This window comes from Magnolia sinica, chromosome 3 (genome assembly GCF_029962835.1).
Source record: "Magnolia sinica isolate HGM2019 chromosome 3, MsV1, whole genome shotgun sequence".
Taxonomy (NCBI): Eukaryota; Viridiplantae; Streptophyta; class Magnoliopsida; order Magnoliales; family Magnoliaceae; genus Magnolia; species Magnolia sinica.
In genome coordinates this window covers 36748715-36820803 of record NC_080575.1, presented here as the reverse complement: position 1 = coordinate 36820803, position 72089 = coordinate 36748715, and the positions used below count along the sequence as shown (strand labels likewise).

At 38.1% G+C, this 72089-nt stretch overlaps 1 non-coding gene and 1 pseudogene across 1 annotated transcript; both read right to left on the bottom strand.

The window, feature by feature from the left end:
* Nucleotides 1–36305: 36305 nt before the first annotated feature.
* LOC131241555 (small nucleolar RNA R71) lies at nt 36306–36412 on the bottom strand. The gene has a single exon (XR_009169116.1). It is a non-coding gene; the product is annotated as a small nucleolar RNA R71 (small nucleolar RNA).
* A 14765-nt stretch (nt 36413–51177) lies between these two features.
* LOC131239816 (BAG family molecular chaperone regulator 4-like) lies at nt 51178–62328 on the bottom strand (annotated as a pseudogene).
* Nucleotides 62329–72089: the final 9761 nt, after the last annotated feature.

The following is a 72089-nucleotide window of genomic DNA, read 5'->3' as shown; positions in this document are numbered from 1 at the left end:
AAGTTAGTTTTTAAAACAATTCTGAAAAAAACCTAACCTAAAAATAGAAAGTAGAAAAATCTTAATCTTAACCTATTTCCAAAACTAATCAAATCCAAAAAATGCAACCGTCAATCCCCTACAACAATACCAAAAACTTGTTCACAACCCAAAGTGTAAGGTCGCGATGTAGTAATAATCTCAGTAAGACCGAGGTCGAATCCATAGGGACTGAAACTTGTACATTTCTAAAATTAACTAGAAGTAGAACTTGAAGAAGATGTGAAACTAATTCTAAGGCATTTGAGAGAGTAATTGTGAATAGTGTAATTAAAATTAAGAATTTAAATATAGGAACTAGGGTGCCAAGAATCCACTTGTAGTGATCACGAATCTCTCTTGCTTGATTCAAGTTACACAATTAGAATTGGAGTCCTATCCTATCCAATTGAAAAATATATCAATAAAACCAAATATGAACTTCCATTGACCTAATTCTCAATGAAGGAGAACTATGATAATTGGTTAGAATTCCATCACCAAATTATACCCAGGAGACAATGGCAAACAATAGGATTTACCAATCTCATAATCTCAAAGCAAGAGAATTATGAAGATTAGGAAGGATTCCATCACCCTACCATGCCTAAGGGATGATGGTGAACATCAAGACTTACTAATTTCACAATCTCAAATAAGGAAAAGAATATACTCAAAACTATTGCGGATCTACTGTAATTTGAGTCATAATAAACCATTAAAAACTAAAAGTTTTCTTAAATATCAAATTAGAATCCATGGAGTTCAACATAAACATGAATCAAAGCAATAGAAACATCTCATTATGCTACAAACTTCACCTCTTAGTCCTAGCTAAGAGGTTTATCCAACCATACACATGATTGGATCTAAAACCTTAGAAGAAAACATGAAAACAACTAAGGAAAAAGAAGAAAAACTCTTGGCGACGACTTCTCCACCATTTTGCTCCACTCCTTAAACCCTAGAAGATGCCTACGAACATCCTAAGGAGTCCTATTTATAATTGCGGAACTCCAACTTTCGCACCTCGTTAGAAAACTCTAGAAACCGCCTCAAATTTACGCAGTTTAATAAAATAAACTTCACTCTGCGCAGTTTTTCAAAATAGACTTCACCCTGTGTAATTTCACAAAATGACCTAGAGTTTCAGAATATGCTTTTTGAGGACAATTTCAGGATTTTTTTTTTCTTTACTTCAAATCTTTGATTCTCATCATTCATCACTTAGTTTTCTTGGTCTTTAGCATGTGAATTCTTCAATCTTGGTCTCATATGATCCATCCTTTGCCTTGGTGATTTTTGAGCATCAAATTCATGCTTTTAACACCCTTTTCAATTTAAGCTCTTAAATTTACCTTGCAACACAAACATGAGTAAAATAGAACATTAAACATTATCATATTCATAGATTACCGTGGGAAAAATCATCGCTCAATCTCATAAATAAGAAAAAATACCGTTCCTAAATTACCATTTGGTAGCATTAAGAAGGGTTTAAAATTGTTCTTAAAATTATGTTCTTAAAATCTGAGCGTTGGCAACATTAAGAAGGGTTTTAAACCATTCCTAAAATTTAACCGTTAGCACCAGAATGTTTTAAATCCATTCCTAAAATTTCGTCCCTAAATTTTTGAACGATACCCAAAACAGTTCTAAACCGTGCCTCTTTTTTTGCGATGCCTCATTTAGGAACGGTTTTAAACCGTTCCTGAAGTAGTTTGAAACGGTTTAAATCCGTTCCTAAATGACGATTTTGGTCGTGTGTCAACCTCATCGGGAAGGTGGAGTCTTATTATATTTATTTCCATGCACACCCACGCAAAGGCAAGTCTACTTTCATTTAGCATGACTTGTCCATAAATGAAGGGCTACTAATCAAGCTTGCGAACCTACCAAGACCATCATTGGAACTAAAAATGAAATTTAGATTATGAAATTTTACCTAAATAAGAATGGAATCATGCTCCTCCAATTTTGAAGTGAAAGGGTGGGTTTGTGGATAAGAAGGTGCCTACTAACAAACCATGACCCACCCTCCAAAATGGCTTGGCTCTCTTTCGAGTTGTTAAATTTAATTAGGTAGAACCATCTTTAAGAGAGTGGAACTCAATTCTACTCAGAACTTTCCAAGCACACTCTAACGCATTTTCAGTGTTAAAAAATATGGTCTTTTGCCTATAAAATATCCTATTAGAGAGTTTTCCCAATTTACGGTGCGATCTTTTCTTGTTTCTTTTGTAATAGCAACATGAAGCATATCATTAAGGTTTGGTAAAGAAAGCCAATTCCATCCAATTCCGAATTCGATTGGAATAAATTTCTCCAAGCCATGGGCTTTTGGGCCCTCACTGATTGAGGCACATCCCCAATGGGACCCATGGCAACCACATGGCCTGAATGGGCTACGGGCTGAGCATGAGCCAAAAAGGTGGCCCGGTGGTGGAGATTTGGCTAGCATGAGGTGCAGACCCAAGGACTGAAGTGTGGGTTGGCAAATGAATGTGCTCGAAAGCGGACTTAAGCCCTCCCAAATTGGTTAAATTATCTAAGCAACGTGGGCATTCTCAGCCTGAATCGGCACCGATTCCAAGCCAATGTGACTGGGCCCAGAGCTTGAATAAAATGTCTCATTCTCATCATCTGATTGCGGTTCCAGTTCCACATCCACTGGATCAGCAATTTGAGGCCCAACAGGCCTATGCGCATGGGTAGGAAAGTGAAACCGATCTGGAAACCTCCGAACTTGGTGAGGTTGAGACACGTCCAGGTAGCCCAGCCGAGAAACGGCAATCAGAAGCAGTGGCACTGCTTTCAAAATGGTAGTGGTTCATCCTCCAATCTTCAGTAATGAAAACTATATCATGGGTCCATGATTGGATGGACAAGATCTCTAAAATCATACTAATTACCAAGCATGGTCCAGTTTTAGTGGCAATCAGTTGGATGGTTAAGAATAATATAGTGAGTGGTTCAAATTCAAAGGGAAATCACATAGTTATTATTATGTGTAGTGTCTTTGGTGATCCATCCATAATAGGTTAGTAGGGCCATCAATGGGCTGGGCCGTTGGGCCAGGCCTATTCAAAGTTTTTATTTTGACAGGCCTGAACACGGCCCATTGAGAGCCATATAGGTCAGTGATTTGGAAAGTCTAGATTGCAGTGCAACTATGCTTGTGGACAGTTGAATCGTCACTGTTATTTATTAAACACTGCTAAACTAAGTCCATGCAGATTGCTCCTCCTTGTGGCCCGTCCATAAGCATAACGTGCTACATTACACTATTCATTCAAACCTCTGACTCGTTGAAGCGACCTAACCTATGTTTAATGGACATCTGTTCGTTGAATCAACACCGTTGATTATTCTTTCTTAGACCATACACTAAATTTCCACTAATCATCCAGTTAGTAAGCCAAATTAACGTTGTTTCTGATTTGTGGACCATCTTAATTCAGATTCACGACTTTGAACGGTTTTAACCTTAGTTAACCGTACCCCAGATATGCAATTCCTCAATACCTGCCTATTAACCATCACACTCTATCAGAGTATGAAAGTTTTTTTCTCTTCACTATTTTGTTTATTCTGATTTCTCATTTTCAAATGTTCGGGAAGTGGTCTGTAATATAATAGTATAACTAATAATAATAACAACAACAAGCTGACGTTTGAGTGGATGAGATTCCAACCTGACCTACATTGATTAATGGCCATCCTTTCCTTGGTCCTCTAATCGGTGACCAGATCCCTGACTCTTGGCTACCTGCCTGCACTTGCCTACTTGCCCATTTGCACCTATAAAAGTGCTTCTCTCCGTGTCTCCTCCTTTTCTAGGTTATCCTCTGTTGGATGTATGCTTTCTCTTTCGTGCATACCAGTGTCTTGACAAAAATAAATAAATAAAAGAAAGCCCACTAGTCCATTTGTGACAAGTCCGCACCATAGAGTTATCGCTTAACCAACCAAAGAAGATTGTAATCGGACGTACTTGACCTTGGTGGGTTTATACATATTCAAGGCTTGATCCAATATAAACGTTTCTAGGTTTACAAATTAATATGCGGGGGCCATCTTGATGTTTTAATGACATCCAATCCTTTCAGATTTTATATGGAACCACCATCTTCTCTTTATGCCATCTAGTCCATTCATAAGATGAATCCGGCCAGGATGAATTGACAACCAGAAGATTTGGCCATTCCAAAAATTAGGTAGGCCACAACACGTGATTTTGGAGTTTGTTGTCATGATTTTACATTGTATAGCCCAACTGAGTTTTTGATCAACCAAATCTCTGATTTCCAAGGAAAATCAGAGGGGTACACATGATGGACGGATTGGATGTTGTTAAATCATCCACGGAATGAATTGGATCTTAGAATTCTTACTGGGAGATATATAGCATCCAAGGCTAGCTTCGCTCTGAAAATGTGAGCACACATTACTGTATCGGCTAGATAGGGCGTACGTTAAAATATGATGGTGGGCCCATATGCCGATTTGTACAGTACGATTATTTTACAAAATATTGTACTGGATCCGAATTATATTCGTTCACACGACAGGTAGAATGGTCTGGTAGAAAATTGAGGTTGATATTCCTGGGAATCTTTATCATACAGCTAAGGACTATTTAGATGGATAAGTCCGTCTACAATTTATATTCATTGTACAGTCCTAAGTGTGCACAGGTTTATAAACCTGTACCCGCTGAATTTTGATCAGCGAAATTTATTTATTTCTTTAAACGGTCCGCTTGGGGAACAACAATCTGATTATTGGGGTCGACTAATGCAACAACTATCTATAATTGTAGAACTACATGTGGCGAGGAGTATGTTGTACACTCTGTCCCGAGAGAGAAGTCAAATGTAGGAATTGGTTCACATGTCAAGGAGTTCATACTTCACATAATACGAGAGTGTGAGCGGTCTTTAATTCCCAAATTTCGAATTGACTAAGTCATACTCAATGTTAATCCCGAAATGATAGTGACCTTCCTTAGAAAACTTAATTAATAAGGACATATGTTATAACAAGAGAAATATATAACATGTAAAATGACTTTAAAAAACTGCTTAGAGTGCTTTTGACGGAATTATAGCCGACAAGATGATAAGGCAAGTAATTAAAATGAATTCAAAAGCAAACCAAGTGGTTGAGAATCATCTAGGAGTTCAACTGAGTTGCCAAGTAGAATGTAGACGATCAAGTAAGGAAGCTTAAAACGGTTACAGTATAAATAACGAGTTTAGAATGGAGTCTCCGGAAAGTCACGTAGCGCTGAAACGTTTATATCAACCGTAAAAACATGTGAAGAAAGGGTCTCATACCACCTTAAAAAACAAATCAAACTTATCTTTTAATTATCTTATATTCCTTATCATTACCAGTCAATTACGTTCTATAGCGTAATCAGCATTTACATTCCATAGTGTAATGAGCATTTACATTTCATATTGTAATCCATAATAGTAATCAAGTAAATGTTAACTTTAATTATAATTCGACTCTATACTCACACGCTAGATTTAATTCAAGCATCAAGGAAAGTTCTTTGCTAAGAAAGGTGCTCTACAGTTGCTCTTTGTGGCCGACTATAAGAACTTCTGTATTATTTCTTTTTTATCTATATTGAAAGGTTCTTTCATACATAAAGCAAAGGTGTAACCCATTTTTAAACGACAAACCCTACCCTCTGATAATCGTCTAATCATTCTAAATACTACACTAGTGGCTGAATAAGCGACCGATCTTATTCGATCTCGATCACATACAATGTATCTCATAATCTCAGCACTTAGGGTCGTAGTTGTTCCATTTGAATCGAGCCACACATTCAATTCTGACATGTTTCCATTCATCATGTGACCAAATTTGAAATCGAACCACAATAACAGTTTGGCATGCTCAACGGGACACTGTCTTTAGTTTACTTACCGGTGTGACATTGCAAATCGACCAATCAAAAATATGAATACAATAAGCAATTGAATTGCATGAGCTAAACTCTCAACATCAATCGCACCACATCTGATGGAGGACATGCTGGTTGAAGTGACCTTTGAATTATTGAATTTAAACACTAATTTGCTACTCAATCCCATTAACCAAGAAGGGGCATATGATCTCTCGGACCGTTTCTATTGAAGAGATAACAGTCGCACTTTGGAATGTGCAACTAAGTATCCAGTATATTCAGGAATATGGGAGAGCTCAGGTAGAGTTGGTACATGCTCAAGCTGGGCAATTCCGTGTTCAAACTGAGAATTTTAAGAGATGGATACCTAACCAGACTGAGACCATGCATCAATTGATAGCCATCATTATCGAAAGAGCACCTACAGTAACATACTATCATGACAGAGGAAGTTATATCAGTAACATGGGTCAACCACCATTGATACCTTCCTTACAATGGAACATACATCTCGTTCCAATCCAGGATGGACAGAATGCTCTGTTGTCCGCCGAATTCAAGCAACCAAAGCAGGAGGTCGAAAATGTTGTTCCTGAAGAAGGAAAGAAGGATATACCTGGGGTCAGCCCTTCCTCGGGAATCCACCGTATAATGGAAGACAAAACCAGGTAATTCGTGAACTACCTTCAATGGTTGAATCACGCCGTTTGGATCATGACCAAATTATTCAAATGGTGCAAAAGTAGCAGGTCAAGTTCTCGAATATCTTACTATCTCGATCAACCACAAGCCCTATTCGGAATGGGCTGACCGACAGTCTCTATTGTCACAATAGATTTTATTATTTTTTGATGACAATGATCGAGTTTGACTAAGACGACTGAATTTGTCGTCTCTCGATCAAGATGGCCAAGTTCAGCCAAGACCAACGAATTTGTCATTTCTTGATCAAGATGAGATCGAGTTCAACCAAGAAGATCGAATTTGCTATCTCTTGATCAAGATGGCCAAGTTCGACCACGATGAACGAATTTTCTGTTTCTCCATAAAGATGATTGAGTTTGACTATGATAACTGAATTTGACATTTTTCAATCATGATGGTCAAATTCAACCAAGACGACCAAAATTTGTTGTCTCTCGATCAAGATGGTCGAGTTCGACCAAGACGGCCAAATTTTTTGTCTTTTTGTCAAGATGGTCGAATTCAACTAACATAGTCGAATTTACCATTTTATTATTATTATTATTATTATTATTATTATTATTATTATTATGACCAAATTCGACCAAGACGGCCAAATTTGCTATCTCTCGATCAAGATGGCCGAGTTCAACCAGGACGATCGAATTTACCATTTTTCAACCAAGATAGTCGAATTCAACCAGAATGGGCAAATTTGTTGTTTTTCCGACCAAAATGGCTGAGTTTAGCCAAGTCGGCAAACTTTGATATTTTTCGATCAAGATGATTGAGTTTGACCAAGAGGACCGAAATTGATGTTTTTACACAGTCAAGCAATCACATTTATTACGCCAAACAAAAAATTAACATCACATTCACCTTTTACCAAAGGCAAAGTGATAGGTGGGTAATGTTGTACCTTATTTCTGATCTTTCTTGGGAACCCAATTAGAAAAGATACATGTTATAACAATGGAAAGATATAATATACTAAATATCTTTAAGGATACTTGGAGTGCTTTTTACAAAATCATAACTGACAAAATCATAAGATCTGGAGCAATTGAAAGAAATTCAAAAGCAAACCAAGTAGTCGAGAGTCATCTAAGAAGTAGACCGAGTGGGCGAGTGGAATGCGTTTAAGTCGGTAAGGAAGTCTGGAGCGGTTACAAGACAAGTAATAAGTTTAGAAGGAAATCTCCTGAAGGACTTATATCAACCGCCAAAACGTAGGAAGCATACAGATGGTCAGTTTACGACTATAAATATCAAAAGAATTCAATGGAAAAATATTTCACATACAAACCAAACAAACTAAATCAAACTTATCTTTTAATTTTCTTATATTCTTTAACATTAGTAGTCAATTACATTTCATAGTGTAATCAACATTTACATTTCATAATATAATCCGTAGCAGTAATCAAGTAATTATTAACTTTAATTTTAATTCGAGTTTACACTCATACACTGTATTCCATTCTAGTATCAAACAAAGTTTTCCATTTTAAAAAGTATTTTACGATTGCTTTCCGTGACTGATTATAAGAATTTTCTTTTTGTTTTATATCTCTATTGAAAAGTCCTTTCATAGAGAAGGCAAAAATACAACCTATTTTTAAAGGACAAACCATACCCATTAATATCTTGCTAAATAGGTGACTAATTTTATTCCGTCTGTGTCACACATAATGTATATGCATATCTTGCCACTTGGGGTTATAGTTGTTCTTTTGAATTGAACTCCACATTCAATTATGGCATGCTCGCATTTATTACCTAACTAGATTTGAAATCCAATCACAATGGGCAATAAAAGATGATCGCTGCCACTAGACTGGCCCTTTTAATGAACGAACTCATTTCCTACAGCCGGTTGTAACAAACTTAGCCTACAACTCATTTTTATATTTATTTTTCCTCTAAAAATATTCAATTTATCAATATTCTGAGGTCAAAAGAGTGTTAAAAATGTCTAAAAGCACAAGAAAAATGGATATGTAGACATGAGTGTATGAAAATCCAAATTTCAAAGGCAAACTTTGAGGTGCCACGAATCATGAACGGAACAGAATCCTCACAACCCTTGTACGTAGTAAATAAAAGATCTAATCTTTGTGGGGGCCACCATGTTTGTGTGTGACATCCACTCCTTTGTTCACCTTTACATCCTCAAAAAATCAGCTGATAAAAACCCACATGAAACAATGTAAAATCGCCATTGAAATCACTAAAGTCCATGCAGTGTGGAGCTTTAGATCGGGCTGATTTTTTGGAGTGTTTTTTAACCCTATTAATGCAAGTTAATGAACGGGTTGGATGGAATACAACCACCAATGTGGACCTAAACAAACCTCTGATTAATTCCATCCAACCACCAATGTGGACCTAAAAAAACCTCTGATTGACATGCCCTTCTCATTGTTCACTATGGTCTGTGGCGCACCTGAGTTGTGGATCGGGATGATTTTTCTTCCGGCGGTTGACACTGAGGGTTGCACCAGATGCACAGAGTGGATTTCACACACAACACTGGTGGGTCCACATAGCTCGGGTTTTATATGTACCATGTAGAACAGGTGTTGGAGAGGATTCTGGTCCGTATAAAACGGCAAGATAACCCTGATAGTTTACCAGCATTTTATAGAAGGCCGACACTCATATTCCTCAGGCAGCCGAGACCATCCAATTTGTTATGGACAGAACATCTCTAAAATTACACTGATCAGTGTGATCTTAATCACCAATTGGTGTAAATCAATCCTAATCCTTATCTATAAATTGTCAATTCTAATAATGAAGAGAAGCTTTAAAATCCATCCAGTTGCACCATAATTTACGGTCCTTCCCGCAACTAACTTCCAATCTTTCATGTGCGTGGGACGTTTAACCCACCGACTAGTTTGGTGTAATCATTGGGACTACTTGAGAAAATATCTTTCAATATTTCATGTGCGTGGAACATCCTACCCGCCCAATAGGTTGGTCTACTCAATGGGACTACAAAAGTCAGCCACATCCACTCACCAAGTAAATTACACCCGCATTTTGTTATTTATCTATAGTTAATCATTGTTTTCTATAATGTGGCCCAAATAGATGGGGCAGATGCTTATGGAAGGCGATCCACATGGTGGAGCCAACATAACGGAAGGGTTGGACATCATGCAAACATCATAGCTTGAAAGTTGTGGGGGACCATAAATTATGGTCTAGCCAATAAGAGGGGAAACCTTATCCATGATGAAACGAATGGTTTTTTGTCCCAATAGCCTTATACTATGACCTGGTTGTAGGATGGCTTGTCCTCTTCTTGGCCACCTTTTCTTGTTTTGTTTTTTGGTATTTTGGAAAAAAAAATATTCCTATGCCAAAGCTACTCGTTGTACCGCGGGCTCTTATATAGGAAGGATAAACATTTTTTGAAGAATGGACATGGACTCCACTGAAAATAAGAATTTGGCCCACCCCTTGGTCAATCTGATCTTTTCATTTTAATCAAATAGTCATGAAGGCATGTGAGGTTTTTGTTTTCACTACAACAATTCAGTCTTTTCGCGACAAGTTAACTCGTCGCTAAAAACTCCAAACTCGTCGATAAAAACTTTTAGTGACAAGTGTTGCTCGTCGCCATATTTGTTGCAGATACAGCGTCACTAATTCTATTTAGCAACGAAAACGGTAATCCATCACCAATAACTCAACTATTTGCGATGACCTAATAACTTGTCGCAAAATAGAGTTAATTAGTGACGAGTTTGACGAGTTGACACGTCGTCATTGCATATCGTAAAACATCGCTAAATATGAGACTCATCGCGAATAAAGATGTTTTGCAAAAAGTTGACACATCGTCATTGCATATCGTAAAACGTCGCTAAATATAAGACTCGTCACGAATAAAGACGTTTTGCGACCAGTTGACACGTCACCATTGCATATTATAAAACGTTGCTAAATATGAGAATCGTCGCAAATAAAGACGTTTTGCGACGAGTCCTCGTCATCGCTAACAAATCCAAATTTATCACAAAAAGTTTTTGCGGTGAATATAGCTTGTCGCCAATTTTGTTGCAAATAATAATTATTTGCGATGACTTTATAAATTGTCACTAAATATAACTTATTTGCAACAATTTTATACATCGCCATTACATATCGTAAAATGTTGCTAAATATGAAAGTCATTGCGAATAAAGACTTTTTGCTACTAATCTTCATCGTCACTAATAACCCCACACTTGTCGCAAAAGCTTTTTTGCTATGAGTGTTGCTTGTCGCCAATTTTGTTGCAAATAGTAATTATTTATGACAACCTAATAAATTGTCACTAAACATAGCTTATTGGTTAAATTAACAGCTACGGTCAATATCCGTAGTTATTGCCTACATTTACAAAAAATTATAATCATTCATTCATTCAATTACCACATGCATGATCATTTATTCATTCAATTACAATCATTCATTCAATCAATTACAATTACAATTACAATTATAATTACAATAGTGCTGAAAATACAAATCTTGGTGAGTCTATGTGCACTCGCATATGGGCAGGTGCATCCTTCATCCACCATAGATAGAAAATGGATGCGAGTATCAGAAGTCCACCTGCACATCCAATAGCTATACCGATAACTTCTCATATGCTTTTTCTATAATCATTCGAGGGTGAACCACCACTAGAGGACTCTGCAACATAAAAATAAAGAATCAGTCAATTGAAGAATGATGAAAACTAAATGCAAGGAAAATATAGAATTCCCCTGATGTAAATTGTATTTTAATTGACCTTGAGTTGATTGGATAATCGTAGAATAGAAACATGAACCTAATATGAAAAAGTTGCTCCATATTCCACTGCAATTGAACATGACACTAACACTTGCATGCCGTAACATGAAGCAAAGTTTAAAAGGAAAAAAAATAATAAATAAATAAATCAAAAGGTTTAGAAACTTGGGAGATGAGTCTGCTTTCGACTTGAGTCGACACAGTCTCAATTAAGAGTCAACTATACTGAGGTTTTTGGAGTTTTCATTTATTTCAAGAAAATCTCCGGCCTTTTTGAGTCAAAACCATTCGGAAAAGAAGAAAATATAAAGAAAAAGAAAAAAAGAGTTGAAATTGAGTTGTAAAAAAACTCAACTTCATTCCTGATGAAGTTGAGCAAACTCAGTCGATCTTGGCGTCTACTTGATGAGGTTTCAAACAACAAAATGAGCTAATTACATCATTGGTAGTAGAAAATAATGTTGTGTTTTTACACGGGATACTAGGCAAATGTTTCTGATTGTTGGAAACATACTTCTAGGAATTCTAAGAACACTGTCACTTTCTACACCATAAGCCAGCACCACCTGCACAAGTCAGCACTTGTAGTTGAATAAAGGACCCATGAGAAAATTTTCAAAAAACAAAACTGGTTCCTAGAGCATTTGTAGTTGAATAAAGGATATGAGAGACATTGATATGAGATCATTATCTGCCTATAAAACCCTTTCTGGGTGTGTGAAGCCTACCACATCATAGATATCCCGAAGCTCAAAAAGTGAAATGCTGGTTCTAAGAGATACATTTCCAAAGAAAGAACATCGCTTGTTAGAAGCAACCCGAGAAAACTGGTTAAACCACAATCTGGTGCAAGTTTTTAGCAAAACTAAGCTCAATTACATAAATGCTTTGTCAAATAGCATTTACAGAAATTGACACAAATAGCACAAAATTTCAGCATTGATCTAAATCAATTATATTGAAATATTTTGGAAGGAGAAGAAAAGCAACAGTCTGTATCCTAATAAGCTTGTAATTACAGAAAAAATTCCCAATTTTCAGTAATATGATCAAGTAGAGGATTCACTCTTAAATGACCAAAATCCCAACCAACATTCCTCAACCAAACCCATTTTTACAGGGAATTTAGTTCCACCGGTGCTTGTAGAAAGCTGGTAGCTCATGCTTAATGAATGAATATTATATTCAAATCGGACTGATAGCCCTGTTCAGGTTTTAGAATATTATAGGCAAGTAATTGAGTTCAGTAAATTGTATCCAGCAGCCAGCAAAAAATATGTAAAACCAATACTTTCTTTGATCCATAGCATATCCACAAACTCCCTCAATGCATACTACCAACCTAGCCCTAAAATCACAGTTCCTGAACCACAACACTAACTAAAAGAATGCAGAGAGAGCACTAATATTTCACAAGTTTGAATGAGTTTAGATTACTAGACATTTCATCATTGGGAAATGTGGAAGCACAATAAAGAAATCCATCATAATAACAAAACAAACAAGTGAACAAAATAGCAGTGTTGAAAGCCATCTTGCAAGGATATCATTGTGTTGAACCTAGAGTTAAAAGATATGTAGATATGTGGATATCATTGTGTTGCACAGATAGAAGTATAAGGAAACATAGTAAGCAACAATCCAAGATAATGCAACATAAGCATTACCTACATAATAACGACTCTTCAATTCCTCCATGCTTCGAGAGGAAGAAAACCTACCAGCTATCAAACGTAGATCGAACCATTCACACAAGTCAAATAATTGATCTGTCTCTTCCTTGGTCCACATCTAAATAGGCAAGTATAGGGAAAGTGAGATATTCACTCTATAATCACTACCAAAAAAAGGAAGACAATACTCACTGTCATCAGTGATCTAGAACATACATAAACATTCCTACATACATCCCATGCACTGCATAAGTTTTGTATCCTTTCTAAATGTGTGCACTGCATAAAACAGTGACAATTTGTCACATGATGCACTCTTATGTCCGCTACAGAACGCTTCTTTGTAACCCAAACATTGATCCATAGTTTCTTACAATGCATTTTAAATTTCAGCTACAGAACACTTCCTTATAACCCAAACATTGATTCATGGCTTCTTACAATGCATTTTAAATTTCAGCTACTTGTTGCACCTCATAAAGGTATGCAAGACAGTTGCTACAGTCAGCAACCTTTTAATTGACATGGCCAAGTCATTGACCAATTTTCAATTGTCACCAGGATTTTGAATATTACTCAAGCAGTTTGTTATGACTCACAAATCATTCATTCCCACTCAGGCTCTTTAAAAAGATATTTTATTGCCTAGTCTCAAGAGAATGTGAGATTTACCTTGGGTGGCTTGAAGGGGTTATCTGGTGGGAAGTGAATGGTTACAAGAAATACACCACCTGCTAAGGTCTATCTGCTAGTTCCATAATTGTTGCTTACATGTCATTAGCAACAAGACCTATAATCATATAAAATATCCAATTCAGAAAAGCTGGAACAACAATATAGATTTTGAGGAAAAGAAACATCAGAAAAGGAAAAAGGAGATAAAAATGGCACCAACCAGCACTGCCACCAAATGAAACAGTTATGAAACATGATTAACCACTTCTAGCTATCAGGCCAGCAAATGAATTCCAATCAAATCAAACACTACAAACAAACATACTCCTGTACAAGTCATCAATATCACCTAAAAAAATTATTTTCTTTTATATTGAACGAAGGAAAATTGAGTTAATAGAAATTAGAAAACGTTCAAATGGGCAGCAGCCTTGTCCTTGTCAGTAAACACTTTAGTTCACTACACAACATAATGTAGTGCCATTCTCAGCCCATGGAATCTCAACTTTCAAGATATACTTCCATTGGAGATTCAGGGCTGGAAATTACTTGTTAATCATATTTGAAGAGGTATGATCATTGATATGGATTTTTCTATCATGTAGGCCTCATCTTTGATTGCTTGCACATCCCAAAATCACTTTCGCCAAACAATCTAAGCCATCTAATTCATGATCAAGAAATTGGATGATTTTGATTGATTGTATTGACAAAGATTTGATCCTTAATCTCAACCATCCATTGGTGAGATCCACCTTGAAGTTTTGTTTTTCGTCTTTATCAGTATCTCTTTCCCTGATAAGTGAAAAAGACAACAATCAGCAATAAAATGGGCCAAGGTTTATGTGGAATCTACTTTCGTACCAACGTAGTGGGAACCAACTACTAATTACAAAATTCACACAAAAAAAATAGACAAAGGATACACCTTATGGGAAAAAACACAAGCTGTAACACCTTATTCAGCCATGAGATTTGTAGAAAGTGAATTTACATTCAAGACAAGCATTTAAAGTATTCTTTTGAAACAAAACAGGAACCTTATTCTTGAATCTCGATATCAGAAATCCGTAGTTGATGCAAGAAAGAACCCCTATGCTAGGAAGACAACTAGTTGTGGAAGAAGGTGACACTGGCACGAGAGATGGATTGTACATTAAGCTAAACTACAACTGATTGTAGGAGATCATTTGCACTTATAGATTCCAGATGGACGGTGCAAATAGAATTCATGCATCAAGGGTCCCACGGATGCACAGTGGATACGAAATACATACATCATGGTGTGGTCCACGTCCTCAAACGGACGGATGGTTGGATATAACGCAACCTCATGATCAGTCCCACATAGCTTGCTGACATCAAATAGCAGCACTAGCTGCGTGGGACCCACCGTCCCTGGTTAGATAGTCTAGTTATATATTCTAAATCAGTGATATTCGATAATACTCTGGTTGTGTATGATGCATGATGTACGGCCACTTAGAAATGGTACACATCGTATATTTTAATCAAATCACTGATGCTAAGTTATAATCCAAAGAACGGATTGATTGAACAAATCTAACATCTGATCAGTGGAGAATTGTTTGTCGAGATAAGACCGTTGGGTGCTTTCAATTTCAACCGTCAAATAAATGTCCAGCAATCTGATAGTCAGATTATCAAATGAACGTAATTTTTGGTTAATGATACATCTAAATAAATATTTATAATTTGGACAGTTAAACTTAAGATAAATATATTCCATATAAGTAATTTCGAAGTTCCTGAGTATCATCCATCAGACACTGCCAAGCATCAAACCTTTTCTTTCAATAATAAATCGTGATGCATTAAAATGGGAATAGTATCTTGATGAGCCAATATGTACGATGGGTCCATGGTTAGGTAATCTATACTGCTGATCTATGAGAGGTGCTACAGATTCATGGATTCCATAAACTATGTTGGATTCGTTGTTTTTATTTCTTCAATTACCAGCCTATTGATGAATAGTTAAGAGAAATATACATTAAAGGTTCAAAATAATGGATGAAGAATCGATGGCTAGGATCTTCTAATTTGGAAGATTTTTGGTTCGTAGCTCATCTGAGATGGTTTACATAAGATCTACGGTTTGGATCATCATCAAACCCACGTGTACAAAATCAGTGCATCAGGTAACTATTCACGCTCTGTTGCACCAGGACTATACTTCGTCCTACTCTCGCCTTTTGTTTGGAATTGGATTTGCCAGGGCTCTGTGGGGCCCACCTTGTTGTATTTATTTTACATCCACGCCCTCCATCCGCTTTGCTGCCTCATTTTAGGGCATGAAGACAAAAATAAAGAAGATCTGAATATCAAGTGGACCACACCACAGGAAGCAGTGGATAATGATACCACCGTTGAAACCTTCCATGGGCCCACCGTGATGTCTATTTGTTGTCCATCTTGTTATAAGGTTACACCGACTTGGATGAAGGGAAAGCACAAATACCAAACCGATACAAAACTTTTATAGCATACCAAATCGTGGGCGTTCAATCATCAATGATTACTGTGGTGTGGTCCACTTGAATTTTGAATCTTTTTTGGTGCTCAACTAGACCGTACCAACAGAAACAGTAGAGATAATGACACCCACCGTTGAAACCTTCTTGAGGCTCATGGTGACGTTGATTTGTCAACCCTATCTGCTCATAAGGTCATTTAGGGGGGTGGTTGGATTGTAAGTTAATTAAGATAAGTTACTTATCAGGTAAGTAGCTTATTTTGGTTTCTACTTAAACAATAGATAAGTATTATCATCGAGAGGGGAGAAAAGTATATTTGATTTCTAGCGTTATAAGTAATTATCTAGTAATTTTGTTTGGTTCCCATTACATCCACCGTCCATTGTGTGGGCCAACCTTTGATGTGGATGTTTATTGTGTCGGCCCCACCTTTGATGTGGGTTGTCTATCATATATGGTTTACCTTGGTTGTGAGTCATTTATCATTAGGGTCTGGCTTTTAATGTGCATAGTTAATTAGGTATGGCCCCCCTTTGATATTAGTTATCTATCACATGAGGCTCAGCTTTGATGTTAGTCGGCCATCATATGGGGCCCACCATCAATGTTATTGTCCATCATGTGAGGCCCATCTTCAATATCTACTTCCCATCATGTGGAGCCCACCTTTGATGTGGACCGTCCATCACGTGGGCCCACTTCCGATGAGGGTCGTCCATCATGCAAGACCCACCTTGGATATGGGCCACTTATCATTAGGCTAACCTTTGATGTGGAATGTCTATCATGTGGGGCCCACCTTATGTGGATCATGCATCATGTGGGGCCCACCATTATTAATTGCCCATCATGTGGAGCCCACCTTTGATGTGGGTTGCACATTATGTCGGTCTCACCTTCAATGTGGGTTGTCCATCATGTGGGGATTGCTTTGGATGTGGGTCATTCGGCCTTTAATGTGAATTATCTATCATGTGGGGCCCACTAGATTATCTACCCATTTATTGGATGATTTTCTAATCTCTTAAACTTTAAAAGAATTCTAGCAAAAAAAAAAAAAAAACATATTTTCTTAAAAAATTTTCTATGCTACATCACTGACAAAAATGAAGAAATAAGTAACTCTAACTTGAAAAGTAAGAAAAACTAACTTATAAAAATAAATTATTTTTTATAAATAGCAACTTATTTAAGTTTAATAATCAAAATAACTTATTTTGTTAAAAAAATAACTTATTAAGTCAAAAAATCTACTTATTTGGTAGCATCAAAACTGGCCATTAAACATGAATGAAGGGATTAGGCATATATTAGCTAGATCCAAAGCTTTCGCCGCGTGAGTGTTCGATCGCCCGTGTTTCCTATGCTTACCGTCAGATCTACTTCATCCGGGAGATCATAAACTAAAATGAGTTAAAATAATGGATCGACAACATAGATAAAACGAATATATCATAGTAAGTCATCCATTCATTTCCCTAGGTAGTCCACTTAAGCTTTGGATATACTTCATTTTTTTTTCTCATGTTCTAAAATTAGTTAGAAAAATAGATGGACAGCTTGGATAAATCACATGCATCACAGCGGCCCTACAAAACCTCCCTTATGGCAGGACCACTGGGGTGTAGATTGGCTGGTGACACACCAGCCAATAAGCAGGTGAAAAGGCTTCATGGCCCACTATGATTTATATATTTTATCTATACTGTTCATCTATTTTGCCAGTTTATTTTACAGCGTTAATCTAAAATTGAGGTAGATGGAGTGCTTAAGCACACCACAGAAATAATGAGGACTGACACAAATTTATTGGGAGCTGCAAAAGTTTTGGACCAAGCTAGTGTTGGTGTTCATCTAAGTTTACATGACTTTATGAATATTTTAGACCACAAATCAATACTGTGGTGGCCCCCGAGAAGTTTTTAAATCCCGATTGAGTGGTCTAATAAAGCTTTGGATGTCCTTTTTTTTTTTTTTCGAATCATACCTTAAAATGACTTGGCAAAATAAAAGGACCATGTTAATGAAACACATAAATCTTGATAGGCCCCATGGAACTTTTCAATCAGCCAGCTAGCTGCTGGCGTGGGGGTCACTAGACGATCCTCATCCCCATCGCTAGGCCATCTGCTTTTTTTTTCGTGGGAGCAGATTAAGTAAGGACCCCATGTCCACCTGAGGTGGCTGGGACCCTGACTCTGGAGCTTATAGTGATATATGTGTCTTAAATCCACACCATCCAACTATTTTGAAAGCTTATTTTAGAGTATGATTCAAAAATGAAGTAGATCCAAATCTTATGTGGACCATACCAAACACAAAAATAGTGATTGAATCCCCACCGTTAAAAACTTCATGGGGCCACCAAACCTGTTAATAAGGTTACAAATATATGAATGAATAGACCATACAAATATAGCTTGATTCAAAAAATTTGTGACCCACAGGAAGTTTTTAATAATCAATTATCATTGTTTCTTATATTATGGTCTACTTCTGCTTCATTTTTTAGTCCGTCTCTTAAACTGAGCTTTTAATACAGATGGACAGCATTATTATTATTATTATTATATTTTTTTGGGTTAGGTTGTTAGTACACACCCATGGTGGTACACACCGTCCATGTTAGCCACCCCCCGGGGATCGATACTAAGACCTCAAGTGTTGAAACGGGGTATCTCCGCTTAGTCTGCCAGCTAAGCTATGGATCTGGGTGTAATACAGATGGACAGCATGAATTTAGTTACATACATCCCAATGGGCCCCACACGGTCCCGGATCCGGGTCTCACTTAATCAGCTCCCTTCTTTTGTTTGAACATATGGAAAAGACGTTCCATCTTTTTGGCCTATTTTGATCACGAGCCGAAACTAGAGACCGAAGTGATAGTTGACCAGTATTTCCTTAGATTGTGGTGTCGTATCCAGCATACACGTGACACTTATACAAATCAATCAAGACCATCCAAATTGCTTAGATCACTGTGAATTTTGCACATCCTGAAATTAAAGCTGATCCAGAAATCCTAACTGTCCAATGTCTCCCATAAAATTCAAACCAATGAAGAAGTTATTTGTTCTTTTCATTTGAGATTCACTAATAAATTCATAACATCGTTTGATCGGCTGCATTTGGTATCCACGGTGGTAACTACGTTCTAGACGGTATAGATTACTGTACACATTTACCATGTGTACGGTAGATGAGACACCACAACTTATACTCTTATGTACTTTCTTTCTATTTTATAGCGGGCTTCACGGGAAAAAAGAGGAAATGGATTTTCGAGGAAACTAGTTTCAATACCTGTTTGGCAGATGAGAAAGTATTTCATTTTCTTGGAAATTCATTTTTGGGTATAAAATATTAGGTTTTTACTTTAAAATTCGCAGAAGTAGTTGATGTTCCAATAGCATCCTTTGACTATTTAAATTTACCAAAACATTTCTCTTACGGTGAGACAATAAGAAAAGTCCAACTTGCCGTTAAAGAAACATAGGCAGAACTAAAGACCACAGCTACGAAGTATGCAAAATCTAATTTAAGTTCCCGTTTGATACACAGGCTTAGATGGGATGATGTGAGATGGAATTGTTTTTGGTTATTTGTAAATTCCATCGCATTTGGGGAGGATGAGAATAGTTGGGATGAGGTGGGATGGAATTGTTTTTTGTCCTATGTGAGATTTTTGATTACTTTTGAAATCAATTACAAATGTGGGCCCCACATTGATCCATGCCATCCATCCCTATATGTCCTTTTACACATGACATTCTAGTTATATATGTGTACAAGTGATTGAAATCCGTTGTGAATTTGAATAGTTGATTACAATTCCATGGTCAACAAATAAAGTTTTGCTTAATCAACTGTCTCTCTGTAGCAATAATTTTATCCTAAGCATAGGATTGGATGGCTACAATACCATAATATTTCTAGACATGCAATCATTTTGCAATAATGGTGTTAATTTTATCTAATACAATTCCATACCATTTAATCTCATGGACTAAATAGGCCCTTATAAAGACTAACTAATAACCGAAACCCAGCTGAGCAAAAGCCAATTACACCTAAAAACTAGGAACTTATGTGGGCCCTAACGCTATGTGTTTACGAAATTTAATCCAATCATGGGCTATGTAACCCAATTTTAGGCATAGGTCTTAAAAACTAGCCTGCTCCTTCATTCAGGTGGACCATCCAATTGGAAATATCATATAGCATGTGGGACTATGCCCATCCTCCAAACTTTTCCCTCTATATGGCCTACTGGAATCATGAATTGTGCTGACTTTTGCGCTCAGGCTTTTTTTTTTTTTTTTTTGGCATCTAATGGTTCTAGTGGATTTCACATGGGCCCCATAAAAACAACAATGTACCATTTCTTTAGTCTAGCCCATTTAAATCACAGGTTTTTAATTCATGGGACTAACATGGAATTACAAATCTAATGGTCAAAGTGTATTTCATATACACATCATAGTAGGCCATGCTGAAAATTGGACGGGCCTCCCTCTCCTAACTGTCTGACGGGATTTGTGCATGCCTATATTCTGAGAAAAAAATTATATGGTATGCACGCTCGAGCCCATTGTAATGTGCACGTGGAATCCACTCCAACCATTAACTGTGTAATCATATGTTAGAACTAAAGACCAAAAAATTAGGCTGACTTGTGATTTAGATGGGCCACAATAAAGGAAACAATCAAGAGAAAGACGTTCAATGCTATTTTTATAGGGCTTACTATGATGATTTTGTGAAATCCATTCGAATCATGAGATGCCACAAAGCCATTTAGACCTAGGGCCAAAAAATCAGCATAATTCATTATTCGAGTGGGCCACACCATGGAAAATAGTTCCGAGGGTGGGCATCACCTTATACACTGTTTTCAGTCAGTAGTCCACCTAAATCACAAATGCAGCTTGTTTTTTAACCCTACACATAAAAATGGATCAGGCTCCTGATCGGAGTGGATTCCATAAACACAACGTGGTGGTCCCACCTCATGCGGCCAACCCCTTGGTTCTCACAAACCTTTTATAACCAGTCTTCACGTGAGAGGATAGATTAGAATGGACAGGATAAAAATATATTTTTAAGCTCAACTATAAAGTTAAAAAGCATGATTTGGTAAATATAGTAATAAAAGGTATTTTATGGAAAAAATAATATTTTAGAGGAATTCTCTATTGAAAATCCCTAAAAATATTTTCCAACCCTTTGAATAGTTTAGTATCAACGTTAGAATTACATTGTGCAAAAATCAGCCTCATATAATGAGTGTAGCCCCTACCATAGGAAACAATGTCTAGCCATTGATAATTAGCAAAATGCAAGTGTAATCTACTTGATGTGTAGAAGTGGTTGATTTTTCACAAAAGGAGATTTTATGATGCCAAAACAAATATGGTGGATTGAAGATCACACGGATATGGTATTAATACCACTTTCCATCCTGTGGGCATGTAAAATGCAATAGAGGGCCCTACACTGCCAAGATCATTGCATAGCCCACCACATAGCATCAAGTGTAGTGGTGTCCTTCCCAACGGATATGGCCTTGTATCTGTATCCAGCATGTCCAAGGAAAGTTGTGTTGTCCTCCTCATTGACTTCTGAACAATAATGATAGCTATTCAAAGAGATTTTGGCTATTGATGATTAAGATGCCTGTATCATGCATGGCTCGCATGGCTATCATCATTACCGTACAAAGTGATCATCATACATGTCCCAGACAAGAATCGAAATGCCACATATATCAGGTAACCAAACGTCATACAAAACATATATATATATATATATATATATATATATATATATATATATATATATACACGGAAACGCTCACCTGCGAACCAGTTCGTACGTACTAGGTACAAACTTTTTTGAGAACCCATCATACGTGATGTGGATCCAAAATCTGAACCGTTCATGTGAAGCAGCACCTCGTGAAACCCCCTGGGCCGAAGTTTTACTTTGATCTAAAACTTTGATGGGCCATGAAAGATGAAAACAGTTTCCTCCCTTGATTTGCATTTCTCTTTGCTATGGCCCAGCAGAATTTTAGATCAGGGTGAAAATTCTTCATATGAAGTTTCACGGGATTCCGCATCACATGGACCGTTCAGATTAGACACCCGTGGCACGTGTGCAAAGGTGCCCACGTGCATAGGTGCGCAGGAGCATGACTCATATATATATATATATATATATATATATATATATATATACACACACACACACACACACACACACACACACACACACACACACACACACACACACACGCATGGAAACGCTGACCTGCGTACCAGTTCTTACTTACTACATACGAACTATTTTGAGAACTCATCATATCGGATGAGTCTCGAAAATCTGAACGGTCCACATGAAGCAGAACCTCATGAAACCCCCTTGTACAAAATTTTACTTTGATCCAAAACTTTGGTGGGCCATAAAAAATACAAACAGTTTGTTCCCTTGATTTGAATTTATCTTTTCTATGGCCCACTAAAATCTTAGATCAGGGTGAAAATTCACCCCCTAAGGTTTCATGGGATTCCACATCTTATGGACCGCTCAGATTCGACACCCACGACATGTGTGCAAAGGTGCACACGTGCATAGGTGCGTAGGTGAGCATGCCTCATATATATATATATATATATATATATATATATATATATATATATATATATATATATATATATATATATATATATATATATATATTGATTGTATCATCGAAACAAATTCCATCGAATAGATGGGGCTATCTTTTGGTCAATGTCTTCAGCATGTGACAATTGGGCTAAGCATCAAGTTTTAGGTTGATCTCAAATGAAAGAAATTTGTCCAAAACAAGATCAAACGGTTACAATTGAATTTTTTCTGATTTAGAGACTTACTGTCCGATCCAATTAGACCACCTCAAAGAGCATATCAAGATGCAAAAGTTGACCAAATTTAAGTCAAACTGAGCAACGGTTTTAAAGATATGATCCCACTTAAGAAACGATCAATCACAACCATCCATTTCCATCACTAATTAGATTGGAACTTCACACTAATTATTAGCCCTTGATGTGCTGACAATCCTATCAAATCAAATTTGTCAAGGACCAATAGATCTTGATCAAAAGTGGGCTGCAACATCGATGAACAGGAATTTTCAAACATATTAACCCAATCAACCAATTTTGTACGCCCCACACATATTAACCCAATCAACCAATTTTGTCGGCCCCACACTCGATCTAACGGTTGTTGGACGTGTGTGGTCATCTAGATGTGTGAATGTTCAATCACAAGCATGATATTCTATTTCCAACCAATTATATAATCAATGCATGATAAACAATCATAACTAAAGTAGACATACTGAAAATTCTCTACAAATTTTCCATTTCTTGAAAATCTCCAAACGTTCTCAATTTTAGTACATTTCATTCAAAAAAAAAAAAAAAAAACCCAAACAATTGAAATTTTCCTAAATTGAAAGTTGTAGAGAAAGAAGATGATAGGACATGAGAGAGAAAAAGGAAGAGAGAGTAGGAAACATGAAGGAAGAGGGGGCATGTGACACTAGCACACATCTCCATGTGCTCATATCAACGTTGACCGCATGGTGGGCCCTACTCCAGGCTTCATTCTAACAATTCATTTTATCCATTCTTCTTCCCACACATGATGACCCTAGGTTATAAGACTTCGTCTGTCCTCTTGTCATCGTCGGTGGTGTGAGATGAATTCTTAAAATCTATCAATTTATATCATCATCTTAGCTAACCTGAGTCATCGAATTATAATAACAAAAAGTTACATTGAATTACAAAAAAAGATGGTCCATTAGTGGCTCTTTATTAATATCTTTAAAACATGTAATTTTCATTAAAACCATTTAAATCCATGCTATCCATCATATCCACACCCATGAATCATCAAAGTATTAGATATCATGCAATCTGCATTAATTTTATTTTAATTAGCCCCTCATATGTGCCCCAATTAATCACGATTAACAATTTGTTCAATGTTGATGGTTGGCAAAGCATCAACTTGAACTAATTACATCTCCCATGTTAGAAAATCTAATACACAATGGAGGATAGTCGATTTCTCAAGACAGATTTGCTGCCCTTTTTTTGAAAATTCCAGCAAGTGCAAACGAAGGAAATCTGCAAATTGTCTTCAGGATACAATGAACTCTCAATCCAATTTTCAACACGAAAATTTGCACATTTAAGTGTTGAACAGATCTCTAGTTTTGACACCGATATGCCTTAAAGCGTTCAGAAAAAATTCAGCAAGAGATTAGATCGAGAGTAATTGTACAGAAGATGATATAATGTTAAGAATTAAGAATCCATACTTCTGGATTATAGTATCCAGGATTTATATCAACTGAAAGGTTATGGATTTCTTCCTGAAGAGGTGCTAAATAGCCTCTTCAAGAAATCTATACTCATTCACAGTAAATAATTGTCTTTCCATGAAAGGACATGACTTTATGTCCTATGGCAGTTATTTCTGTACCCATTTAGACAGCAGCAGTTATCCAACAGGAAAAAACTGAATCCACATATGCGATACATGGCATAGGTGCCACATGTGCAATCATGTTGCAATTACTCTTAATCAACAAAGGTCATAAATCATCAGGATAAATCCTCGTTTAATTCCAGTTGTACCATGGCCAAAAAAAAAGTTTGAACCATGTGCCAAAAAGATTATCTTTTTGCTCCTTGCGATGATGCGAACGTGCTAAGTGCACCTAATAAAGCACCAAAAAGTGCCCAAGCAGCCCTACAGCCCACGCCGCGTGCGCGGACGGTGCTTCGCACCATCCTCGAGGAGATGAGATTTGAACCCTGGTTGCATAAGCAAAAACCGCTTCTCTTACCAACCGGCTATACACACTATTTATGGAAAAGTTTAAATAATTAATATATTTATTTACTTTCTAAAAATAACTTTTATTTTTGAAATTTATTTTTATTCTAAAAAACACAACATCCCAATCTGTATATCCATCTGCGTTCATATTTTAGGTAGATACCTCATCAATGATACAACCATCTATACAGTTAGAATGCCAAACAGATATTGTTAGCAACGCATGAAAATTTTAAAAATCAGCAATTATCGAGATACATGACGGCTCTAATACTATTTCTTAGATTTTAATTAGAAAAGCAATGAAATTTAACGATTTTTAAATTTTAATTCAATTAGTTAAGCCTAGGATCCCTCATTTTGATAATCTCAATTTTCAAGAATCTAAACCTACAATGAACGATCTAGATCCTACATTAGTAGGATATGATCATATGATATGGTGCGGAGTTTCTTAATTTGTTGATGTTGTTCCTCCAACCTATGAGGTTTCTTCCTTATCTATCCTGAATGGAAGGCAAGTGAGATCCCTTGTTAGTGCCTCAAGGAAGACGCAAGATTACACATTAAACTATTTATAAGGTGGACCACATACGTACGTGTGGTGGAGATGTGGCGCAGGGATGAACATGATGAGGATAACTACTCTGAATCCACGGAGCTTCTCTGGACTCCTCACAGAGATTTCTCGAATCCACGAGGAAAGAAAGCAAAAAGTAAAAATAAATTCTAATAAATTTGAAATTGATTAATTAAAATCATAAAAACGAGTTCACAACCCTTTAAATAGGGGTACCAAGCAATATATGGGAAAGAAATTAGAAGATGTCCAATGTTATTTTTTATAGGGCCTACCATAATGATTATGTGAAATCCACTCGAATCATTAGATTCCACAAAGCATTTAGGCCTAGGGCCCAAAATTCAATATAATTAATGACTCGAGTGGGCGACACCAAGGGAAATAGTTTGGAGGGTGGGCATCACTTTATACACTATTTTTAGTCGTGTAGTCTACTTAAATAAAAAAAAAAAGGCAGCTGGGTTTTGAGTCCTACACCTAAAAATGGATTAGGCGCATGATTGGAGTGGATTTCAAAAATACAACACAGTGGTCCCACCTCATGTGGCCAACCCCTTCGTTTGCACAAACCTTTTGTTACTAGTCTTCACATGAGAGAATAGATTATAATCTTCGCGTGAGAGAATAGATTATAATGAATGAAAACATATTTTTAAGCTCAACTATAAAGTTTAAAAAAAAAATAAAATTTATTTACTAAATATAATAATTAAAGTCATTTGATAGAAAAATTAATATTTAAGAGGAATTCTCCTGTGAAAATCCCTAATATATATATATATATATATATAACCCTTTGAATAGTTTAGTATTAACGTTAGAATTACATTGTGCAAAAATCAGCCTCATCTAATGAGTATTAATTGGCTCCACTAAAGAAAACAATATCTAGACAATGATAAATAATAGCAAAATGCAAGTGTAATCCACTCGATTTGTGGAGGTGGTTGATTTTTCACAAAAAGAGATTTTATGATGCCAAAACAAATTTGGTGGATTGAAGATCACATGGATATAATATTGGTATAAATAACACTCTCCATCCTGTGGGCATGTAAAATGCAATAGAGGCCCACACTGCCAAGATCAGTGCATGGCCCACCACTGCACATACCATCAAGTGTTGTGGTGTCCTTCCCAACTGATATGGGGCCTTATATCTGTATCCAGCCTCTCCAAGGAAAGTTGTGGTGTAGTCCTTATTGACTTCTGAACAATAATGATAACTGTTTAAAGAGATCTTGGCCATTGATGATTGAGATGCCTATATCATGCGGGGCTCATATGGCTATCATCATTACCGTAGAAAGTGATCATCATACATGTCCAAGACAACAATCAAAATGCCACATATATCAGTTAATCAAACCGCATATATATATATATATATATATATATATATATATATATATATATATGGAAATGGTACTATATATAAGGTCCACCTCATGAGAACTTCCTATGAGGTCGAGCTATATGGGCCCCATCATAATGTGTGTCGAACATCAACACCATGCATTTGATGGGTCCCCTTTAGGTTATGGGGTATGCCAAAAATCAGCCCTATACGGAACTCAGGTTGGCTATACCATACAAAACCATGTAAATACCTGCCTAAAACATATAAAAGCACTTGGTGGGGCCCACCTGATTTTTTGATGCAGCTAAAACTCGGTTTGACCCCTCATCCAAGTGGAATACACACAATGGATGGGCTGGATTTGTGAACCACATCTCGGTGGGCCCAATAAATGATTATGAATGTTTTAATGAGAATGTAACTCCTCTCAAGTGTTGTGTGTGGTTTGGCCCACTCAAGTCATGGATTGACTTGATTTTTAAGCCCATGGCACACCATGGAATAGCACATCTAACTGATGGGATAGATGTTCAACACACATCACAGTGGGCCCACACAGTTCGACCTCATGGGAAGCTCCCATGAGGTTGACCTTATACATATATATATGGCAACAAATTGGATCTAATAGATGGGGCTATGTTTTGTTCAATGTCTTCGTCATGTGCCAACTGGGCTAAGTATCCTCAAATGAAAGAAATTGGTCGAAAACAAGATCAAACGGTTATAATCAATATTTTTTTTTTTCCTGATTTAGGCACTTATTGTCCAATCCAATTAAACCATCTCAAAGAGCATATCAAGATGCAAAAGTTGATCAAATTTTAAGTCAACTGAGCAACGGTTTTAAAGATATGGGCCCACTCAAGAAACGATCAATCACAACCATCCATTTCCATCACTAATTAATTTGATTGGAAGTTCACACTAATTATTAGCCCTTGACGTGCTGACAATCCTATCAAATCAGATTTTTCAAGGGAGCAATGGATCTTGATCAAAAGTGGGCCACAACATCAATGAACATGAATTTTCAAACATATTAACCCAATCAACCAATTTTGTAGGCCCCACACTCGATCTAACGGTTGTTGGACGTGTGTGGTCATCTAGATGTGTGAATGTTCAATCACAAGCATGATATTCTATTTCCAACAAATTATATAATCAATGCATGATAAACAATCATAATTAAAGTAGACATACTGAAAATTCTCTACAAATTTTCCATTTCCTGAAAAGTTTCCAAACTTTCTTAATTTTAGTACATTTCATTCAAAAAAATAAATAAAATCCAAGCAATTGAAATTTCCCTAAATTGAAAGTTGTAGAGAGAGAAGATGATAGAACATGAGAGAGAAAAAGGAAGAGAGAAAGTAGGAAACATGAAGGAAGAGGGCGAATGTGACACTAGCACACATCTCCATGTGCTCATATCAACGTTGACCGCATGGTGGGCCCTACTCCAGGCTTCATTCTAACAATTCATTTCATCCATTCTTCTTCCCACACATGATGACCCTAGGCTATAAGTCTTCTTTCACCACTCCGTCTGTCCTCTTATCATCGTCGGTGGTGTGAGATGAATTCTTAAAATCTATCAATTTATTTCATCATCTTAGCTAATCCGAGTCATCGAATTATAAAACAAAAAGTTGCATTGAATTACCAAAAAAACGATGGTCCATTAATGACTCTTTTTCGTACTTTTAAAACATGCAATTTTCATCAAAATCATTTAAATCCACACTATCCATCATGTTCACACCCATGAATCATTAAAGCATTAGATATCATGCAATCTACATTAATTTTATTTTAATTAGCCCCTCATATGTGCCCCAATTAATCACGATTAACAATTTGTTCAATGTTGATGGTTGGCAAAGCATCAACTTGAACCGATTGGATCTCTTAATCCGTGTGTCCGTTTATGCTCAAATTTTAAGTGGATGTTCCTCATCGATGATACAACCATCTATACAATCATAATGTCAAACAGATATTGTTAGCAGAAAAATTTTAAAACCGACCATTATTGAGATACATAACTGCTCTAATACCACTTGTTAGATTTTAATTAGAAAAGTAGTGAAATTTAACAAATTTTAAATTTTAATTCAATTAGTTAAGCCTAAGATTTCTCATTTTGATAATCTCAAGAATCTAAACCTACAATGAACGGTCTAGATCCTACATTAGTCAGATATGATTATATGATGTAGAGTTTCTTAATTTGTTGATGTTGCTCCTCCTACCTAGGAGGTTTCTTCCTTATCTATCCTGAATGGAAGGCGAGTGAGATCCCTTGTCAATACCTTGAGGAAGCAGTAAGATGACACATCAAACTGTCCATAAGGTGGACCACATACATACGTGTGGTGGAGATGGAAGATGGGAGAGGAGGGAACCTCTCTCTCTCTGTCTCTCTCTCTCTCTCTCTCATGCCCAGGGATAGGGGACGTCCAAGGCACTCTATTATATAGTGCTCTCACATTTGGGATATGATATATTATAAGGAGGGTGTTAGAGTGTCAAGGGTGTCCCCATATGATACTCCACCATCCTATAGGTTTCCAAATCCTTATGTGTGTGTGTGCGTGTGCGTGTGTGTGTGTGTATATTGCCTTATGATCAAATCATTTCACTCTCATGGCCTACACTAAAAATTTATATCCCATACTAATAAAATAATAGATTATTAGATATGGACCATCAGATCATCATCAAGTGTGATCAAAATAAATTTAATAGTTAAAATAAAACTTTAATGGTTGAAAACCTTCTTAAAGAGAGTTAAAACCATTTAAGTAAATCACTTAATGAATTCTTCGTCTAGTAGATATTACTAATAACACATCCTTAGATAAACCAATGATCCATCATTGACCTATGCAAGAGTTAACAAGCCTTGATGAATGCACTCAGCCATACACACTTTTAATAGTCATACGGTGGCCTCGTAAAGAGAGCCAAAGCCATTCAATCAAGATCATATAACTCCTACGTGTCATCAGGTATAAGGATTAATCAACTTCTTATACATTATCAAATCTTATTAAAGTTTGAGCTAATGGGCCCTTAAACTAATGACTTGCTTTCAATCCATCTATGTAAGTGCCTAAAGATCCAATAAAATCATGTATCCATGGCACACTCATACTCAAATGTAGGGTAGAGCAAAGGCATACCTACACTAAATTTACCTCTGACGGTTGAGATATTCTATCTTGACCTAAAACGGTTCCCTCACACAAAACAATCATCCATGATTACCACAGGAATTTAATGCAATGAATAAGTATGTACTGTTAGCAATGGTTTGATGAGCTACACAAAGACTAATAGATTCATGGCCATTTTAATCATTTCACACTACTACAATGGTCCATCTTCATACGTGGCCATCTCAAGCATGTTGCGGCGGTGCCAACTTGGCATGATTTTACAAGAATAAAAAAAAAATACAAACCATTAGCCACATTCAAAGGAGAAATATTATAAAAGTTAAAAGTAGTTGCTATCTTTCGATGACCTCGATATTTAGGTTTCTCATCTAATGCTAGGCTCTCTTTCATTCACCAGACAAAATTTCAACCACTCTCGCTGTCATCTCCAAGAATAAAAAGTCATGATCATCAATGAAGCTGGCCTCAGTAGACCATATCTCATTGACACTGGTGCTTTGAACATAGACTATTCAAATCACGGGACCATCTTAGCATGTGGGCCCAACAGGTGACACGACCACACGTTCTTTTTCTTTTATTTTCATTTGTAGCATGACTCTGTAGCCCATGATCACGCCGAGCTGAATGTCTTGTGTGGTGTTTGCCATTAAGGTGACTCAGGCACAAATACTAATATGAGGGAGATGATTACTAATGCAGACCATCCATCTAATGGGTGCTTTTCATAAATGGTCCATGGTTTGATATCATATCAACGGACAATGGATAGGCATACTTTAAATGGAATATCAAGGAGAGAAATGTATGGTTGTGATCAAGCATACATGTGGTCCATCACACATGCACACACTCTCTTTTTGTCTGTGTTACTTAGAGTTGAAGGTTTTTTTTTTTTTTTTTTAATAACGTACTACATGGGCATTTGATCCTTTAACCTTGAAGTTGTGGAATAAGAAATGCAGAAATCCCAGCCCAACTAATTCTTTCAGGCCCGAGCTTGCGCTGGGATAGATCTCTAGTGTTTATATTTTGAACAATCCTTAACCATTGATTCCCATTGATGAGATGGGTTTGCATGTAGCCAATGGAAGTGTGTGCAGTTAAGATAGATAAGACTTTCATGTGTGGATAAATAATCCCATCAAATAAAAACATTTTTTCTTTAGACTATACATACTACAAGCATTAATACACCTTTGATCATGAAATATTGATTGCTTGTTGAATCCAGACCGGAAATGGGATGCGAGGTGTGAGCTTGAGGATATGTTATATCCGTATTGTTCATCCATTTTGCGAGATAATTTTAGCACATGGGCCAAAAAATGAATTAGATCTAAAGCTTAAGTGGACTATACTACAGAAAACAATGGGGATTAAATGCTTAGCATGAAAACTTCCTGGCCTACATAAGTTTTAGATCAAGCTGATATTTGTGTTTTCCCTTCATCCAGGTCTGTGTTGACCTTATGAGCAGGTTCGATGGAAAACTAGGAAGGTTTCAATGGTGGATCTCATTGCCTCACTGCTTTTTGATGTGATCCACATAAGCTTTAGCTCTGGATCTGTTTCATTTTTTGGGTACATAAAAATGGGAAGCAGACTGGCTGGTGCACCACACACCAGCAATCTAGCTGGTGTGTTGATGTCAGCAATTCCGTGGGTCCCATCATGAGGTATGTGTTATATCCAAACCATCCATCCATTTGGTGACGTCGTCGTAAAGCTTGAGCCAAAAAATAAGATAGATATAAAGATCAAGTGGACCACACTGCAAAAAGCAGTGGGGGATTGAATGTCTACCATTCAAACCCTTTCGGGGGGTCACATAATTTTTGGATCAATATGATATTTGTTTTTCCTCTTCATCAAGGTCTTTGTGACCTTATGAACAGATTGGATGGAAAATAAATGCTATGATGGCCTTACGAATGTTTTAACAGTGAAAATCATTATCCCGCTGCTATTCGTGGTGTGGTCTAGTTGATCTTTGGATATGATTCATTTTTTAGCTTGTGTTCTAAAATGATCTCGAAAAAATAGATGAATGGTATGGATTTAATAAATACATCATTTTGGGGCTCATGTAACTTTGATCTCCTTTCAACCGTTCGTAGAACTCAGATCTCAAGGAACTTCAGCACTCATCTTCGAATGACACGTACCCACACCAGCTATATCGCTGGTGTGTGATACACCAACCAATCTGCTTCCATTTTTATTGTAGCACATTGCGTAGTAACTCACTATGCTTAGCATATTGAGTAAACTCTGTGGGGTCTATAATGATTTATGTATTTTATCCGCTCCATCCATCCATTTTACCATATAATTTTAGGACTTTCGCCCAAAATGAAGCATATACAATGTTCAAATGGATCACACCATAGGAAACAATTAAATTGAACCTCTACTGTTAAAAATTTCTTAAGGCCACAAAAGTTTTGGATCAAGCTTATATTTGTTTTTACCCTTCATCCATGTCTGTATGATCTTATGAACAAGTTGGATGACAAAAAAACGTCACTATGAGGCATAGGAAGGTTTCAACGGTGGAAATCATTATCCCCATTGTTTACTGTGACATGTTTTACTTGATATTTGGTTATACTTCAATTTTGGTATAACCCCTTAATTAGATGGAAAAACAGATGGACGACATGGATAGACCACATACATACAAGGTGGGCCTGAGTTTACTCAGTACGATTAGAGCATAATAAGTAACTTAGTACAATCCAATTTCCATAAAAATGTTCTCAAAAGATAAAGAGTTTTTTTCCATTTTAAATCTCACCTTTTATCTACTGCTTCTTTGAACCATCCAAACTTTACCTTTTAAGAGTAAACCAATGCCTTTTCTTATACGATAATACCCCTGCAATATAAATTCATTTTTTGAAATCTTCTCTCCTCTCCTCTTCATACTAGAATACCCTACTATAAAAATTCATTTTCTGGAATCCTCTCTCCTCTTCACACTAAAATATTCTACTACCGAAAACCCATTTTCTGAAATATTCTCTCCTCTTCAAACCGCAATACGCTTTTACTTAGAACTCATTTTCTGAAATCTGCTCTTTTCTTCACACAAGAATACTGATGAGGGTCAAATATTGCATATTAAACCCCGATTATTGCTTGAATTTACGTACATTATAATGCTTAATGTCATATTTTAATCGTGTTTTTGTTGTAGGGAGTAATTAGGAGCATGGACTGAAAAAGAGTACTAAAAGCGTGGATTTGATGCTATGAAGTCATCAGAGCAGGAGACGGATTCCATAGGACCAAGATTGATGGATTTACATGCCAGGGATCTGATGAAATCAAGCTATTCACGTTAAAGAGGCCCGAAATTGGTCCAGAATGTAAGATCACAGGGTTCCCGCCATCCGATTGACTCGAAACTGCATACATGGGATGGTAGCCACAAATAAACCGTACACATTAAATTTCAACTATTAGATATCTCGAGAAGTGGACCAACGGACAGATCAGCCCATTAATCTCCAATTTTAGGCCCACCTAATATCTGGAGCTGCCTCAACTTTGGTCTCGATGGTTTAAACAGGGAGACAAAGTGAATAGATGGATTTGATTTTGCAAAAGCATCACAGTGGGCCCCGTATGTGATGCATGTACACCATGCACATTAGCGCTGGCCACGCACAGGACCCGCCAGTCGGTCTAAGCGGGCGCTGACCCGCGTTTTAAGTGAAAACGACAGTTGCCGTTTTCGGCCTCCAGCGTAACGACCGACACTGCCGGTTTTTGCAGAACGAAGTGGGCCACCATCAGGCCCTGTACGGCCGATCCAAGTCGTCCATCGTGTAGAGGGCCTCGAACCCATCAAAACATTGCTGAAAGTTTGCATCCATACATGCACACGTGTGCGATACAGAGGCCACAAATAGGCTACCCTGCGACATTCAAAACGATCTTAGCGTGATATCTTCTCTGGACTGCATCAACAGACAACCAAAATTGTCCCTTCTTGACCGAAATTTCGTTGTGAATATAATGGACGGGGTGGATTTCCTCGAAAACACCACTATGAGGCCCACCGAGCACCACAGTGTTGTATGTGCACAAGATTATGCATCCGGACGCCGACCGACTATTGGGGCGGTTGCACGAGCAGAATGTTGATCATATGGCAGATCTGAACCATCCATCGTGTAGACCACCTCAAAACGTCCCAGGAGACGTTGATTTTATCAATATCAGGTAAGGAAATCAGGAGTTATGAAGTGCGAAAAGGCTTTCGTTGCGTGGCTGCTGCTGCGAAACATTTGATTTTCCCACCGACTTCAGCACTCCACTGCCCCTGGCATCTATAAAAGGGCCTGAGACGTCCAAAGCAAGGAAGAGCAACAAAAGGGAGAACGAGATCCAGAGCTGGGGAGAGAAGAAAGAGAAGAAAGAGAGAGAGAAGGGAAGGATGTTCTTATTGTTTAAATTTTATTTTTCCTTCATTATAATTGATTTTATGGATTGCTAATTTCTTGCCTAGGGCTGAGATGAAGCCCCTAAGTTGAATAACTCTTGTATGTGTTAAATTCATCTAATTTGATTAATTTGTTTCTTTCTCTAGTGTGCTTAACTGAAATTTCTGTACTTCTCCATTCTATGAGCTTAATCAAAGTCTAGATGTGGATATTGTTTAGAATCTTATTCTAGGTGCTTGTGTCTGACCATGAACAGGTTTCCTATAGAGAAAGAAATAGGAATTACATCTCTTCATGCCTGACCATGGATGGAAAGATGTGATCCTTATGCTTTAAGAGATTATATATTCTGTGTGCCCGACTAAGGACATAGAGTGTGCTTTATTTATAAATATATATCAATCTGAATTAGGGTGAATCAACAAGTAAAACAATGGTCATGATAATTAAGGGTAGATTCGAAAGTCCTAGTCTTCTCCTTGATTGAATTTTTCTTATTACTCTCGGTTATTTTTCATAGATTTGTGATAGTTTACTTAATAGTTCGCTAAACCCTTTGTTGGATTAGTTAAGAAGAGTCATAAATTTCGAATTGTGACAACCAATCCTCGTGGGAACGATCTCGTAATACGTACCATATCTATATCTGATTCGTATACTTGCGAGTTTAAAATCATTTAAATCAGATTGGTTTAAATAAAACATCAAGTTTTTGGCACCGTTACCGGGGACTGTTTCGGTCCAATTCGATTTAGGATTCTCTCTTATAATAATTCGTAGCCTTAGGATTTTTCTCGCATCATTTTAGGAAACTTAATTTATTTTTGTTTTTATTTTCTACAAGACTTGAGGAAGGAAGCTGAAAATTGAAAAATTGTCTTCAAAGTGAAGGAGGAGCTCCCAAATTCTTCGAAAATCAAGTTTCTCCTTTTCCGGGTTCTTTCTTCCAATTCTTGTTTACATAATTTTATCTTATTTTTAGGAATTCATAATTTTTAGTTCTAGTTTTATTTCTCTTAGGTTGCATCTTAGTTTAGTTTTCTTTCTTATATTGCAATAACTTAGTTTATGCTAGGACGTAGATCTCTGAACATAGAACTAGCACCTTTTGATCCTGAAACAGAAAGAATATTTCGTAGAAGATTTAGAAACATCCTATTTGAAATGGCGGACGAGAATGGAATTAAAGCTCTTAGAGATTCTTCAGCTCCTGTCCAATTTAATGCGCCTTCATGCATAGTGTTGCCAGCCACCACGGTAGCACACTTTAAACTTAAACTTGGGGTCATACAATTGTTGCCCTCCTTCTATGGTTTAGATAAGGAGGATCCATATCATCATGTGAAAGAATTCCTAGACATTTGCTCTACCTTTAGGTTCCAAAACTTTTCAGATGATTCGATCCGTTTGTGTCTTTTTCCTTTTTCTTTGAAGGATAAGGCAAAAGCATAATTGAATTCTCTAGGAGTTGGATCTATCACTACATGGGACCAACTGTCTAAGAAGTTCTTAAATAAGTTCTTCCCCGTTCACAAAACTAATGCTCTCCGTAGAGAAATCACTAATTTCACACAAAAAGAGGGTGAGCACTTTCATGAATGTTGGGAAAGATGGAAGGACTTGCTGCTTAAATGTCCACACCATGGTTTTGAGAAGTGGCAACAGGTTCAATACTTCTATGACGGTCTGACACCCCAAAATTGTCGCATAGTTGATGCCACCATTGGAGGGTCATTCATGACTAAAAGTGATGTCGAAGCTTGGAATTTCTTTGAAACCTTGTGTGAAAACTCCCAGCAATAGGACTATTCAAATAGAGGTGACAGAAGTCCCCAACCATAGAAGAAAGGTGGTATATATGAGGTATGAGTCACGCCAGATCTTTATGCAAAGATTGATAGCCTGACAAAGAAAGTGGATGCTTTGATGTTAAATAATAGACCTCCACAAACAACTCAAGTCGAGTCATGTGCCATATGTTCCAGTCCCGCCCATCCTACGTAGTCTTGTCCATCTAGTGCAACATTTTCAGAATTTCTCCCTGAACAAGTACAAGCTATGAAGACTTTCTAGAGACCTGGGAATGATCCTCACTCAGACACCTACAACCCAGGGTGGGCTAGACATCCAAATTTTTCTTGGGCAAAAGGACCACAATAAGGAGGATCATCTGAAAATCCTCTAATGCAAACTTACTCCCAAGTTGGCAGTCAACAACCTCAACAGTTCCCGCAGTATCAACAAGTACCTCCACAATCTAGGAAACCATCTCTTGAGGATACACTCAATCTTTTTATGCAGAGTTCACTTCAATTTCAAAAAGACACCCAACAAACTTTACTAGCTAACCAACAAAGCTTACATGCAAATGCGCAATCCATTGCCAAGCTGGAAGTACAGTTGGGTTAACTTGCTACCACATTGAGTGAGAGAGAGAAGGGCAAGTTCCCTAGTCAACTTGTGGCAAATCCAAAAGGACAGTATGAGATTGGCACTAATTCAAACCACGAACAATATCATGAGCAAGCCAAATCAATCATTACCCTTAGGTCCGATAAACAGATCGAGAACAAAGTGGAAATGCCTTGGGAAGAATTAAATTTCAATTCGGAAGACCAAAGTGAAGCAAAGGGAATACTAGTGCATCCAAAGTCCAACAACACTCTAACTCTCCAGGAACCGCTCTTGTGTCATCCTATGTGCCTAAAGCACCTTTTCCTCAATGTCTGGCACCAGTTAAGAAAGGAAACAATTTTAATGACATATTGGAAATGTTTAAGCAAGTGCAAATTAACATTCCATTACTTGATGCTATCAAGCAAGTCCCTGCTTATGCTAAGTTTCTTAAAGATTTATGCACTCAAAAGCGTAAGCTGAATGTTCACAAGAAGGTCTTCCTTGCGGAGCAACTCAGCTTCATGATTCAACACAACACCCCTCCTAAATATAGGGATCCGGGAGCTCCTACCATTTCTTGCGTCATAGGAGATCATAAGATTGAGAAGGCATTGCTTGATTTAGGGGCGAGCATCAATTTGTTACCATATTCTGTGTATGAGCAGCTAGGACTTGGTGAGCTGAAATCAACAAAAATAACACTCCAACTAGCTGATAGATCTATCAAGGTGCCCCGTGGTGTTATTGAGGATATGCTAATCTAGGTTGATAAGTTTTATTTTCCACTGGATTTCATCGTTCTAGATACTCAGACTGTCCAGAATCCTATTAGTCAAATCCCAGTTATCATAGGATGTCTATTCTTAGCCACATCCAATGCTATCATAAATTGTAGGAATGGAGTTATAAAGTTGTCTTTTGGTAACATGAAGATTAAACTTAATGTTTTCAATGCTGGACAACAACCGTCAGACTCGGATGATATATTTGAAGTGAACATGATTGAGAGTCTAGTGCATGACTCTTTCCTTAAATCTTACGAAGACGCTCTTGAGACTTGTTTACCACATTTTGGCATAGATTTTGACATAGAAAGTTCCATCCAAGAAGTCAATGCATTACTTGACTCTAATCCTGAAATGGATACTACAAAATGGAAAGCTAGAGTGGAACTTCTTCCACCATCTGAGTCTAAACTAGTCACGTCTATTGAGAAACCACCCGAACTTGACCTTAAACAATTACCTGAAACTCTCAAGTTGCATTTTTAGGCCCTTTTGAAACCCTGCTTGTCATTATAGCTTCTAACCTTGATAAGGAACAGGAGGCTAAGTTGCTTAATGTTCTTAGAGAACATAAGGCAGCTATTGGGTGGACAATAGCTGACATAAAGGGAATAAGCCCCACTGTGTGTATGCATCGTATTCATCTTGAAGAAAATGCAAAAATGTCACGTGAAATGTAAATGAGGCTTAACCTTAACATGAAAGAGGTCGTTCGAGCGGAGGTGCTTAAATTGTTAGATGTTGGTATCATTTACCCCATTTCGGATAGCACTTGGGTCAGCCAGTTCAAGTTGTTCCCAAAAAGTCTAGGATTATGGTGAACAAAAATGACAAAAATGAATTAGTGCCAACTCGCAGGACTACGAGTTGGCGAGTTTGTATTGATTACCGTAAACTAAACCTAGTCACAAAGAAGGATCACTTTCCTCTTCCTTTCATAGATCAGATGCTTGAGAGATTGGCAAGGCACAGCTATTATTGTTTCCTGCATGGTTATTCCGGGTATAATCAGATTCCCATTGCTCCTGAGGATCAAGAGAAAACCACATTTACATGTCCTTTTGGTACATATGCCTATCGGCGTATGCCATTTGGGTTGTGTAATGCGCCTGCTATTTTTCAACGATGCATGATGAGTATTTTTTCAGACATGGTTGAGCGTTTCTTCGAGATTTTCATGGATGATTTTTCCATTTTTTGCTCTTCCTTTGATGAATGTTTATACCATCTATCTCTTGTCTAGGAAAGATGTAAAAAAACGAGCCTGATATCGAATTGGAAAAAGTGTCATTTTATGGTTCAAAAAGAGATAGTACTCGGTCATGTTATTTCAAGTAAAGCCAATGAAGTTGATAAAGCCAAGATTGATTTAAATTCTAGTCTTCCTCTACTTAGAACGGTGAAGGAGATTAGATCGTTCTTAAGGCATGCAGGATTCTACAGGAGATTCATTAAGGATTTTAGCAAAATTTCTCGACCCTTATGCAATTTATTAGCTAAAGATGTTGCATTTGTCCTTAATGATGATTGTCGGAAAGCATTTGATAAGTTGAAGCATTTATTAACTTCTGCTCTAATCATCCAACCACCTAATTTGAGTTTACCCTTTGAGTTTATGTGTGATACTTCGGATTATGCTGTTGGAGTCGTCCTAGGACAAAAATTGAACAAAATGCCTCATGCCATTTATTATGCTAGTAGGACCTTAAATGATGCTCAACTTAACTACTCTACCACTGAAAAAGAATTGTTGGTAGTGGTATTTGCTCTAGACAAATTCAGGTCGTACCTCATATGATCAAAGGTTATAGTGTTCTCAGATCATGCAACATTGAAATATCTTCTTTCTAAAAAAGGTGCTAAATCTCGATTGGTTTGTTGGATCCTCTTGCTACAAGAATTTAACATTGAAATTCGGGATAAAAAGGGTTCCGAAAATGTGGTAGTTAACCATTTGTCTAGAATTGTCTTGGAGTCCACAGTAGATCATTTGCCAATGAACGAGTCTTTCCCTGATGAACAACTTTTAGCTATTTCTCAATTACCTTGGTATGCGGATATTGTAAATTATCTTGTTACAAGTCAACTTCCTTCTCATTGGACTAAGTAGGATAAATCCAAATTTCTTGCTAAGGTTAAACATTTCTTTTGGGATGACCCATACTTATTCAAACTTTGTCCTGACCAAGTTATTAGGAGATGTGTGCCTGAGAGTGAGGTTCATAGTATAATCTCCTTTTGTCATGACCATGCATGTGGTGGTCATTTTGGTTCAAAGAAAACAGCTGCAAAAGTTTTACAAAGTGAATTTTATTGGCCTACACTTTTTCGAGACACCCACGCCTTTTGTTCTACATGTGATAGATGCCAACGTACGGGTAATATTTCCCGCAGGAACATAATGCCACTTACCAATATTCTCATTGTAAAGATATTTAATGTTTGGGGTATTAACTTCATGGGTTCATTTCCCCCGTCATTTGACTATATGTATATCCTTGTGGCCGTCGATTATGTCTCTAAGTGGATTGAAGCAGTGCCATGTAAAACGAATGATCACAAAGTTGTGGTCCGCTTCTTAAAAGAAAATATCTTTTCTTGTTTTGGTACTCCTCAAGCAATTATAAGTGATGGGGGTACTCATTTTTGCAATAAACCGTTTGAATATTTAATGAAGAAATATTCCATCATCCATAAAGTTGCAACGCCATACCATCCACAAACAAGTGGTCAAGTAGAGGTTTCAAATCGGGAGATTAAACAAATTTTAGAAAAAACGGTTTGCCCTGATCGTAAGGATTGGTCGCAACATTTGAATTATGCTCTTTGGGTGTATCGTACGGCTTTTAAAACCCCAATTGGAATGTCCCCCTATAAGCTTGTCTTTGGGAAAGCATGTCACTTTCCTGTGAAATTAGAACATCATGCTTATTGGGCCATCAAAACCTTTAATTTTGATTTAAACAAGGCTGGATCGCACCGCAAACTTCAACTCGATGAGTTAGAAGAAATCCAAAATGAGGCATATGAGAATGCAAAAATTTATAAAGAACGGACAAAATTTTTTCATGACAAATCAATTCTCCGCAGGACATTTGAACCGGACCAGAAAGTATTGTTGTATAATTCCAGGTTACGCCTCTTTCCTAGAAAACTACGTTCGCAATGGTATGGTCCTCATCAGGTAGTAAAAGTGTTTCTTCATGGAGCGGTTGAGATTCAAAATCCAAAGGATGGGAATATTTTCAAAGTAAATGGTCAACGGCTGAAACCATATTTAGAGGATTTGGTTAATCAAAATGTTGAGGAAATTCATTTGGAGGACCCAGGTTATCAAGATTGATTAATTCATGGTCCATGAGTGCCTTCATTGCTTGTCTGGCTGAAGACGTTAAACTTAGTGCTCCTAGGAGGCAACCCAGCTTTTCATTCCATTACATTTTCCTACTTAGTTAGTTCAATGTTTGTGGGTAACATTGCTGTAAACCCTCATGAGACTACAACTCGTCCACTAGGGGCAACCTAAGGGTTTAAAGGGTTGTTGCATACGCTAAATACAATCGAGAGCACCTGCGAAAGTGGCATAAGTAGGATCTTCTTTTTGTGATTGTATTTTTGTCATTTTACTTTTGTTGATTTTTCTCTTGTGCTGACTCGCTTTTACATTGATATTTTTGGGAAAGCCTCTTGATTCTCTGTCCAGATACTATCTTTCCATCACTCCTCTTTTATTTTCGTTGTCCCATATGCATTGCATGCTTATTTCTTTTACATTGCAGATAATGTAGATTTTAGGTTGGGGGTGGAAGATTAGGTTACCTACTTAGTATTTTCTTAGTCTTGAGCAAACAATTGTGAAAATTTTTTAATTGGAATTTCTTGTGAAGTCAAAGTGATGTTGAAGGATAGTTGTGATTTTAATATTACAAGATACATAATGTTGGTAATTTATGACTCTGGGATTCAGTATATGTTAGATTTCACAATTAAATTTGAGTTGTTAACCCATGATTAGAAGCTTTAAACATTGATTGAGTTATGATTTCACAAGACGCATCTTGCTTACACATTAAATGATTAACTTGGTAATCACTAAGCATGAAAGGAACCAGCTTGAAAAAAAAAGAAATGGCAGTAAGAAGAATTGAAAGGGTAAGTCACATAATCCTCACCATAGGTTTGCTCTCTATAGGTGTAGATTCGATTCCCCATGGTTGACATGTGAAAAAAGTTAGGCGACAAGTTTTCACCATAGGTTTGCTCCCTATAGGTGAGGATTTGATTCCCCTCTTTGGCGTTACTGTTCAGAAAAAAATCAAAGGCTGGTAGAATGAAAAGTTAATCTGTAAGGCAAGTGATGGTTTCAGTTTTGGTCGTCATGAATTCTGTTGTTAAACACCAATAATATTATAAAATTGACAATTGGATCTCTTAATGATTGTAAGTCGAGATTACACTATACACTTCTGGAACTCAATGTTTAGGATTTTCTAATTAATGGATTAATATTTTGAACTTGATTATGAAGTTTATCGTGAGCTTGATTCCAAGAGAAAATTCCACTCACCATTCATGAATCTTAGAATTCTCACATCTCAACTATTTGTTCACGAGTCACTCAGGTTTACAGAAATTGTCATATATATCTGAAATTATTTTTCGCATATTTTGCTAATACCCTTCCACTGAACCGCGGGCATGATAGAGTCTTACGGTTCCACGGTCCATATTTAACAAAAAATACCCTTCAACGGCCCACTGTCCATATTTAACAAAAAAAAAAAATTCCACTAACCAGAGTTCAGTGTGTTGAGTACACCTTCAATCTGCGGTAAGGCCACTATTTTGGCTCTTAGGTACGTGCCACATGTTAGTATCAAGCCTCACTTGCACACTAGCTCCAGTGCACTCGTGCGTACTACATTAATGCCTTGACAAGACCACCCTTGCTGTATCTCAGTTAGGGAGATGTATATGATACTCAGGCAAGGTATGACACTTAATACGCAGGCTCCTATAAATTGTACACGTGGCATACGTCATCTCAGATAAAACTAATTAAATTGGTGAAACCAGTATCAGTCACAGCCCTAGACTCCTTGGCTGAACAATCCCAAGCTCTGATACTTGGGTTCTGGTTTGATGGAGTAAGACAACTGGATATTCTCATTTTTAACCGTCCAATGAATGTCCACTAATCTGATTGTTAGATAATCAAATAAACTTAATTATTTTTTAGTTCATGATATATTTAAAGGGGAACTATAATTTGGACAGTTTAATTTGATTTATGAGTGCCTGCGTATCAGCCATCACACTCTTTCAGAGTATCAAAGTTTTTTTTTTTTTTTTTTCAGTACAGTCCAGCATTTTCCGTACTGGGTCCCAGCTTTCAGTGATCCATGCATTTCATCTAGTCGGCTAGAAATATCCCGTGAGTTCCAGCAAAGCACTTTATTAATGTGGCAGCCGTGGGGTCCATTCACCAAGCAGGTGAACATGTGGTCGCCCACGAAATCAGGCCACATCGGGCCTCTATTTCAGGAAACGGATTGGCTACTCCCACTGTGTGCTCTGTGGGCCCCACCATGATGTATGTGTTTCATCCATTCCGTTCATCCATTTTTACAGATCATTTTAGGTTTAATAGCCAAAATGAGAGGGAAATAAATCTCAGATGGACCACACCACAGGAAAACAATAGTGATTGGATATCCACCATTAAAATCTTCCTAAGGCCCACTGTACTGTTTATTTGACATCAAATCTGTTGATTAGGTCATACAGATCCAGATGAAGGGAAAAAACAAAGATCAGCTTGATACAGAACTTTTATGGACCCCAATAAGTTTTTAATGGTCCATGTTTATTCAATACTGTTTCCTGTAATGTGGTCAACTTGAGATTTGGATATACTTCATTTTTGGTCTCATGTCATAAAATGATCTAGAAAAATAGATGGACGGCATGGATGAAACACATACATCATGGTGGGGCCTACAAAGAACCGACTATCAGCCATTGGCTGGTGGCAGGGGAGTAGCCAATCCGTTTCCTCTATTTCAACTTTGCGGATTGTTGGACCCACTGACCAGGGATACTCCATGTGACTCAATGTGGTGGAATTTGATTTTGCCATATGCTGCATAGATGAAACATAATCAGAACAACTTTTAAACATGCTCCGTGGAGGCCATCTCTCATAGTAGGATATGACAGATAAATTTTCAAGATGTAGTACATGTACTCCAACGTGATATACTCATGTTTGGATTTTGGTCCACCATGCAAATTTCCTCACCAGGGTTATTGGGAGACCCAATAACTATAAGCATTGTGGACCCACCATGGTGACATCCAGTCCATCCATCCGTCTCGCTCGCTTATGTTAAGACATGAAAGTAACATATCCAAAACTTAGGTAGGCTACACTACAAGAAATGACAGGGTTAAAAACACTTGTCGTTGAATCCTTCCCAACCTTTCAAGATCTTAGTAAGGCGTTCAACTCATTCATAAGGTGATTCGTAAATCGGGAAAAGGAAATCACAAATTACTATGATCCAAAACTTTTGTGGCTTCAAGAAGGTGTACAACAGGCAGCATTCAATCCCTAATGGGTCATTTGGATGCCTATAACTTTTTAGATGTAAACACATTACACCTGGAAAGAGTTTGAGTGGTAATTTATTTACCCGTATTTGGCTAACCTGTAAAGTATTTACAATGAATAAAGTAGGTATTCATACCAAAGAGTTTGGGTACCAATCCTTCCAAAACCTACAAAAATTACATAAGAAAGACTTGTTTTTTTTTAGGACCCATAGAAGGCATTAAAGCATGCACACACTAAATGGATTTAATGTGTTCTGCTCATCATAGTGGGCCCCAAATGCAATTTAGAAGTTTTAATGGCGGACATTCCATCCTTCCCTATGTGGTCCATTTGATTTGATAATGTACAAACTATTTTTTTAGGGCCACAAGAGAGTATCAAAGGAAGTACCTGATAAATAGATTGGATGTACCATATATATTATGGTGGGCCCCACTTATCATGAGTGTATATTAACCACCGTGTGTGTTCTAACATGCATAATGTTTTTTAAACTAGAAAGACTTCTAATATGAAACATGGCCTTTTACCGTGTGTCAGATTCCAATTATAAAGTGTAATATGTTTATAGCCTGGAAAGTCTTTAAAGTTAAATACATGCATCTAAACAACCCCTTTAATCAGATTACCTGTAATCCCTTTACAACTTAATAGAGGTGTACATGAACCGAGCTACCTCAATTAGCTCGCTCAACTCAACTCGAAAAAGCTCGATTCGACTCGGTTCGAAGCTAAGTTTGAGCCGAGTCGAGTTGATTTTTTGAGCTCGAAAATGAGTTTGAGTCGAGTTCGAGTTGGCCCCAACTCAACTCGACTTGGATCAAACTCGGATCGAACCAGTTTGGTGACTCGGTTACTTTGATATTGATGTTGCTCACCAAGTGTTTAATGAAATGACTCAAAGAAGTGTGGCTGGTGGCAAGGAAGGTATGTATATGAAACCAACACCCTTTTTTTTCTTGATTTTTCTGTTGCTTAGAAAATGTTTGATAAAATACCTATAAATCTATTGTTGTTGTCTCAAATACAATGAGATTTTGAAGGTGCAGTCCAGGTGTTTGTGAAAATGTTGTAATGGCGAACTCGACTTGATCTTGGCTTGAATTAGCCTGAACTACTGACCAAATCGAGCCAAGCTGGCTAGTCAGGCTCGAGGACCAAGCCGAGCCAAGTTCGAGCTGAGGTTAGCAAGCAGCCAAGTCGAGTCGAGCTGAGGCCAGCTCGACTCGATGTACACCCCTACAACTTAATGACTATACACAGGCATTCAAACGGCCCCTAATGTTTTCATGACATGGCCTAGCTTTTCCTCTCCGCTGAATCTTTGAGATCATATCCGAACATGTGCTAGCACTATGGATGGAATGGATATAACATGGGCATTGTGGTGGGGCCCATAATCATAGGGATTCACGTTCAGTGGTTAGCAAAACTTCATTTTATCGGGAAAAAAAAAACCTTGCATAATTTTGTGTGTGTGTGTGTGTGTATAGGGAGAGAGAGAGAGAGAGCGAGAGCGAGAGAGAGTAATGATCTACGCACTATACCGCAGGAAACCTTCCACGCATATTTTCCCCACCAGTTATGCAACTTGTCTAAGTGTGTTTGAGGCGGGCATTACCGTGACATGCATATAAAATCCACATCTTCCATTAAGTTTTAGATAGAAATTAAGCCACAAGTCACAAATTTTTTGCAGATTTGTGAGTTGGGTGGGCCACAAAAAGGGAAACAGTGCAATGTATATATAATGGTCTCCTGAGCAACCAATTTAAGGTCCAAAGGTCTGATAAGTTCAGGTGGCCCCCACTGCAATGTATATGTGAAATCCACTTTGACCACTAAATGTGTCCTCTCATGTTAAGCCCAAGGCCCAAATATCATCCTTATTCGTAATTCAAGTGGGCCACACCAATTAAAATAATTTTGAGGGTAATGTCACTTGTACACTGATTTCAATCGTGTGTTAAACATACATGTATCACAAATGATGCTGGTTTTTCATCCTTAACCCTAAAATTGGGTTAGTCACCTAGTGGGTAGAGTGGATTTTAAAAATGCATGATGGTGGGCCCATCCAAACAACATCACCATTTACCTCATGTTCAAGTTAAAGACTTTTACTGCAATGATGTGGCCAACGCCGTGTACCGTGGTGCGAGACTCTACAGGGCCTACCGTGATAGATGTGTTTTGTCCACACTGTCTATTAGTTTCTTTAGCTCATGTTAGGTAAGAGCCCAAAGATGAAGCATATCCAAAGTTCAAGTGGACCATACCACATAAAATGGTGGGAATTCGAATGACAAATGAATATCACTACGGGACCTAGGATGGTTTCAACGGTGGATATCATTTTCACCATTGATTTTTGTGGTGGGTCCACTTGGGCTTTGCATATGCTTTAATTTTGGGCCCTAAAATGATAAGGAGAAATAGATGGACTGTGTGGATAAAACACATACATTTATGTGAGCTTCACATAGTCTTAACACCACCATGTGAGCTTCACATAGTCTTAACACCACCGTAAATGGTGGTGAGCTCTTCACTTCAAATCAGCCTCACGCTTTATCGTAAATTACATTTACATAAAATGGTGGTTCCGTTGAGGTGAGCCCACCATAATGTATTTTTAAAATCCAATTGACCCATTAGTTGAGTGATCAAATCTTAGGCCTGGATATGAAAAACCAGCCTCATCCATAGTTTAGGTGTACCGTACGATTGGAATGTGTATAAGGATTTATTCACGTCCAAGCTGTTTCCCTTAATGTGGGCTACCTTAATCACGAATAGTCATAGTTTTTTAGACCCATACCTAAAATTTAGTGTGGCATCTAATGGATGAAGCAGATTTCAGGTAAACATCAGGTTAGTCCCTACAAAAATTCAATGGCAGACTCCCCTCTCCTATTATTTCCCTTGGCTTGTAGCCCAACTGAATCATGAATCTGATTGTTTTGTGAGACATATGGCTAAATTTTCATCGTGAACCTAATGGTTGGAGTTGATTTCACAAATGGATTACGCTGGGCCACCCGTTCTAAGTAATCCCAGCCCCAACCACTCCATCTAAGCAAGTTCGGCTTGGTCCGCACAAAGGACTCCTGCGGTACGGTGTGTGTGTATGGGAAAAGGTACTATGCGCTCGACCTCACTAGTCGGTCCCATGAGGTCGAGCTGTGTGGGCCCCACCGTGATGCGTTTCGAAAATCTACCCCATCATTCAGATGCACCATTCCATCGTGGGCTTAGGTCTCAAAAATCAAGTCAATCCGTGACTTGTGTGGGCCACACCACATACAGAAGTTGGGAGGGGCCGTGCACCATTAAAACATTCATAATCAGTTTTTTGGGCCCACCGAGATGTGGTTTGCAAATCCAGCCCATCCATTATGTCTGTCCCACTTGGATGAGGGTTCAGACCAAGTTTCAGCGGCATTAAAAACTCAGGTGGGCCCCACAAAGTGCTTTTATATGTTTTAACGGTGTCTTCACATCAATTTAGATAGTATGGCCCACCTGAGTTCCGTATACGGCTGATTTTTGGGATATCCGATAATTTAGAGGGGACCCATCAAATGCACGGTGTTGATGGTTGACACACATCACGGTTGGGCCCACACAGTTCGACCTCACTGGAGCTTATCGTGAGGTCGAGCGCATAGTACCTTTTTACATATATATATATATATACACAATTGACTAGACCTCAGTAACTCAGTCCAAGGCTTGTTGTTCATTATGAATACTAGTAACGCTGTCAATGGGGCTGGGTTTGGGCTGGAAGCAGATTGTGTCCTGCCCGATCCATGCAGAGGCTCTATTGGGCCCACCATGATGCATGGGACTTATCTATGCCGTTCATCCAATTTTCCAAATCATTTTATAGTATAAAGCCTAAAAATGAGGTAGATCCAGTGCTCAAGTGGACCACACCACGGGATGTTGAAAGTGCCTTAGTTTGTCAAATAATGTGACAGGTGAGTCATAGAGTCCAGTGAGCCCCACATGAAGGCCACTAGCTGAAGACTTAACAAAGTGAATGTATTCAAAGGTCTCTAAAAGTAAATGAAAACCTCACATCCCATTACCAAAACACCTCATGTAAAAATCCCTTTTAAAATGCTCTAATCTATCCCAAAATCATCTAGTAAAACATTTTGGAAGAATAGAAAATGGAATACCAAGTTATAAGAACAGATGAAAATATACAAAGATTTTTCTGCAACTATCGATGACATCGAAACTCATCGAGATGTATTCGATGTCATCGAAATTATGCCCGAATATGTCCAACAACCATTCGACATATCTCTGGAATTATTAATTATTCGATGTAACTAATCTCCATTCGATGTCATCGAAATTCAATCTTCAATGACATCGAGAAAGGCTCGATGACATCAAATTATAGGCACAAAAAGTCCAGCAAACTCAAAAGGAAAATCATGATTTATTCGAACTGCATTCGATGACATCAAATTTCAAACTTCGATGACATCGAAGAAGGCTTGATGACATCGAAATTAGGACCAATTTGTCCAAAGAATTTATGAAGAAAATCAGGAATTATTCAATGCCATCGAACTCCACTCGATGTCATCAAAATTCAAACTTCGATGACATCGATGTAGTCTCCATGACATCGAATTTTAAATCTCATAACTCTCCAAGCAAACCTCAAATACTTTCAATAAAAAATCTCGATGAAATCGGAGTCAGTTCGAGTTATCGAAGGAAACTTTGATGACATCGAACGACCTTTCTGCCCGTTTTTTTACCGTTTGAACTTTATTGCTTATTTAAAGAGGGTTACCTCTTAGGTTCCATATAGATATTTAAGAGAGTTATTGTTATAGTTTATCTACCCTCCATCTTAAATCATTTTTTTCATAGGAGTTCATCCTTCAATCCTCTCTTAAATGCAATCATTGTTAAATCAATATATTGGATTGAAGAATGAACTCCACCATTTAAGGATCTTTCAATAACACTTTTAATGGCAAATTAATAAGCTGAAATCCTTTAAATTGTTAATATTCTAGAATCTCTCCATCACTTAAAGAGCAACATTTAACAGAGAAGATTCCATAGAATACCTTGACCCAACACCGGAAACTTGCATAGGAAGCATCTACAGATGTTGTGGATCAAGATAACTGAAGACCCTCCATCAACAAGGAAGATCATCTTCAGCATGTGCTAACAACGGGACTCATCTACTTACAAGTAAGTCATTAAAGTCCAATGACCCTAAAGATCCTTCCTTGTATAGGACTAGTATTCAATGGTTAACATACTAAGACCTTCATAGGCATCCGGCGGGAGAATACATTGAGTCCTTGTATAAGCACTTGTGGTTGCCTTGTGTAGGCATTGGTTACCTTGTGTAAGTATTGGTTCCCTTGCGTAGGCTCCTAGTATGTCCTTGTGTAGGACTTATTTGCCTTGTGTAAGCTTCTAAGGTTGTCTTGTATAGACTCCTTAGGTAACCTTGTGTAAGTTGTGAAGGTTAACAGTCAACCTAATATAAAACCATTTGAGAGTGAAATCTAGCACACTCCAAGGGGGAGTGCGTCAACTAGGAGCAGAGTAGGCACATAGTCGAACTACTATATATCGTTGTATTTGTGATGATTATTTGTGCTCATAAGTATTGACTGATTGAATGTTTAAATTATATACAATACATGTTTGATATGATGCAGTAGTTAGATTTTCACTAAGTTGATTTTGTGATAACCCTACTTAACTCATGTTAAAATTGATAAAATTTTCAGTTAAAAAAAATTAAAGTTTTAAAAGTCCTATTCACCCCCCCTTTAAGACATTTGGTCATATATCCATACTTCGGTAACAACAATCCTATTGCAATTTCAGATGCAGCAGTGATAATGATGCCCACTGTTGAAACCTTCCTTGGGCCCATTATGATGTTCATTTTCCATCTAACATGTTCATAAGGTCACACAATCCTGGATAAAGGGAAAACATAAACTCCAACTTGATCCAAAACTTCTCTGGCCCCCAAGAAGTTTTTAGTGGTGAGCGTTCAATTCCCGTTGTATGAACCACTTGAGCCTGGGATCTGCTTCATTTTGGGCTCATACCCTGAAATGACATGGAAAAATGGAGGACAGGCGTAAATAAAACCCATACATCATGGTGGGTCCCACAGCCCTGCCTGCGGGGCAGGACGCAATCCACTTCCGTTTGGCCTGGGCCGATGTCTGTCTAAGCCTGCCCACAAAGTAAAACCCATGCCTGAGTGGCCTGGGACAATCACCGGCCAAAACAAACAAGCCCAAGCCTCGTCTTGCCGCCCTGTTTTGTACAAGATCTAGATTTTTTGTTTGGTGTGCCCAATCTTGAAAAAAAAAACAGTGAAATCTTAAACAAGCTGGGCTAGGTTAACAGGCTCTCAAATGCAGCCCAACACAACCCAATTAATAAATGGACTTAAATTTTAGGCCGAGGTATGTATGGCTCTTGGGCCAAGTATTTCAGCTCCAAGAAAGAAAGCCCACCTAATACTAAGGTAATGAAAATTCGGTCATTTCCTCTCAGTAAATGAGTTACTATAATTCAATTCACTTGGATGAGGAAGCTGTTTGTGACAAAAGAATTTCTAAAGAGTGTGCATTGACTGCTCATAGTTTAATAGAATCCTTCTCTACAAACATGGAGGCCTCAGTTAAAGCAGAAATCTGATCTATCAAGAAAATAACAGCATTATCTATTATATGTTCATATGCTATATAAATTTTCATGGCAGGAGTACAAACCCGAATAGCGGAGAGAATTGGGCTAGTCAAACCGTTCCCAGTCATGGGTTATTTTGCAAGAAAATGACAATGTTGGAAAAGCATTCGGGCTTCCCACTCCAGAATCGAACGTTGCCCATTTGGTCAGCGTAGACACAGCATTGCTGCTACTGATAAATGGGTTGGAGTTTCTGGCCTTTAGCTTGTCAAGGGCCTCCACACAGTTCTGCACACAGCGAACCTGTGCAGGGAATTTAAAAACGTTAATGCAGAAAGACAATGCAGAACACAGCACCAACAAGCGGGTACACATGCCAGCCTGGAATATGCATAGATATCTGAAAGTTGCATCAGGTGGACACCACCATGTAGATGACCCGGACCAAAAATCAATCTGGTCCACTCACCATGCGGATCACATGCGTACATAAATTGTGGAAAATCAGAGACCTTTTAAAACCATTTTCTTCCATAAACTCTTCCAACCTGATGAAGAGATTAGAATGATTTTTTGGTCAGAAAATCTGCACGATGGGGTCCGCCTGATGACCACCTTGGATGTCACACACACATGCCAGTCACCATGTATAGAGGTTCTTGTGGATTTAGAAAAACTCTAGATGAATATACATTCTTTTTTCTTTTTTTTCACACTTGTTTGTCACACCACCAATTTTCAGTTAGAGCAGGTGAGATCATTCAATTTTGAGATGTCACCCTTGCCATTCCAAAGTTCTCTTACATGGAAAATGCCATTTTATGACACAAAAATATTACTGAGGTAGCAAAAACTGAAGCAGAAAACCAGTGTGACAAATATCACTGAAATTTTGAAAATATTGCAAAAAATAGGCTAAACAATAATATCAAGAGATTATCACGACATTTTCAAAATATTGGCAGATTTTAAATATCATGTTTTTATGCAAATACTAACTTGAAAATTTAAAGAATTTGTTACACACAATTTAAATTTATTTATTTATTTACAATGATTTTTTTAAGATTTTATTTTCAACGAGATCTTCCCAATAAATATCATAAGAACCTCAAAATTTGAAAATCACTGAAGAAATTTCCAGGCTAAGATATTGCTGAGATCAAGATTCACATCCAAACATCCAACTTAGCATGCATGGCTTCCAAGGTAACAAGTATTTGTTAATATTTTCTATGCACTGTTGCACAATAATAAGCAATGCAACAAACTCAAAAATTTTATTATTTTGTATTATACAACCCAATCATAAACTCTCAAATGCAGGACCATTTTATTTAAATCTCATAGAAAACTGATTCTAATTCTCTATCGTTACGTACAAAAAAGTTGAAAAACTGTGCATCCAACTGCATGTACCAATCTTCTTGGCAAAAGTAAAAACTTGTTTAACAACATTTAATTGGATAGTACAAAAAAGAAAAGCAACATCAAGAATTAAGACATACTTATTAGAAAATCTCTTAATTTTAAATATTTTTGTAATTATAAATTTATAATTAGATCACAGTACTTCAATTTCGAGGGAATAGATAGGGACCAAACTTTGGAGGAAAAACGAACTGATTTAATGATCCAGTATGAGTTCATATAAGAAAAAAAATAATACAAGGAATGCTCAAACTGCCTCCATAGAAACAATACTGCCACATCTTTGTGTTACAACACCTCAATATTCACTTTGTAAAGCTCTCCCTCAAGCTGGAATCTATGTCAATCTATGATATACGGAACCTTTCAAATGCCTCTGGATTTTATTTATCTATTTATTTATTTTGATGAATAAAATCCCTCAGGATTCCCATCTCAATATGACATGACAGTGGTGTGGTTAAGATATCCATGGTGGATGTGATTCCATCATGCTTGAATATTTTATTAAGAAATAACTAAAAATAACATAAAAGTAATTTAAGTTTTTTATATTCTGAGTTATTTCTTAACATAAATAATTAAGTACTATAGAGCCATTAAAAATAAGTAATTCAGAGATAAAAATGTGTGAAACATTTTAACATTGAAAACTACTAAAATATTAAATATCTATTTGTGGGCCCATAGCATAAGGTTTGGAAGTCGAGTATAAGAGCTAGATCCACAGATAAGTAACACATACATCAACCATTTCTAGCTTGCTTACCTGTAACCAAAACTTGGCTTCTTGAAAAGCCTATGTTCCATCATCTGGAGAAAATTAGCATGCAACCTATATAATTCATGCCCTCATGGAAACATGATTGGAGGAGGTGTAGTTATTGATTCAATTCTCCTAGGGAAAAAATAGGTTCTCTGGCCTAATTAAAAATTTCTTCCATCAGTTAACTAAGATTATCGTGCTTGCAGCATAAGCCATTGCCTTCACTTATGCTTCAACGATTTAAAACGCAATAGTGTTATGGAAGTTTCTCAATATCCATTGGAGAGCTTTGCCAAGCCCTCACATGTGTACAAATCAGCCATGCACACGCCACCACATACACCAGTGTTGTGGACAGGAGCAATATCCAAGCCATCCATCAGGTGGACCTCACCGTGTAGATTTTACTGCCCAACGATAAAGGTGGCCCATTCAGTAGGCATGCCATGATATTAGAAATAAGTTGCCAGGTAAAACAATGCCTGATGTTTTCACAACCATAAATTTGTTTAGTCAATTGTGGCCCACCTGATTCACGGGACAGCAACTCCAGACAGTGGTACCCTTCTGATGGATGGCTTGGATATTGCACTCGTCCGCCATGCTGGCATATTTGGTGGCGGGCACATTAGTTGACTTGGACACGTGTGGGCTAAGCAAAGCTGTTCATTAGATATTAGATAACTATATAGATTAATGAGCACTACGGCACCTTAATCAGCATTTCCTTGGATTAAAATAGCATTAGTATAATATGAGGACATTAGTGTTCCCTTGGAGTTCCTTCGACATATCCTAGGATAAAGTAAGCAGACCAAATATAAATTTTCAAGGAGCATGCATTGAGTTGCTACCATCAATAAAAGTCATCATTTGATAGTGAGATTATGAAGACATCTTGATGCTGAAGAGATTTTGGGATTCCAAGCCTTCATTGAGTTGCATCTATTTTTGCTGACTCCATATTGTGGTGTTAATTCGAGAAGCCATATATGTATGTACCCTTGATACAATTAAGTAAAAGATAAAAGAATAGGAATAGCTGGAAAGTGGAAATACAAAAGATGAGATCTAACACTATCTCACATTAGCTTCTTCAAACTGCACCACATTTCTAAGCAAATAACAACTCCCCTTTTTCAATATCCTAGACTAAGGCATTGATCAACCACCTGGGCCACCCAAAAACTGATTTTAGAAATCTCCACTGATAGCCTTCACCTTTGTTTCTTAGAACATCACAAGATCAACTTATATCATAGAGCACTGCTACGCAGCGAAGCGAGTGCAATAAAGCTCATGTACACGTCGCACATGTTCCAGCATGGCACAATGGGTCCAAGATCCAATCCATCCATCAGAAAGGAACTGCTCTTTTGATGCCCTAGCCCAAGAATCAGGTTGATCCACTCATCAGGTGGGCCACTCTTTGCAAAACAAATGTATGGATCTGAAAAACTTGGCTGGAGTTTTCTAACCCATCCACATGTTTCCAGTACTAGGACCCGCGTGCTGAGTGGACCAGACTTATTTTTAGGTAAATATGTAGAAGGTTGGGCCAACCCAATGGATGGATTGGATCTTGCACCTATGTGCCATGCTGGCACATGTGTGGCATGCATGTAAGCTTTATTCCATGTGTGTGCACTTAGTAAAGCTTTATATCACATTAAGAACTTTTGCTCTTTTGAGAGATAACAAAAGAATTTGCTAAACAGAAATCCTAGCCAAAAAGAATTCCCAATACATAAAGCCTCACGACTGACACCATCTTCCAAAAAGAATTCCCAATACATAAAGCCTCACGACTGACACCTTCTTCCAAAAAGAATTCCCAATACATAAAGCCTCACGACTGACACCATCTTCCAAATTCCCAAACAAATACGTTCTTTCATTCTATTCTATAAAGGAGCAAAGTTTTGCAGTTTGTGTTAACTTCTCTTGATGCCCTTATTTAGAAACAACCTTTTAGACACTGCATCATCCCTTCTTTCCAACTTCGTAAACCGTTATTAAAACTTGCCTAGGAAAACACCAAACAAGAAGCCCAAAAACCTTTCCTTCCATTTCATAATCCAACCATCCTGCAAAACACTCTGGTTCATTTTCACCAAGTCTTCCAGGATGAGAGAAACTTTACTAACCATACTACTTATTACTATCCTTCAAGACATTCACATGGAACACTGTCAGGTTGGGACACCACCCGCAAATGGAAGAGCTTTGACTCGACATCACCATCACCTTGGCCAGTTGAAGCACGAGAAGAGCCCCTTCTATGCAAAGGAACTTTTCCAAATTGAAGTTCCGAATGCTTTTGAAAAGTCATTCCTTGGACTTGATTCCTACAAGTGGAGCCCACAGTTCAGAGATCAAGAAGATTGATCTGATGGTCCCGCAATGGACAATGACCTAAACATCCAATGTTTGGGGCATTTCCTCCATTGAATGTGGACAATCACAGTATGCTGACCATTTCTCAGAATCCATGGCACAGATATGGGTAAGGTATCTCTATTACAACACGCTATGCATACACAATTTATGTTCTTTACTAAAACATTTGACCCATTCTATTATCTTTAGTTTTAAAAATTAGGTAATGCTTTTTAGTCTTTCTAGCATGTTGCATTCAAAGAAATTATTAATGTTTACATAGTTACAGCAGTAATACTTTTTACAACATTACATACCTGATAAGGATGCAACTTGGGTGGGTTGAGTCGGATTGAGGGTCAACCTGAGCCCGACCCAACCACAAAGAGGACCCCAACACGCAACCTGACACAACCCGAATTCCAACCCGAGGTGCCCAACCCAAACACATTTGATTATTCCAAACCCAACCAGAATATGCTCAACCCAAACCCAACCCGATTTTAAATCAGGGTTGGAGTTTTCCAACCGTAACCCAACCCAACCCAACCCGACCCGACCCATACTCATGGTGTGCCATAACGGCCATTACGTAATGGTAATGATGGAGACCATTACGCGTTATGAAGTTGTAACGGCCTTAATGGTTATTACAGGGAAAAAAAAAAAGACCTGTAACTGCTCCCATAACAAGGCCAATATTGGTTCCCCCCACCGCCCCCCCAAAAAAAAAAAGAAAAAAAAAGAAGAAGAAGAAGAAAAAGAAAAAAGAGAGAGAGAGAGAGAGAGAGAGAGAGAGAGAGAGAGAGAGAGAGGCCGTAATAGCCCTATCATAATGGTAACATTGGTGGCCATTATAGCCATCATTATCGTTACGGAACACCTTGACCATGCTCGGGTTGGGTCAATCAGGTTCAAGTTGACTAGAACCCTAGCCACAGCCCTAATGCCCAATAGGTATATAATAGAAGGATCAAGATTTCAAAAAATAATCAACCAACCAAACAGGATTCAATTAAAGCTCCGCTACAAGTATCTAATAAGAACCCAGCACCGGCACTGCATACGCTGATCATATACAACTATCAGGTATCTTAGCCTTTGATCCTTTCTTGTCCCTTGCTTGTAACTGTGCAAGATACTGATCAAAGGATTGGATTTTCCAATGATGAAGACTTTTGGAGCTTGTTCCACCTATGGTGTAGCACTCACACCACTGATCTGGATGTGTGTGCATACACACACATGCATATTTGGCTAAGAAGCAGATAATTCCTCTAGACTCCAATTCACATGAAAGAAGTATCTGCATTATATTCAACCACAGCAATTCAAGTATAAGCATAGATCAAAACCTTTAAACCGATTATGGAATGATAAGCCCCTTGCTGAGCTCTGACTGAATACCTATATCAGTAGATACAAAGTCACAAAGCTCTATAACCCACTGATGACAGCTAGACGCTTGAAAAGGTACATGATATGCAAGAAAGGGAAAGAAGGCAACCACGACTTGAAGAAAATAAACTACCTCACTCTGTCTCTGTACTTTTGCTTCTCCTTCAGCATCAAGCTATCCAATTTCAACAACTGCGCCATGAATAATTCAGTCAACACCACAAACTCCTTTTCAGCAACCTTGGTCCCACCATGCATGACTGCATCCAAAGAAGACGCCTGCAAAATCTAAGCCACATCATTTCCAAAAAAAGGAAAAGCACATGAATCTCAACCAGAGTTCTAAAACTTGCTGACTCGACTCGAAAAAACTTAGCAAGATTCTGAGCCTAGTCAGTGGTAAACTCCAATCTCAGAGTGACTTGACCCTGACTCAAGAAGACTCCATCAACTCGACGTGATTGCTGTGACTCAGGCCTTTTTAATTAAAAGTAGAATAACATAGGTGCAGGAGACCAGTGAGCTGTGCGATTTTTAGTGGCCAGGTTTCTCATTTTATAAGAATAATAACAAAGATAACTAATTTAAATGCTCCTTCCTATTCCTACTATTTTTAATTTATTGTTACTAGCCACCAAGTCAAGTCAGGTAGAGTGTTTGAGTCGAGCTGAGTTTTTGGGTTTTTAGACTATGATCTCAACTACAATGCAGTCAGCATGTTGTTGGTAGAATTTTAGAAGTCACCTTTTGTGAGAGCTTATCAACCTCTGCTCTAACTAGGGCAACTGAATTAAGAGCTTCAGAGATCACTTGATCTCTCTTCATCTCCTCAAGCTTCCTCTCCTTGCTGGCTGCATCCTCCATGAGGACCACCTTTGACATGTCCTTCACACCTACCATGTGCAAAAACTCATCATCATCTTTCTCTTTGCCCCTGAACAAAAGCTTTTGTTCCTTCGGCTCCAAACCAGTCTCCCGAGCAAGAACCCTTTCAGATTCCCTTTATTAAAATATAAAAATTCATGATTAACCAAATTCACCAAAAACTTTAGCAGGCACTGTTACTAGTTAATGACTTGTAGAAAGAACGACCCAGAAAACTCAAATGCACAAAGATAAAAACAAATTAATATAATATAAGAAATGCAAAAGTACATACTAAAATCACCAAAAAATGGCAAACAAAAAATAGAAAACCTAAGAAAGAAGAGAAGTCACCTTTTAATCAAGAAAAGAAACACTCACAAACAACATTTCAATGATAGGTATTGCTTGCCAACTCAACCACGACCAATCTTTTTGAGTGCTTATTGGAGAAAATTCCCCCCCCCCCCCAAAAAAAATAGGAAAAGGGGAGAAATATTATCCAGATATTCATTATTAATCAAATAAAATTTCAAGTTGTTATTATATTGCACTATTTATGTAACAGTCGTGTTGCATGTGTGACTCAATGTTTCAAAATTCACATTGGATGTGAATATGGGTTGAACTGTCCTCAAACCAGCTGATACGAATACTATCATCATCATCATCATGGGAAAAAAGTAATCAAAGTTTGACATCAGCCGCCAACCTGAAGCAACCTGCCTCCTTTGTTTGGGCTTGGGACCGGCAATGAGAGCACAAAACTCCAAAAGCCAGAGTTAAGAACACGACTCGCTCACTCAACAGATACGAATAAATATCCACTAAGTCAGGTCAAGTAAAAAGCATCTTTAAACCATGTTCACATAGATGAGAAAATCCAAAGGCCCAAAGATGAACAAAACAGAAAGTTGCACATACAAGAAGTGGGGAACTGCTTATTAAGTTACCAAAGGAAAGTTAAACACAACTGCAAAAAGAAGACAACAAAAGGAAACACACACAAAATCTAATAAATACAGTTATACACAACTAGAATTAATCAAACCAAAATCATTTAAATGAAAGGAAGCTTGAGCATAGACTCTTTTTTTTTTTTTTGACAAGGAATTGGATCTTAACCATTGATAACTTGTGCAAAAGGTCCTTCATCATGCCTAACAGGTGCCTCTTGTGCTTGAGTGCCGAGGAATCAGTGGATCATTTGTTTATCCACTGTTCCTTCTACCGTATCGTCTGGTCAGGAATCCTAATATCAGCCAATGTTTGTTGGGTGATGCCAAGCTCAGTTTCTTATCTGCTTCAGGTGTGGCATGGTGGAGAGGGAGGTTCGTTTGAAAGAAATAAATGGAGGATAGCGATGATGGCTGCCTTCAGGGCTATCTGGTTGGAGAGAAACAACCAATGTTTTTGTAATTTAAAGGGTTCAAATATCGGGGGGTTTCTAATAAGGTGGCTTTGTATATCAGGGAGTGAGCTCCTAGAGGGTGCTTTTTTCTGTAGTTTGTTTCTTTTGTTTTCTCCTGTTGTTGTTTGTTTCTGTTTTTTCTATTTTGTTTCTTGGCCATTGGCCTTAATAAGATCATCATCTTTTTTTTTTAAGTGATAAAAAAGAAAGACAAACTTTGATACTTTGGCAGAGTGTAATGGATGGTACACAGGCACTTTGAAATTACTTAGAAATTGCACATGTAGCATACAAGTATTCAAATTAAACTGCCCAAATTCAATAATCTGACTATTGGATTGGTGGACATTTACTGGATGGCTAAAAGTAAAAATATCCAACAGTCCTATTTCCACAAAACAGTGTACACAAATCAGAGGTTGGGATTGTTCAGCCAATCAGATCTTGAGATTGTGACTTCACGATAGTGGGCTGCACAATATAGTCAGTTTCATTTCAGTTAATATATGCCATGAGTACAATTTCTGAGTGCCTGTGTATCAAGCATCATACCCAGCTTTATTATCATATAACTCCTCTAAAAGAAAACCAGATGCATTTTCATTGAAGGAATGGAAAAGTATTACCCACTTACAGAGATTACCTTGAGCATGGCTAGTATTCGTACAAATCAACAACAAAAAACACATAGACAGGCCCTCAAATCACTTAAAAATAAAATGTACCTTCAGAACTGACAGTCACCATCTCAGACATCATAGAATAGCACAAAAAGATTTAAAAATAAAAAATAAAAAAATAAAAAAAAACCAATAAAAAATATACGAGGCTAATCATCTCATGTGAGAGTTAGTTAAGAAGGGATCAAACAGAAAAACTCCCAACTTTCTTGTTTCAATAGCCAGCACCCGACACCAATCTTCTATAAAATAGAGGTCATCATTGTTTTGTAAATAGGACTTGAGAACTGATCACCAACAGGTTCCTGCATCATAACTTGTCAAGCCATCCCATCTGTCCTGCCAACATGCCACTTGTGTAGGACTTCCATACCCATAAACAACATGACCCATCTTGAAAAATCAAGCTGATCCAGACATTCAGTAGACCACGCCTATATGTTACCTCAGACCATTAGTTTTCCATTTGATTTCAAAGCTACGGCCCACCTGATGGCAGATCAGCTGACTTTTGTGCCAGGCGATCTTCATGGTGAGGCCTAATGCCTGCACTGAACAGGTCCTACACAAGCGGCATGTTGGCAGAAAAGAAGGGATGGCATGACAAGTTACCAAGCAGGCAGCTATAGGAGATAGTCTTATAGGACTTTCAATGGAGCAAGTACGAAAATCACAGTCGTAGGAGGCAACCCATCCACTCTTATTTGTTTTAATAAATTTATTGTTGCCAATCAAAAAAAAAAAAGAGTGGCAACCATCCATTACACATGCCATAGTAAATAAGTTCACACCATCCAAATCATCGCCCCACAACAATTGAGGGGCGATAGGAGATAGTCTTATAGGACTTTAGATGGAGCAAGTTACCAGGCAGGCACTATAGGAGATAGTCTTATAGGACTTTAGATGGAGCAAGTACGAAAATCACAGTGGTAGGAAGCAACCCATCCACTCTTTTTAGTTTTAATAAATTTATTGTTGCCAAAAACCAAAAAAGTGGGAACCATCCATTACACACGCCATACATGTACATAAGTTCACACCATCCAAATCATCGTACCACAACAATTGACGGGCAATAGTGAAAAAACCACACTAATGGGGCAATCTTAACCATCTAATTTCACCCATTGAGTTTACCATTGACCACTTCAGCATTAACCATCAAATGAATGGCTAGTGTAGTTTTCATGCTATGCCCCATCGGCAAATGACTTGGGCAGTGCATGAACATCTGTGTGTGTCTATATGGTCACAGTATTATCGGGTGCATCTACCATGGATTGCCAACTAGTCCTAGTTGACTCAGACTCGGTCAGGACAGGTCAGTTCAGTCACCCCCAATTCCCCAAGAACCGGGTAAATTGGGTCGGTCTACCATCAATTTGGGCGAATCACAACTCAGTCAGGACCAATCCAGAAAGGAACTGTGAGTCACCCGGAATCCGCACCCCCACCCCACTCCGGTGAGCCAGGCCAATTTACCACAGACTAGGGTGAGTCCCGACTCGACTCGAACTAGTTTGCAGAATCAATTCCACCCCACTCCGGTGAGCCAGGCCAATTTACCGCAGACTAGGGTGAGTCCCGACTCAACTCGAACTAGTTCGCAGAATCAATTAAAATTAAAATTAATTTAAAAGAAAAGGAAAAAAAAAACATGGTGTCTATGCTTCCAGTACGGTGGATGGTTCCAACCATTTGATTTAATCGGCCCCCAGACAAGCAATCATCAAAAAGAAATTACATAAATCAAGAATTCCAAAAGCAACATGAACATGGGCATTCACTGAATATCAATCAAACGCAGCAAAAGCGCATAAAGATTGATAAAAATACAAATTAGTTCATGAAAGTAAATTGAAAAGAAGGATTGAAGTATAACCAAAAGTAGAATGAGCAGGAAGAGTTATCTGGTGCTGTTTAGTGCTATGAGAGGCGTTGATTTTGATCATGGGTCCTGAAGCCCCGACCCCATCATCACCGTTAGTGTTGCCGTTCGTCTTCTGCGAAAGCATCTCAACAGGTCTCAGCTCCAAATCTATCTCCTCAATCCCATTCTCTGAAACTCCTACTCCTCTGTTAGGCGTTTCTTCCATTCTCACCAACCCACCAGCAGAAAATGAATTTCAGGGACGGAAGAAAATGGATTTCAGGAGGGAGAGACACTATACTCATGCTTATTGGGCCCACCATGTCGTATATGTAAAATCCAATCCCTGAGTCAGGAAACGGATTGGCTACTCCCCCTGGCACCCGCCAATGGCTGGTGGTCGGTGCAGGTACGACCCACCATGATATATGTGTTTCATGAGTCGGGATCCTCTGTTATCAGGTCAACAGAGAATTCCTGTTACCCTAATGGTTTGGCGTCCGAAGCTGTTTTTATTTTTTATATTTTTTTAGTAAGTGGTGACGTGGACCAATGAGAATTTGGGTATCAGGAATTCTCCGTTGACCTGATAGCAGAGGATCCGGACTCGTGTTTCATACATGCCGTCCATCTATTTATAAAGATCATTCTACATTGTGAGACTAAAAATGAGATATATCTCAATCTTAAGTGTACCACATTACAGAAACAGTGTTGAATGAGCGTCGACCATTAAAAGCATTTTGGGAGCCATAAAAGTCTTGGACCAAGCTAATTTTTGTTTTTTCCCTTCATCGGGGTCTGTATGACCTGATCAACATATTGGATGTCAAATGAACAGGACAGTGGGCCTTTGGAGGATTTTAATGGTAGATGTCTAATTGCTATTGTTTTTATATGGTGTGGTCCACCTGAGATATATATCTCACTCATTGTTGGGGATCAAGCGATAAAATGATCTTTAAAAATGGATGAACGGAATGGATGCAACACATACATCATAGTGGGGCCCACAGAGCACCGACCACCAGCCCCGTGGCTGGTTGCGGGCGAGTAGCCAATCCGTTTCCGTCGTCAGGTTCTTTCCTCGGGAAAGGGACTGGCTACTCCCTGCCGGTGCTCCGTGGGACCCATCCTGATGAATGTATTTCATCCATGCCGTCCGCCCAATCTTCCAAATCATTTTATCCAACAAGCCCAAAAATAAGGTTGATCCAAATGTCAAGTGGACTGCATGATGTTGAATGAATGTCCACCATTAAAAACTTTTTGGGGCCATAAAAGTTTTCCATTAAGCTGATCTATGTTTTTTTCGGTTCATCTAGGTCTTTATGACCTAATCAAGATTGGATGTCAAATAAACAGTACAGTAGGCCTTATGAGTATTTTAATGGTAGATATCCAATCACTATTGTTTTACTGTGATGTGGTCCACCTAAGATTTATATCTCCATCATTCTAGTTATTAACATATAAAATGATCTTTAAAAATGGTTGAACGGCATGGATGAAATACATACATCATGGTGGGGCCCACATAGCACCGACCAGGGTGCGTAGACAATCCGTTCCCCATATTGGCGGGTGTACCACACACCACCGACCTGAATGCTGGGTTGACGTCACCAAATTATGTGGGTCCTATCATGAGGTATTTGTTATATCCAAATTGTCCATCCATTTCTCAAGCTTGTCTTAAAGCCTGATCCAAAAAATAAGACAGATCCAAATATTAAGTGGACCACATTGTAAAAAGCAGTAGGGATTGAATGTCTACCATTGAAACCCTTTTAGGGGTTACAGAAGACATTTTTATTTCCTCTATATCCAGTTCTTTTTGACCTTGTGAGAAAGCGCCGTAAATGTTTTTACGGCGAAAATCATTGTCCCTCTGCTATTTGTGGTGTGGTTCACTTGTGCTTTGGATATTACTCATTTTGGAGCTAATTCTCTCAAATTAGAGAAAATGACCACCGTAGACAATACCTTTTATCCAGCGATTTTTATGAAGGAATACAAACTTAAGTTACCAACTTAGACTAGCACGTGCAGACACCAACTTTGAGGACGAAAATACCCCTCCCTTCCTTTCGAAGACGAGCGCTGACGCTCCTCCAACCGAGAGTTGTACGGACGGCTCAAAAGAGATCAAAGTTACATGGCCCCACTGCTACGTATTTATTATATCCACAACGTTCGTCCATATTTCGAGATCATTTCGGAACATTATCCAAAAAAAATCATATCCAAAGATCAACTGGACCACACCACAAAGAGCAGTGGGAAAACTGATTTTCACCGTTAAAAATTTTGTAGGGCCCACCGTAACATTTATTTTCCATCCAATCTATTCATAAGGTCACAAAGGCCTGGATGAAGAGGAAAAAAAAATTCATAATGATCCAAAACTTCTGTAACCCCTAAAAGGGTTTCAATGGTAGACGTTCAATTCCTCACTGCCTTTTACAGTGTGGTCCACTTGATAGTTAGATCTGTCTTATTTTATGTCTCAAGCTTAATATGAGCTCGCCAAATAGATGGACAGTTTGGATATAACACAGACCTCATGATGGGACTCACAAACGGCGGTGGGGATTACAATAGCAAAAAAAAATTAAAAAACCAGGAACCTATGGCTACAGTTTTCTATAACTACGGATTATAACCGTAGCCATATCCGTAGCCCTGCTTTTTGGATAACTGTATCTCTGCGATCAATCGTGGCTCCTGTGATTCCACCGCAAGTCGCTGTCCCGGTCGGCGATCAATTGCGGATTCACGATTCCACCCCTGATCTATGGCTACGGATTATAACTGTAGCTATAACCGTATCCTTATCCTTTTTTAGTTTTTTTTATTATTTTTTTTACATGGAGAATTTTATTCTACCTACATTTTTCTCTAACACATATTTATATAAATATGTATATATAAGCATATAAAAAAAAATTTATCTCTTTTTTTCATTTATTTCCTTATTCATATAACAAGAATATCTTCTAAACCAAAATTAGTTACTTGACGTACCATATATGATTTTAGGGTTGAAGGTTGGGTGGGCTGAACCCGACCAACCTGTGACCGACCCGACATTGGATTGGGCTTGGGAAGGATGTATCGAGTTTGGTCTTGGGGTTGGGCCATACAAACACCAACCCGATAAAACTTGGGTTGGGCTCGGGTTAAGGTCTCAGGTTGCCTGACCCAACACAAACCCGATTAAGATATAAGTTCCTTATAAATTAATTATAATTGAGTGCAGATCATTTGTATTAAAGGCAAAGGAAATTCTAATGCCTTCCCTCAAGCTAACAAGATATGTCGGATTTCCCTCTCCCCAAATAAATTGCTTAATACAAAATACGACTTGTAATGGAGTAGTTGTCCTATATTTTAGCTTGTTTGTTTAGAAAAAAAATGCATGGAAATGATTGTGAAGTGAAGGGAATTGATCGTCAAATGAAACGGAATCGCCGGAATTGACCGTGAAATGCATGGAAATCACCGTGAAGTGAAGGGAAATGACCGTGAAATGAAACGGAATCGCCGAAATTGACCGTGAAATGCATGGTAATGACCGTGAAGTGAAGCGAATTGACCGTGAAATGTATGGAAATGACCGTAAAATGCGTGGAAATGACCGTGAAGTAAAGGGAATTGACCGTGAAATGCTTGGAAATGACCGTGAATCAACACGGAATCACCAGGAATGTCTGTGAAATGCATGGAAATGACCGTGAAGTGAAGCGAATTGACCGTGAAATATGTAAAAATGACCGTGAAGTGAAGGAAATTGACCGTGAAATGCTTGAAAATGGCCAATGATTCCAGCATTCTCTAACTTGGGACAATCATCATATTCTTCAATATGCAATGTATTATATGGTAATTCATTAATGATCGAGATTCTACTAAATATTTTAATGGATCCTATAAAGTATCCTAAATTATTTGGTCGATTGGAACTATCGACACTAGACCAACCAACCTAGTTATTTTCCAAGATTCCATCGGGTCGATGGTAGAAAATCCATTTGAGCGGGCTAAACATGAATTTCAGCGGGGCAAACATGAATTTCAACGAGACAAACATGAAATTAAGCGGGCCAAACTGGAAATTGAGCAGGCCAAATCGAAAATTGAGCAGGACAAATTGAAAATTGAGCGGGACAAACTGAAAATTGAGCGGGCCAAACTGGAAATTGAGCGGGACAAACTGGAAATTGAGCAGGCCAAACTGGAAATTAAGCGGGCCAAACCGGAAATTAAGCGGGACAAACTGAAAATTGAGCGGGACAAACTGAAAATTGAGTGGGCCAAACAGAAAATTGAGCGGGACAAACTGAAAATTGGGCAAGCCAAACTGAAAATTGAGCGGGACAAACTGAAAATTGAGTGGAACAAACTAGAAATTGAGCAGGACAAATTGAAAATTGAGCGGGCCAAACTGGAAATTGAGCAGGACAAACTGGAAATTGAGCGGGCCAAAGTGGAAATTTCCAGGGAGGCCTGCATGCATTGTAACATGTGGGGGCCTGTGCCCTAGGCTTAATACAGTGATTAGGGAAATAGCATGTGGTTTGCACCACATGTACGGAGTCAACAAAATCCTTAGAATAGAGGTGAGGTTTTACATTGTTAGACTCTGCAAACTTATTTTTTTCTTCTTGTAGTTTTACTTTGACCAACCATTACTTTTGGGCTTGTCCTTCTTGTTTCTGTTTGTAGTTCCTCTTGGAGGGAATTGAAATAACTGAGTTGGCAATGATGATATTTCTCATGTAATAAATATTATTAAAAAAATAATATTTGAACACTAGAGAACGCGATGGGTTGGAATGTATTTAATTTGGACACGAACACTGCATAGGCATAAATTTGGCATGCCACATCTGGATACAATTAGATTATCATTTTGTAAATGGCCAATGATTCCAACATTCTCTAACTTGGGATAATCATGATATTCTTCAATATGCAATGTATTATATGGTAATTCATTAATGATCGAGATTCTACTAGATATTTTAATGGATCCTATAAAGTATCCTGAATTATTTGGTCGATTGGAAACTAGACCAACCAACCTAGTTATTTTTCAAGATTCCATCGGGACGGTGGTGGAAAATCCATTTGAGCGGGGCAAACATGAATTTCAGCGGGGCAAACAAGAAATTGAGCGGGACAAACTGGAAATTGAGCAGGACAAACTGGAAATTGAGTGGGCTCAATTTTTACCTTCCGTTGCTCAATTCATAGGTTCCCTAGCTGAATTTCTAGCTTCCCTCGCTCAAGTCGTAGGCTGTCTCGCTCAATTCCTAGCCTCCCTCACTCAATCCCTACATTGTCTCGCTCAATTTCTATGTCGCCTTGCTCAAATCCTAGGTTCCCTCACTCAATTTCTAGGTTCCCTCGCTCAATTACTAGCTTTCCTCGCTCAAATCCTAGGTTGCCTCGCTTAATACCTAGCTTCCCTTGCTTAATTTCTACCTTCCCTCGCTTAATTTCTAGCTTTCCTTGCTTAATTCCTAGGTTGCCTCGCTCAATTTCTACCTTCCCTCGCTCAATTCCTAGGTTACCTCGCTGAATTCCTACATTGCCTTACTCAATTTCTAGGTTCCCTCGCTCAATTCCTAGGTTGCCTTGCTCAAATCGTAGGTTTCCTTGCTAAATTTCTAGGTTCCCTCGCTCAATTTCTAGCTTTCCTCGCTTAATTCCTAGGTTGCCTCGCTGAATTTTTTGGTTCGCTCGCTGAATTTCTTAGTTGCCTTGCTTAATTTCTAGGTTTTTCGCTCAATTTCACTTTGCCTCACTCATTTTTTTAGGATGCCTCGCTCAGTTTCATCTTGCCTCGTTGAATTTAATGTTTGCCTTGCCGAATTTCATGTTTCCCTTACTCATTTTCTAATTTGTCTCGCTTAATTTTTAGTATGCTTCACTCGATTTCAACTATGTTTAATTTTTTTTCGTTATAATTCTCTAAGTGGTGAAGGTTGCTCTACTTATGTGTGTGGATTAGAGAAGCATGATACTCGGCTACGTCTATTCAAGCAATCCTCATTTTCCTTCTTGTTGCACCTCTCATCCTTTCTATTTATAGGGGCTCTATTTCACCTTCTTATTGTAAGATATAAAGGTGATTTTATATTTGAGATACGGGGGATACGGTTGCAATTCACGGAGATGGACTTTGCCCTCATAACAGGGCTTAAGACTGGGGAGCTTACAATACCAAAAAAGCATCCCATGAGTTATACATTAATGGACAAATACTTCAGAGAATATCAAGTTTTTAAGAAGCATTTATTAGATGTGCTTAAAAATTAGTTGACACCAATAAGTACGAGGATGTTGTGAAGGTTGCTCTACTTATGTGTGTAAAGTGTTTTGTTAGGAGAACTGAATCGAAAACTATGTGTAACATGGATTATATGTACTTAGTTAACTCCATAGAGGATTTCTATAGCTATCCTTGGGGTAGTTTGGCCTACAATACAATGTTGTAAGGGGTCGCAGCTGTTGTGATGGCATCAAGTGTGGTTCGCTACAATGTATATGGTTGTGTCTTTCCTTTGTAGGTAAGAATTCTTTCTTTATTTTACATGATTATATTCAATTGTAGATTTTTATCCTCATGCAACTTCTTTAAAACAGATATGGGCTGTAGAGAGATTACCGACCCTATGAGAGTGTGTTATTTCGTTTGTTCCCTCGCAAATTCCACTATTTATTCAATATTGAGGCTGGAAGGGTTGGAGGTACAACAAAATATATGCAATTTTTTAGAGTGAAGTTGTAAGTATATGTATTTCTCCGATGTTCACTTTGCTTGATTTGACACTTACACTCCGTATATTAACATCAGTCTGGGTTCTTTTGCAGACTATCTTAATAAAGAACTTGGAACCCACCCTATAAGAATAGGAAACGGACGCCGTTGAATTGCTCCATGATAGTTTTCAAGTGAGATATCATGAGCGTTTAATTGAAATGAAATGTTGTTTAATTCACCTTGGAGTGAACAAACATGTAAAAATTCATCGATATACTGTGCAGTGGTCGCACCTTAGAGGGAAAGACATGCAAAAATTCACTATACATTGGAGGAAGTCGATAGCGTATGATTGTTTGTCTATAACTTGTAAATAATACTTGTCATAGGCATGAGATGAGAAGGATAATTTTGTGGAATGTTGTATTATATATGGTGTTGTATATTTCCCGCACAATTTGTACTTCAGGAAAGTTTATAATGAATTAAATTTCATAACGTGTAAATGTTTCTGTCGCTCAACTTTCATGCTTGTTTTGTTCAACTTCTAGTTTGCCCCGCCTAATTTCAAGTTTCCCTATCTCACCTTACACTTACCCTCGCTCAATTCCTATGGTCTTGCTCAATTTCTACGTTGCCTCGCGGAATCCGTAGGTTCCCTCGCTCAATTTCTAGCTTCCCTCGCTCAATTCCTATGTTCCCTCGCTCATTTCCTAGGTGCTTCGCTTAATTTGTAGGTTCCCTCGCTCAATTCCTAGCTTCCCTTGCTCAATTCGTAGGTTGCCTTGCTCAATTTTTAGGTTGCCTCACTGAATTTCTAGCTTCCTTCGCTTAAATCGTATGTTCCCTCGCTCATTTCCTAGGTTACCTCGCTTAATTTGTAGGTTCCCTCGCTCAATTCCTAGCTTCCCTCGCTCAATTCGTATGTTGCCTCACTCAATTTCTAGCTTCCCTCGCTCAATTCCTAGGTTCCTTCGCTCAATTCCTAGGTTTTCTCGCTCAATTCCTAGCTTCCCTCACTCAATTCGTAAGTTGCCTCGCTCAATTTTAGGTTGCCTCGCTGAATTTCTAGTTCCCTCGCTCAAATCCTATGTTCCCCCGCTCATTTCATAGGTTGCCTCGCTTAATTCATACATTCCCTCGCTCAATTCCTAGGTTCCCTCGCTTAATTCCTATGTTCTCTCGCTCAATTTCTAGGTTGCCCCGCACAATTCCTAGCTTCCCTCGCTCAATTCGTAGGTTGCCTCGCTCAATCCGTAGGTTCCCTCGCTCAATTCCTAGCTTCCCTCGCTCAATTCTTAGGTTGCCTCACTCAATCTGTAGGTTCCCTCGCTCAATTTCTAGCATCCCTCGCTCAATTCCTAACTTCCCTCGCTCAATTCGTAGGTTTCCTCGCTCAATTCGTAGGTTTCCTCGCTGAATTTCTAACTTCCCTCGCTCAAATCCTATGTTCTCTTGCTCATTTCCTAGGTTCCCTCGCTGAATTTCTAGCTTCCCTCGCTCAAATCATGTTCCCTCGCTCAATTCGTAGGTTGCCTCGCTCAATTTCTAACTTTCATCGCTTAATTCGTAGGTTGCCTCGCTCAATTTTTAGGTTGCCTCGCTGAATTTCTAGCTTCCCTCGCTCAAATCCTATGTTCCCTCACTCATTTCCTAGGTTGCCTCGCTCAATCCCTCGCTCAATTCCTAGCTTCCCTCGCTCAATTCCTAGGTTGCCTCGCTCAATTTTTAAGTTGCCTCGCTGAATTTCTAGTTTCCCTCGCTCAAATTCTATGTTCCCTCGCTCAATTTGTAGGTTGCCTCGCTCAATTTCTAGCGTTCCTTGCTCAATTCGTAGGTTGCCTCGCTCTATTTTTAGGTTGCCTCGCTGAATTTCCAACTCCCTCGCTCACGGTCAATTCGCTTCACTTCACGGTCATTTTCATGCATTTCATGGTCAATTCTGGCGATTCCGTTTTGATTCACGGTCATTTCCATGCATTTCACGGTCAATTCCCTTCACTTCACAGTAATTTCCATGCATTTCACGGTCAATTTGCTTCACTTCATGGTCATTTCCATGCATTTCACGGGCAATCCCGGCGATTTCGTTTCATTTCACAATCATTCCCATGCATTTCACGGTCAATCCAGGCGATTCCGTTTCATTTCACGGTCATTTCCATGCATTTCACGGTTATTTCCCTTCACTTCAAGGTCATTTCCATGCATTTCACGGTTATTTCCCTTCACTTCACGGTCATTTCCATGCATTTCACGGTCAATCCCGGCGATTCCATTTCATTTCACGGTCATTTCCATGCATTTCACGGTCATTTCCCTTCATTTCACGGTCATTTCCATACCATTCCATACATTTCATGGTGATTTCCATGCATTTCACGGTCATTTCCATACATTTCCTAGCAATTCCCGAGACCTCAACCCAAGCTCAATCCAAGTTTTATCGAGTTGTTGTTTGTATGGCCCAACCCCAAGACCAAACCCAATACATCCTGAACAAGCCCAACCCAATGTCAGGTCGGTCACAGGTTGGTCGGGTTGAGCCCACCCAACTTTCAGCCCTAAAATTATATATGGTACGTCAAGTAACTAATTTTGGTTTAGAAAATATTCTTGTTATATAAATAAAGAAAGAAATGAAAAAAAGAGAAAAAAATTTTATATGCTTATATTTACATATTTATATAAATATGTCTTAGAAAAAATATAGGTAGAATAAAATTCTCCATGTAAAAATAAAAAAATAATAATAATAATAAAAAAAAAAAAGAGATACGGTTATAGATACGGTTATAATCCGTAGCCATAGATCAGCGGGTGGTATCGCGGAATCCGTGATTAATCGCCAATAGGGACAGTGACTTGTGGTGGAATCGCAGGATTGATTGATCGCTGAGCTACTGCTATGGCTACGGATTATAACCGTAGCTATATCCGTATCCGGTGCTTCCACCATTACCATTCTATTTGAACGTCTACCGTTGAAACCTTTTAGGGGCCACACAAGTTTTGCATCATTATGAAATTTGTTTTTCCTCTTCATCCAGGTCTTTGTGACCTTATGAATAGATTGGATGGAAAATAAATGTTATAGTGGGCCCTACAAAAGTTTCAACGATGAAAATCAAATTTCCGCTGCTCTGTGTGGTGTGGCCCAGTTGATCTTTGGAGATGATTTACTTTTTTTTGATAATGCTCCGAAATGATCTCGAAATATGGATGAACGTTGTGGATATAATAAAT